The sequence below is a fragment of the Talpa occidentalis genome, unplaced genomic scaffold (genome assembly GCF_014898055.3).
Source record: "Talpa occidentalis isolate TD23 unplaced genomic scaffold, MPIMG_talOcc4v2.1 talOcc4.7, whole genome shotgun sequence".
In the NCBI taxonomy this organism is placed as follows: Eukaryota; Metazoa; Chordata; class Mammalia; order Eulipotyphla; family Talpidae; genus Talpa; species Talpa occidentalis.
The window spans coordinates 133,572,198-133,639,671 of NW_023605083.1; the positions used below are offsets into that span (position 1 = coordinate 133,572,198).

The 67,474-nt window shown below is 57.3% G+C and overlaps 4 protein-coding genes, 1 long non-coding RNA gene and 2 other non-coding genes across 7 annotated transcripts; 4 read left to right on the top strand and 3 right to left on the bottom strand.

The window, feature by feature from the left end:
* Positions 1-507: 507 nt before the first annotated feature.
* Positions 508-9,481, bottom strand: CYGB (cytoglobin). The gene is made up of 4 exons (XM_037493942.2): positions 9,296-9,481; positions 4,711-4,942; positions 4,236-4,399; positions 508-2,161 (listed from the first exon to the last, which is right to left on the bottom strand). The coding sequence occupies exons 1-4, from the start codon at positions 9,433-9,435 to the stop codon at positions 2,128-2,130; spliced, it is 570 nt and encodes a 189-aa protein (XP_037349839.1). The 5' UTR covers positions 9,436-9,481; the 3' UTR covers positions 508-2,127.
* Positions 9,482-11,472: 1,991 nt separating this feature from the next.
* Positions 11,473-14,652, top strand: LOC119231651 (uncharacterized). The gene is made up of 4 exons (XM_054688626.1): positions 11,473-11,479; positions 11,641-11,939; positions 13,533-13,613; positions 13,995-14,652. Exons 1-4 carry the CDS (start codon positions 11,473-11,475, stop codon positions 14,160-14,162), a joined length of 555 nt encoding a protein of 184 aa, XP_054544601.1. The 3' UTR covers positions 14,163-14,652.
* Positions 14,653-24,865: 10,213 nt separating this feature from the next.
* On the top strand, positions 24,866-30,708 carry LOC119231778 (uncharacterized). The gene is made up of 6 exons (XR_005121947.1): positions 24,866-24,901; positions 25,449-25,603; positions 26,578-26,657; positions 27,988-28,081; positions 28,184-28,249; positions 29,314-30,708. It is a non-coding gene; the product is annotated as an uncharacterized LOC119231778 (long non-coding RNA).
* LOC119233146 (small nucleolar RNA R38) lies at positions 26,421-26,493 on the top strand. The gene has a single exon (XR_005122298.1). It is a non-coding gene; the product is annotated as a small nucleolar RNA R38 (small nucleolar RNA).
* Positions 27,769-27,851, top strand: LOC119233148 (small nucleolar RNA R38). Its single transcript, XR_005122299.1, has one exon. It is a non-coding gene; the product is annotated as a small nucleolar RNA R38 (small nucleolar RNA).
* Positions 30,588-42,728, bottom strand: ST6GALNAC2 (ST6 N-acetylgalactosaminide alpha-2,6-sialyltransferase 2). Its single transcript, XM_037493545.1, has 9 exons — positions 42,604-42,728; positions 39,361-39,421; positions 37,735-37,909; positions 36,973-37,141; positions 36,425-36,563; positions 35,108-35,211; positions 33,384-33,467; positions 32,113-32,209; positions 30,588-31,336 (listed from the first exon to the last, which is right to left on the bottom strand). Exons 1-9 carry the CDS (start codon positions 42,726-42,728, stop codon positions 31,169-31,171), a joined length of 1,122 nt encoding a protein of 373 aa, XP_037349442.1. The 3' UTR covers positions 30,588-31,168.
* LOC129144850 (uncharacterized) lies at positions 33,426-34,370 on the bottom strand. Its single transcript, XM_054689131.1, has one exon. It carries the CDS (start codon positions 34,323-34,325, stop codon positions 33,468-33,470), a length of 858 nt encoding a protein of 285 aa, XP_054545106.1. The 5' UTR covers positions 34,326-34,370; the 3' UTR covers positions 33,426-33,467.
* Positions 42,729-67,474: the final 24,746 nt, after the last annotated feature.

Genomic DNA, 67,474 nt, shown 5'->3' on the forward strand with positions numbered 1-67,474 from the left:
CCTGCCCAAGGTCACACAGCACTGGCAGACGCCCCACTCTGGAGCCTGCCGTCTTGCAGTGCTGCCTCCCTGGGAAGGCCTGGCCCCACTGTCCTCTGCACTGAAATCTCCCACAGCGCGCTCTTGGCCCTGTGCACTGGCTCTGCTTTCCAAGAGTGGGATTTATTTATTCTTTGGATGTCTGTCGAGTGCCTCAGCTGTGCCAGGCCCAGAAGATGAAGGCGCGGCCTGCATTCAAGTTCATGGTCTAGGAGACAAGACTTTTCTGCACGTCAGCTGAATCTTCCCAGGCAGCCGGGAGCGCTCCCAAGGGGCGGAGGCTGCTTCCTGCTTCTCCTGCAACCCACTGGGGGTGGTGACCTCCCGGGCCCTCCTGGGGGAGTTGATGCGCAGGCTGCTGTCTCCATCCAGGGTGGGGGCTGGGCAGTCTCGGCCCAGGCTGTGAGATGTGGATGGGAGGGCGGGGGTGGGGGTGGGGGGTGGACGGTAAGGTGTCAGAGGTTGGATGATGCTAAGAGCAAACTCCCAGGCACGCAGCTCTCCAGTGTGCCATGTCCAGAAGCCCGCGCTCCAGCCCAGCGTTCCCTTGAGTTCCCGGCCAGAGGGACTTTCTTCCTGAAAATCGGTCCCTTGACTGCTGCTCACTTGCCCGACCTGACCTGGCCTGGGAGATCTCCAGGACAAAAGCTTAAAGCCTCGGGATTTCACCGCAGCAGACCTCGCCTGCCTTGGCTGCTGCTCCTCTTAGCGGTGTATTTCAAAACCTGCCTTTGCTGTTCTCCGAAATACACAAAGCCTCCCTATTCCTTCTTAGGCAGACACCCTTCCTGGCCTCCCCCCGAGTCAGCTTCTAGCCTTCAGCCCTGTGCTCCTTATCAGACAGGTGATCCCCGACTCAGCAGGGCCCAGGGCCTGTCCGGCAGGGACACAGCCGGGGGGCCCTGAACCAGGAGGGAGGCGAGGCGGGTCGGGAGCAGACCAGGCGCACACAGACGCAGGGAGAACGAGTCTGTTTAATGGTCTGGCCACGAACACCAGAAACTACAACGGGAGGACAGGCGGTCACAGACGGCGGCACGGAGGGACGGGGGACACGGCACAGCAGCCACAGCAGCAACACATCCTGGAGGACGATACACATGACCAAGGCGCACGCGGGGGGCGGTCCCCCGAAACGCTGACCCAGACGATGGACAGGACGGACCGCCGCCCACAACCGGGAGGGGCCGGGGAAGGGAGGCCCTCGGGTCCTCAGAGCCCCAGGGGGGAGACAGCCCTGGAGGCACTGGACCCCCCCCAACCTGGGCTGTCTCAGCCGCAGAGACAGGTGGGGTTCGTGTCCAGGCTTTCCTACTTCGCCCTGCCCCCATCCAGACCCCCTGGCCCCTGTCTGCCCTCGCCCATTTGGGGGCAAGTTGGGGAGCCGGAGCCTTTGTGGGGGGCAGAGGCGAGGGCTGCCAAATCCTTTTGGCCTGAAAGTGGGAAGCAGGGGTGTGAGAGCTGTTCAGAGAAGGGGCTGGGCTTTGCCGCAAGCCGGGTCACCCCAACCCTGCCTCAGAGGCCCCCGTCCTCTCTGTGCAGATGTGGGTCCCCCGTCTGCCAGCACATTCTGTTCCCTGCCCAGAAGCGTGACCAGGACCCTCCCTGCCCCTCGCGCAGAGGCCTCTGGGCCCCGCGGATGCCCGTTATAGAGATGCCTGTAGTATATGAGGCTCGCGTGGAGGCCGTGTGGGGAATAGACCTGTATATACGTAGGTGTGCGTGGTGCGCTAGAGGGTGACGGGGCCCGCATGCTGGCCGGGCAGGTGGAAACAGGGCGGGCTGACTCCTGCCGGGCCCCCCACGCCGGCCCCATCCTCCGGCTGCTCGGCTAGGTCTCTAACGGTGAGTAGAAAAGCTAAGAAGACTGGGCCCGGCCCCTCAGGGAGGAAGGGCCCCCCACCCCAGACCACCCCAGCGGAGACAGCATCCGGGCGGAGGCTCCCCAGGGGCTGTGGCCACAGCGTGGCCGCCTCTTTCAGAGCAGACGAGTCGGGGCTTCCTCCAGCGTCCTGGGCACCCGGATGGAGAGTCTTCAGAGCTGGCCTTCTGCTCAAGGTGCCAGGGAGGGGGGAGGAGGAAGGGGTCCTACGGCCCCGAAGAAGGCAGTGTGGCCGGCGGGCTGTGGATGACAGGAGAGGGACATAACTGGTTACACGGGGCGGAGGGCCTCAGGGGGCCCGGGGACAGAGGAGCGGGCGGGGGACAAGGAGGGACACTGTCCGCGCAGAGAGCCCGCGGACGGCCGTCGCCGGGGGCCCGCTAGGCCCAGGTTCCCGTCCCCTTCTGTGAGGAACCTGCTGGGGGACCTTGGGCGAGTCAGCTGCCCCCGGAACCCCGGCTCCTTCTGGATAAACCACGCTGTCTGCCTGGCCAAGGTAGACACCCCGTGAGTTTCACCAGCTGCAGAGCTCCCTGCACCCATGAACTCTGGGTCTGTGAATTCTGAGGCACATGCTTGCTCCGGGGGCCCAGCTGGTACCCTCTCTGGGCACCCCCAGGCATCTTCTGTTCACGTGGCCCCTTGTAAGTCCATGCAGCCCCAACCTCCCCACGCCCCCACCCACAAAAATGCACACACACCCTGAAGCGGAGACAGCTCAATAAACAGTGGTGTCTGGCCCACAGCGCTTCTCTGATAAGAGTTGGAAGGAGGCCTTCTAGAACTCTGCTGAGCCCTCCTACCCTCTGGGCCCATTTGGCAGTAGGCCATGTCTGCATCCCAGGCCCAGGAAGACAGGCCTTCTGGGGGGGGCCACACCCGTGTCCTCAGGAAGTGGGGGAGGACAGTGCAAAGGCAAGAGGGGACAAGCCCCCAGGCTGCACAGTTGGAGGGTAACCCACAGGCCTGGGTGGGCCCAGGGTCTTGGCCCTGGGTAGCCCAGCTCCACGCGCCCACGGGAGCAGACGTGCGAGCCCCACGGTTGCTCGTGTTTGAGCTTTGGCAACATGGAAGTCTCTGGGGTCCAGCTGGGGCAAGAGAGGGGAGGGGACGAGGCTCGGTGTCGGGAAGTATCGCCCCAGTGGTAGTGATTCACGGGGCTGGCGCAGACCAGCGCTCCTGCTGCTCCCCTCCCGGGCCCTGTGCAACAGCCCAGGTCCACAGCGCGGAGGTCTGGCCTCGTGGTGCACGCAAGCTCATCTCTGGCGGCCGAGCCTTCCAGGGGGAGGCGTGGAAGGGCAAGCCCTCCCCTCCCGCTGACCTCCCTGGTGGCGCCCAGCAGCCATGGGGCTCTGCCAGCCCAGGCAGACCGTAAAAACCTCCTGCCTGCTTCCCATCCGCCCGGGCCGGGTGGGGGCCAGCTGTGCACATCTGGAGTGGCTGCGGCTGCAGCCGGCCCTCCCCCAGAACTCGGCCCTCCATTCTCTGGGTGGCGTGGAAGCGGGGGCGGGAGCGCAGGGGGAAGGTCAGGGGCCTGGCCTCCCAAGGCCGCCCTGGGGCCTCCTCCGCAGAGCTGGGCTGGGAAGCCTGCGAGCAGGAGGTCCCGCTCCGTGGCCAGCTTGGAGTCTAGGGAGGAGCCGCCGCCCTTTCCATGGGAAACTGCCGGGATGTTTCCCTAAAACGTGTGTCCCAAGCCGCTGGCTGACCCCTGCTTCCCATTCCCGCCTCCGCCTGCTCCTCTCTTTCCTCCTCCAGGCCAGCCTCCGCCCTCCATTGAGCTCCCAGAGCCAACCTCGTGGGGCCCAGGAGGCCAGCGTGTTCCCAGCCGCCACCTCCGGCGGCCCCGCCCTCAGCAGCCTTAGTCACCGAGGCCGACCACCCTCCTCGAGGCCTCCACCCAAACCCGGCCTCTGGGGTCAGCCCCAAAGCTACAGCCCTGGCTGCTTTTGGGGGAACCGCCCCTTGAGCAAGTGTCCTCGTCCTCATGAGCCCCCTGGCCCCAGTGCCAGTTGAGGCCGAAGGCAGGAGGGAGGAAAAATCGCTCATGTGGTTGGCACCCAGGGAGGAAGCGGCTGGAGCTGGCCAGGGCTGCCCCTGCTGCGGGCTTGGGGTGCTCTGAGCGCCGGTCGCTCTGCACAGAAAGCAACTGGGGCCCTGGCTTGAGACCCTTTCTGATCGTGCCTGTCCCCTAACCCCACACCCAGCTCCTGAGTGTCCCACCCCCGCGCTCAGCCCCGGCCCTGGGGGACGCAGGAGAGTAGGGGTCGGGGGAGGACACGCGGGGGGGCTGCCCGGCACCCTCGGCCCTCCTCACGTGGCGGCGTTGGGGACCTGCTGTACCCAGCCCACTTCCTTGTAGGCGGCGGTCACGTGGCTGTAGATGAGGCCGCGCAGCTTAGCCCAGGCTCTCTGCGTCTCAGGCGGGAAGTCGTTGGCGAATTCCTCGGCGATCACCTCCAGAATGACCCCGGAGAGGATCTGGGGTGAAGGGAGGAGGGGGGTGAACACCAGGGCGCCCTGCCCCCAGCAGCCCCCTTTCCACCGGGATTATTCGTGACACAGCAGCCCCCCAGCTTTGGGGACCAGGCTCTGTAGGCCCCAGGCTCCTGCCCTGCGGCCCCTCCTTGCCAGGCCAGGCCAGGGAGGAGGCTGGTGGCCCGCGGTCTCCTTCGAGGCCTGGGGGAGCCCCCAGGGCCAGTGGGCTGCAGGTGGCTGCAGCGAGTGGGTCCTGGGGGGCCCTGGAGTGCAGTGAGGTGGGGCGGTGTCTGCACCCCTGGGTGGTAACGTACCTTGAAGTACACGGGCTCCACCTTGTGCTTGAGGGCGTGGGCTTTGCCCACCAGGGCGAGCACAGAGGACACCTTCTCGGGGTCGTGCAGGTTCTCCACGACCGTGTTGAGCGCCCCCATGACCCGGCAGGCGTGCTTCCGCAGCTGGGGGCTCCGCTCCATTTCCAGGGGCTCCTCCATGTGCTTGAACTGGCTGAAGTACTGCTTGGCCGACGGGAAGTTCACGAAGAACCTGGGGGAGGGGGGCGCTGAAGCGGGGCGTCCAGGGCCGCACCCCTAATGCTCAGACGTGGGGGTGCCCTGGGACTGGGGAGGCGGCGCCACCCCTAAACCCCGTCAGATGCTGTCAGCACTAGGGGCGGCCGTCCCTCCGGCCGAGCTGGCTTGGGGCGTCCCTTTTTCCCCAGGTCCAGCCCAGACGCTGGGCTGGTGGCTCTGTCTCCCCAGCCTCTGCCCTCTGTGCTGCCCGCCTCCTCTCCACCCCCCGCGCCCTTCCAGAGCCTGCTCCAGGCACAGCGGAGAGGGTGAGAGCCCGGGGTCCGCACCGTGGGTGGGCGTACCTGTCTCCCCACCCATGAAGCGGCCCTCAGTGCCCCCGGCTGCTTGTGGGTTGTTTGGGAAGAGGAGATAAGAAACCGCCCGCTGAGCTTCAACGTGGCGTGGCCACGGTGGGGGGCGGGGGGGGGCGGGGTGCTCTCTCAGTGGTCGGCCTCCGTGACGACCAAGCCAGCTGTCCCCGTCACGTCGAGGCCCGGGCCTCCGTCCTCCGCTCAGCTCCCTCTCGCCCTCTCCGCGACCTGCCCCTCCTCGCTCGGCCGTGACGCTGCTTGGCTGATGCAATTAAAGACGGCCACGGTTCTACCTGCTGGCCCGGGGTTCTGTAATCACTTCCTGTCCACCTGTCTGGCCGGACAAGCCCGAGCAGATCCCCAGTCTCCAGTTCTAGCCCCTCCCCTCTCTAGTTTTTTTTTAACTCGCCTAACGCCTCCCTGATAGCACTTTCATGCTATTTGCCTCCAAACAGCACAGTGACAAATAGTCACTGTCACGCTCAAGAACACTCAGGGGCTCCCCAGTATCTACCGAGCAGTCAGAACTCCTTCCCCTGGCAGCCCGGTCTTCTCCGGCTCCGGCCCAGTCCACCAGCTTTGTTCTGTCGGTAGAACACTCCTCTGGCCCGCCGGCCTTCCCTTCCAAGCAGGGGCGCCTCCTGCTGCCTGCATCAGCCCTGCCTCTCCCCGAGGGCCCTGGCTGGCCCCCAGGGCCGGCTTCCCTGCCACCTTTACTGCCTCTTTCCTTTTTGTCTGTCCCACTGGGCGCTACCCCTGGGGCCAGAGGTCAGTCTCACATGGCCTCTGACCCGCTCCCAGCCCAGGGCCGCGGTCTGCAGGGGTTCACTGACCACCTTTGCCGCTCCCCTCCCCGCCGGGGCTGGACATGCACGCACAGCCGTGTCAGCACTCAGGTGACCCATGTGGACAGTCCCGCGGACGGGCTTTGGTTGTGGCCCCCTTTGGAGTGCCCCCCTTCACGGCCAGAGAGAGCTGGTGATTTGGCAACCCAGCCTGGGGCCGGGGTCGAGTTTCGGGCCCCAGCATTGGAGCAGATGCAGAAGGAGCACCTGGCCTGGCCAGGCGACAAAGCTGCTGCTGGCGGGGGAGGGCCAGGGCCGGGGGCACCAGAGGGACGAGAGGGAGGCCCCCTGGAGGCCACATGGACCGGGCAAACCCCTTCACAATTTCCTGTCTGCAAAAGTGTGAGAACCCCTTCTCCCCGCGGACGCGGAGGGTGCCAGCACGCGGGCTTTCCTGCAGAAGCAGAAGCGTAGTAGCGGAGGACGGGCGTGGAGCAGCCTCTGCACTCCCACGGGCAGCCCAGCCGTCGCGGCGGTTGACATCACGATAAAGGCAACGAGGACTTGCCCGCCCTGTCCTGGGCCCGCAGCGCCACCTGCTCAGGTGGCTGCCCCATGGGGCGGGGGTGAGGGGGTGTTTACTGAGCGTCCACTGCAGGGTCTCACTCACCCGTGCACCCTCCCAAGGCCAGGAGGTAGGTGGCAGCGCCCGGATGCAGCCCCTGGCCGGCCCTGCTGGGCCAGTTTCTACTGCCCCCAGGCCTGCTTTTTGGGGTGGCCTGGGACCCAGATGAATCTCCTGCCACAGCACCCAGCACGGGGTCCAGTCCCTGAGTCAGCCGGGCTCCTCTCCCCACCCCCGTGTTTACTCCTGCCCTCCAGGGGGCCTGCACTGCGAGAGCAGCCTCCGCAGCAGCCTTGGGGAGTCCTCACTCCCAGAGGCATCTGGGCTTCCAGGGGAGCCTGAAATAGGCCTGTCTGAGTGTGAGGAAAGGCGTTGGAGTTCCAGCAGGGAGGGAGCCTCCCTCCAGCCTGGGTGTTCCCCTCGGCCTCCTCCCCAGCAGGGAGAGGTGCGGGGTCTGGCTCAGGCCAGCAGGCAGCTCCGTCACCAGCACCCTGGCTGCTAACTCCTGGGGAGCGGGTGTCAGGGGGGCGGGAGGAGGTCAGAGGCCTGGTGGCTCTGGCTGGAATCGGATGTGTCCTGAAGGATGTGTGCCTGGCTCTCGGGAGAGGCTGTCACAAAACTGAGGACAGGGCATCTGGGGAGGGGCCTACGGGCACCTGGGACACTTACTAGTCTTGTTCCCTGACCCCTCACCCTCAGCCCCCTCCTGTACCCCTGCTGGCCAGGTCCTGGGGCAGACAGTAGGAGGGAAAAATGGCGAGGAAGGCTGGTGGACTTGGGGCCGGCCGGAGGACTGAGCCAGGGCTGGGCCAGGATGCCCCGTGCTGGGCTGGGCTCCTGCCAGCACAGAAGGGTCTGGTGAAGTGTGGCAGGGTGATGGGCAGACCAGACCCTGTCTGGATTCCCTGTGGGCCTCTCCGAACACTGGTAACCGCCCCAATCCCAGCCCAGCCCCAGCCCAGCCCCAGCCCAGCCCCAGCCCCCTCTAAGAATCAGGAATGGGGAACTGGAAGGGGCCAGAGAGAGAGAAAGTCTCGCCAAGAGCTCAGCCTGACCGGAAACTGCTCTGCCCAACGTTCCATTCCCCAGCAGCCCCCCTGCGTGCGCCATTGCCCCAGGCAGGATCCTGGGCCATTTTCTCTGTGTCCTCACTGGCATGTGGCAGAGGTTGGGACAGAAATTCTCCCGGGACCTGTGCCCTCTGCCTCACTTCCCCTGAGTGGCGGCGTGCGTCTGCGTGCGTCTGCCCGGTGCCTGGGCTGCCGAGCACATGCTGAGCGCGGCCCTGGGGACAGCCGGAGCCTCTGTGACTCCACTGCCCCAGCGCGAATGTGGGTGCCCCTGCGGCCGTCTCCCCAGCCTTTGATGGCTTCAGGATCTGAAAGCCCTTCTTAGCTTCCCTGCCACCCCCAGCTGTGCTGCCGGGCCAGGGAGCTGCCTCCTTAACTCCTCAAAAGTGTTCCTTGCTCTTTTTCCTCTGAAATCTGTTCCTAAGTTGGAATCAGGGCCTGTCAATCTGGAGTTGGGTAGGTCCCAGCTCCGAGGCGGTGGAGGGAGAGCGTGTGGGGGAGAAAGAGGCGCCGGGGCTTGCGGGGCTGCACTTGGGCTTGGCAGAGCCAGGTTTCGCCCCTTCTTCCAATACGATGACCGCCCTGCTCTGCCCTAGATTTGATTGCTTCCCTCTGCCAAGGACAGGGGTCCGGGCCTCTCCGCCTGCACCCCAGGGACCGACATGTGTGGGAAGAGAGCATCAGTCTCTGATGCTACCGCCGGCCGGTGGCTTACGGGCTGGGGACGGCGGCTGTCTGGGAACCCCGCGTGTGCACCGGCCGGCAGGTGTGCGACTAAGTCACTCTGGTATGTCTGGGTCCCTTGGGACGTGTGGCGCCGGAATAACCCCTAGCCCGAGACACGCAGCCCTTCGGCCCCCGGGGGCCTCTCAGGGTGGGGCTCGTCTGTCTCCTGAACCTTCCCCCTCCCTCCAGCAAAGTCAGCTGCGAGCCTCTGAGGGGGCAGCTGCTCCTCAGCTCACCTGGCTGCCTGGCGCTCCCGCCGCCCGCTCCCTAGGGCGAGAGGGGCCGGCTGGAAAAACTGGCCCTCGGCGACCTACCCCTCCTGACCTCTGTTCTCTCAGCCTCTACTCTGCTCTCACCCCAAACCCCTCTGAACCGGGAAACTGGCGGAGCTGGAGAGAGGGGTCTGTGCCCTTTGCCCCCTCTTGACTGAGCCTCAGTTTCTCCTTCTCTAAAGTGGGGAGCAGCCGTGCCCCCTATTGGAAGGGCTGCGTCTCAGCGTGGGGGTAAAGCTTGGCTGGGCGGCGCGGTCAGCGGCGAGGAAGTCCTGGAGTTCTGGGGCCGGGGCGGGGACCCGGGTGTCCTGGGGTGTGCTTGCTCTCCTGGGGGGCCCCTCGCCCAGACCCCGGAGGAGCTCAGCCAGGGCTTCCCCCACGCCGAGGCACCCCTGCCGCCTCTGGCCCCCGCAGCAGCCGGGGAGGTGGCACCGGTGCCGGGACCCAGGCCGAGCCGCCCCTGCCCCGGGCGGCCGCCGTCCTCCCTCCCCGGTCCGGTCCGGTCCGGTCCGGTCCGGCCGGGCCTGGGCGCACCTACCTCACCAGGATGGCCACCCCCACGTCCTCGCAGTTGGCATAGAGCCGGGCCCACGTCGCCTGCACCGCCTTCCTCTCCGCCTCGGACAGCTCCTCGCCGCGCTCCCTGCGCTCGAGCTCCATCTCCGGCACTTTCTCCATGAGCAGCTCGCAGCCCGGCCCGGCTTCGTTTGGAGGCGGCGGGCGCGCGGCGGGCGGGCGCGCGGGGCCGGGGCGCTGCGTGCGCGGGGCGCGGGGCGGCGCGGGCGGGGTGCTGCGCGCCGGGAGTGTGCGCGCGCGCGGGTGTGCAGGGTATATAGGCGGGGGGCGGGGGACGCGCGGGGGGCGGGGATGCGGTCGGCTGGAAAAATGTTAAAAAAACAAACGCGTTCCAAACCCCCACCCCCGTGTCCGCGAGCCAGGCCGGCAAGGTGAAGCCGGCGGGTGGGGGCGCGGGGCGACGCCCGCCCCAGGGCCCCCGCGGGGTCGCGCCGCCGGGCGGGGCCGGGGCGCAGGGGCGCAGGGGCGCGCCGGGGGTCCCGGGGAGGGCGGGTGCGCCTCCGGGCGCGCGCTGGCGGGCGCGGGTCGGGGTCCGGGGCCGGGCGGGCGCGTGTGCGCCTCCTCGCGCGGCGGGGAACTGACTCCAAGTCCAACGCGCCCTCGCGGCCGCCCGTCGGTCCAGGGGCGCCCACGGCGGGGCCGAGCGCCGGCTTGCTCCCCGCTGCGCAGCCGGCCTCGGGGGCCCCGGCGCCACTGCCAGGGCGCAGGACCCCAGGCCACGGGGGCTTCGGATGGGGTGTCTCGCCAGCGCGGGCGCGGGGGGCTGCGGTGGAACGGGAGCTTGGCGCGCCCCTTTCCATCTGGCCGCCACCCCTCCCCCTTGGTGCCTGCACATGGCGTCGGAAATAAGTCCCCGGGCATCTCATTAGTGACCCCGGCAGGCAAGAACCAGGCGCTGCCCTGAATTCCGGCCCTGGTGGAGGCAAGTCGAGGAGGCCCTGGGGATGGGGGAGTCTCCAAGGCCCGGCTGCTGCAGCCACCCTGGCCATCAGGGCCCCACTAGGGAGTGGTCCTGGGGGTGCAGGGGCTGGAGGTCCTGCCCTGAGGGCTTGGGGTATTTGAGCCGCAGGGCCTGGGCAGGTGGCTGCGCCCTCCCCTTGACGCCTGAGGCAGGATCTGAAACCTGTGAGGCCGGCTGTGGGTGGGGTCAGTTCTCCCTCATGCTCTGGGGACCCTTGTCAGGAGCGGGCACCCCGCTGTCCAAGAGCTGACCTGTCCCCCTTCAGTGCTGGTTTATGTATTTAGTTTTGAAAGCGTATTTCAAGGTGGAGAGGGGCGTGGGGTGGGTCCCCCCCTCGGGCCCTCCCCAAGGATTAGGTGCCTCAGGGGGCCCAGAACACCACCTTATCTCAGCCTGAGAAAGGGAAATCAGATGCCACCTTCTGGGGCTTCAGAGGGGTGAGGGGGGAGCCGGCAGGTTCAGCCTCTCCTGTGGCTGTCAGACCATTCTCCTGGGCCAAGGTGGGTGAGGGCTGAGCCTGCAGCCAGCGGGGAGTAGGGGGAACCTTCTGTCTCTGCCGCCCCTTGCGAGTGTGCTCTGGTGATGGCGCAGGCCGCGTGTGCGGGAGGCCCTGCTCTCTAATCTCCCGCGGGCTCTGGCCTGTGAGTGCTGCTGACATCCTGCCTTTCACTCAAGGGGGTTTGCCGTCAGAAGCGCTTGCAGAGGGAGGTCCCGAGGGTAGAACAGAACCACCTGTCACTCCTTGTCTTCCTGCCTTCATCATCTAATGTTCTTCCCTGCGTCCCCTCCCAAGGGGCCGGGCCCCCGTCGCTACCCGGTCCCTTCCAGTGCTGGAGTGCCCGGGCGGTCAGGCCTGCGGTCCCGCAGTCTTTTGTCCAAGGGGCGATCCTTTCCGGGAGCAGCTGCGAGTCCATGCGCTGAGCGCCTGTTTGAAGCTTCCCAGAGGCTTGCAACTCCCCAGGTGTTCAGCTTGGGGGTGCACTTAACCTGGACAGTGAGCCCCTTGAGGGCCAGGGCCAGGTCTCGGTCCTGTCCACATCCCGAGCAGACTGAGGCCCATTTGCTCTGCCCCGGGGGGCCCCGGGCCCGGGGAGGTTAATCAGTCTTCACAAGGTCGGGTCTGCTGATCCCCCTAATCAGCTTGAGCCTCCAAATCCACCACCAGCAGAAAGCTCAGGATGGACGGTAGAGGCTGGTGAGAGCCCTCGGGGGCCATTCTGCCCTCTTCTGCAGACTGCCCAGGAGGGGATGGGGCAGCCGGGCCATGTGCACCACCCTCTTCCTGCTCGGCGCCCTGGCCATGCTCTGGCGACGCCGATTTGCCAACCAGGTCCAACCGTGAGAAGCTGGCCCGTGGGCTGGGCTGGGGGAGAAACGGTGGGCTGTAGCCAAGCTGCGGGTGGGCTGCCTGGGCTCCAGGGTGAGTAGGTGTGTCCCCGAGGTGGCCCCCGTCAGAGGAGGGGACTTGGGACTCTTCACAGACCCTGGCCCACAGCCCAAGGTAGCAAGATCTTGCAGAGAAGTGGGAGCAGCTGGCACTGCCCACAGCTCTTCCCACCTGCCCCCTCCCACAGAGAGCCCTGCAGCAGGCCCACGGGGCACCTACGGGCAGCAGCTTGGAGCCAGACCCCCTGCGTGCAGGCAGGTAAGGCGGAGAGAGCCTGGGCTAGGAAGGGGGTGCTGCCGGGGGAGCTGCGGCCGTCCCTGTCCCCGCTTGGGCATTTGCGTGTGCGCAGGAACTGGCCGGCCTGCTGCCTGGCCTGCGCCCAGGGCTTCCCCGGGTGCCGGGAGGGCAGGCTGTTTTCTGTAGTTGGGAAGGGGCTCCCCAGCCTCTCCCCCCGGCCAGAGCGGCTCTGCCTTCCGTGCAGGGCGGTCCCCAGGGCTCCTCTGGCTGCTGCAGGGGAGCGGAGGGAGGAGGCAGACACTGCCCTGCAGCTTTGCTGGCCTCCCTTCCCCCTCCCTCCTCACACCCCCCCCCCCCCCCCCCCCCCCCCCGCGGTTCCGCGGCCTGAGCCTCCAGCAGGATTCGTCCCCAATAGAAGGCGCTGGAGGAGCATGACGTCACCGGCACGCGGAGCCATTGGCTGGGCAGCCCAGCGGGCAGGATGCTGTCTCCTGTGGCCAGAAAGTTAACTCTTCCCTCAGCGAAGCCGTGTGGCCTTTACTGGGGATGAAGTTTGGGGAACTTGGGGTCTTTTCCTTCCCCGGGTGACCAGTGTCTTGGTGCCCAACCAGCTACTGAGGCCAGTCACTCTGGCCGGGCCTGCTGTCTCAAGTGCGTGCCCTGGGCAGCCCGAGCCGGAGGCCCCTCTGCGGAGTGAGCGTCTCTCCTGTCTGTGGGGGCCCAGCACTGCCTCCCCGCGCCCACAGAGCCCGTGCGCCCCGGGCCCCCTGGGGGCTCAAGGCTGAGCACCAGCAGCTCAGCCAGGGCAGGGCTGCCCTCAGACCCAGGAGGCCGCAGGCTGTCTCAGCTGATTTTCTCAGCCCTGGGGCCTCCCCGGGTTTGAGGGTCAGATGGGGTGCACCCATGGGAAACGGGCACTTTTGTGCTCCCCCTTGTTAATTGGATAGCTGAGAGGTTGAAGCCTAGTCCCTGCCCTGCGTGACCTGGGGGGCTGCACGTGAGTGGCCTCTGTTGAGTTCGGGTCCCTGGCTGGGCAGCCGGTTTAGACCCTGGGTCCGCTTTCACCGAGAGATTTGGGGCAAGTGGTGGCGTCTTTTTATTTCTGTGTGAACTGGCGCCAAGGGCTGAGCCAGGTGACCTGGTTCCGGGCATCGGGGCCGGCTGCCCTCTTGCTGTGTCTCTGACTTGGCCAGAGGGTCCTCAGACACTGCCTGGCTTGGAAGTCTCACAGCCCAGAGGGCCGGCGGGAGGGCCTCCGTCTGCTGTGGGAGGGGAGGACAGTGCCCGGTCACCCGCCCCGCTCGCGGCCGACACGGGACCAGCGGAATGGGCAGGAGAAAGACACCTGGGGACCCCTGGCCGGCGGCCTGCCTCCTCGCTCCCTGGGACCCAGTTATCGGGGAAGTTGGCCTGACAGCTCCTCTGAGGCGGCTGTGGAGGCTGCCACTCCCAGGGGCGAGTGTCTGCTCTCCAGCCCCACAGTCTAAATCCCAGCTGGTGTCTCGGTTGCTCCTGGCTGTCACAGCTGGGTGAATTGGCACGCTCGGGGCCAGGACGCGAAGGCAGGAGCGCAGGACACCCTGGCTGCCATGCTCCATGCTCGTCTCTGTTTAGGGAGGAAGAGCTGCTGGAGTAAACCCTCGCCTCAGCAGGAGGGAGCTCAGCCCCCAGGACTGGGATCAGCTGGGGAGGCAGGTAGGCCAGGGCCCCCAGGCAGGCGGAGGGGAGGGCAGGGCAGGAAGAGGATTCGAGGCCTGGCTGCATGGGCACAGAGAGGCCGGCTTCCCCTCTGTGGCGGTCAGTGGGGGCCGGAGGAGGAGGGCGCTCTGTGGCTTCAGCCGTGGGCAAGGGTTGGCTTTCAGAGAACCAGGTGTGATCTTGGCAGGCAGTTTTCTAGGCTTGGGGGTGGGGTGGTGATCAGGCTGGGTGCCTGAGGGCAGAGAGTCCCCCTGAGGAGTAGGGGTGCTCTGGAATGTCTGCACTGCAACACAAGCCCCGGTCCTGGCTGGGGTGTGGGTGGGGAGTGGGGAATGGGGAGGTGGAGGAGGGCGGCCATCTGCTTTGGTTTTGTTTCAGCTCCGGACCGGCGTGCCCCCCAACGCCCCCCACCCTGGAGGACACCAGGTGGGGAGCAGCAGCGGTAGGAGGGAAATGAGGAAAAGAGCGACCGAGAAGGCAGACACCTGGCTTTGCAAGCCCCCAGCCCTCGCGGGCGGCCTGCCAGCCTCTACTTCCCCAGAATGAAGCGCGGGGCTCCTGAGGCGGGAGGCCAGGCTGGGGCTGCAGAGTGCAGCGGGGCCTCTGCTCACAGGCTCCCTTCCTCCCACTCCCGAGGCTGCTCTGAGGGGACCGAGGAGGCCCAGCAAGAGGGGCTCAGGGGTGCCCCAGGAACGGAGGGACAGTCCTGGGCCCCACTCTGAGAGAGGCGGGGCTGCTCAAACATTCTCTAATCTTCGAAATAATGCAGAGTCTGGCTCTGTCAGCGTCTGCATTTTCAAAACGAGGAAACACAGAAAGAGGTTAATGCATCTGTGCTGCATCACCTAGCACACCCCGGGCAAAGAGGGGGCTCCAGAACCCACTCTCCTAACCACCATGGATGGCACAGGCCCCAAGAATTCTCCGGGAGAGGCTGCCAGGTGGGAGGAGACAGTCACGGGCCGGCTGCCTGCCTCGGACCCTGGGGAGCTCCACTGTTCATCCTTGGCTGGGGGTGCAGGCTGGGGGTAGTTGTCAGCCGCGGTGGCGCTCGCTTCCCGGGGCGCTTGCCTCTCCCGGTTCCCCAGAGCACACGCAGTCACCGGCTGCTCTGTGGAAATAACAGCGCTTGGCCCTGGGGCCTGCCTGCCCGCAGCTGCTGGGGGGCGACCTCGGCTCGTCCTCTGAGTGTGCTTTCCGTGCACGCGTGCGCGTGTGTGTGCGCACACGTGTGTCCCAAACGGGCAGCAGCATGTGGGGAGGGAAGAAGCTTGACACTTGTTTTTGTCAATTTACCGACTGCTCAGTCCCGGGCTGCTGCCTCCGTGGCCCCCCTGCTCTGCCCGCTCGCTCTCCAGTCCTGCCTGATCCCGAGCGGAGATAAAAGCAGACTTCCACTCTGCTCCCTGCCATCCAGGCGCAGACCCTGCAGACAGCTGCTCCCGGCTGGCTGGGAGCCATTCATCTTCCACAGCCCCCCTCCCCCACCCCCGCCTCTGCTCCCCTCCAGCCCTGCCGCCCACCGCGGACACCCCGGCCCCCGCCTTTCACGCAGCAGGAGGTGGAGGAGTTCTCTGGACCGCAGCACCCTGGCTGCACCCCACCTCTTTGGGGGGGGCGAGGGTGAGCCACAGCAGACGGAGAGCACCCACTCTGGAATGAAGGGTGCAGGGAGCCTGGCAGTTCCGTGGCAGCCACGAAAGTAGGGCGGGTGCAGGCAGGGGAGGGGGCGCGGCTCTGGGGGCCGGGAGTTCGTGACCACCTGTCTCAGCTCCTGTCAGACTGTCCTGCTCCTGGGAGGCGCCAGCCGTCCTGTGACAGGACTGTTGGGCTGAGGGACAGAGGGCACCGTCCCTGGGCTCCGGCCCGTGTCCCGAGTCCATCTTTGCATTCATCCCCGGATCTGCTCGCCACATTCCTGTCACCCCAGCCGCCCCTCTGCTCTCCGCCGGTCCCCAGCTGCCTGTCTCCGTCCACCAGCCCGAGGAATTGCCAGGCCAAGGTCCCCTCCTGGTACCGGGGCCGGCCCCCTGCCCAGACACAAGCCACACGGTGGCCCCCACTGCAGCGCGGCTCTAAGCAGCCACTCGGGAGCCCCGGCTCCTCCGTGGACGCTTCTGGACGGAGGGAGGGGCAGAGGCAGGGGCTGGCCAGGGGGCTGCGTCTGCAGCTAGGAGGCAGGGGGGGCCGGGTGGTGGGGTGCCATGTGGGCCGAGAGGGAGGGGCCCTCTCCCCGGGGAGCAGATTGTGTTTACACCTTCCCCGCACACCCTGCCCACGCACGGCGTCCGGCCTCCCCGGGGCGCTCTGCAGCCCGCACGTCGGCAGCTCCTGCAGCAGAAAGTGCTGCGCGGCCTGGAGCCCCTCCACTGACAGCTCCCGGGGACCCTGACGCCCTTCCCTGTCTGCCATCTCCTGACGGGAGTGGGGTGTGCGGGTGGCGCCCGTGGTGAGGGGGCACCCAAAGTCCACGAGAGGCAGAGTCCTCTCCCCCCATTTCCTTGGAAAGAGCCTGGTGCTCGGGAAAGGGAGCAGCCCGTCTGGGACTGGCCATAACAGGAGGGATTAGGGCCGCGGAGACAGCCGAGGCGGAGGGCCGGGCGCCCAGGCCGGGGTGCTGGCCGCCGTGCGGGGGCTGAAGACGCTGAGGGTGGGGCCCCGAGTGGAGCGTGGACCTGACCTTGAGGCCACGTCGCTTCCTGCCTCTGTGGCCTTGCCTGTCCCTGGCCGTCTCTGTGCCTTAGTTTCCCCGTCTGTGAGACGGAGATAACCTCAGCCTACCTCAGAGTTTCTCAGGGCTGGGGAGGTGGTGGTGGAAGGCGCTTGGCATGCCCAGGGGCGCTCGAGATGTGGGTGAGGGGGCCGGGGTGAGTGGTGGGGACTGGGCACCTGGTGACTTCAGAACAACCCATTGGTTCCAAAGAGCAGGGCCTCCCCACCCCCCTGGGGTCCTCCTTGCCCTGTCCACCCCCCATCCCACACCAGCTGGGAGCTTTCGTTGAAAACAAACGAGAGGACAGTGGAGGGTGGAACTGCTGGGTGGCGGCACCCGGAAAGACTGGACGAGGGTGCCCGGCATTGCCGCTGCGTGCTTGGAACCCCGCGGCCCTCCGGGGGGGCCTCGGCCTGGACACCTGCTCCCAGAGGGCTCTGCTTCCCCGCGCGAATGTCAGCTCCTTGAGGAGATGGGAGGCGGCTGCCCTGAAGCTCCATCCTCGTCTGCATGCTAGTCTCGCTGCCGGTGGGAGCTGAGTGACAGGGAGGGGCGTGCTGAGCTGCAGGGTGGCCGAGGGCAGCAGCCGGAGCAGGGAGGTGCTGTTGTCTGCTCCTTCTGTGGCTGAGATTCGGGGCGGCTGCCAATCTCTCCTGGAGATTGGAACAAGACCAGCGAGCTAATGAGGGGGTGGCGGTGGGGGGAGCAAGGGCCAGGCGGCAGCAGCTGCTGCTGTCCTGTGTCATCCTGGGGTACAGAGGCGACCTTGGGAAGCGCCGGCCAGCTGCACATGTGGCTGTGTGTGCACAGGACGGGCCTGGGCAAGACAGCAGAGGCCCTGGTCCAAGGCCGGGTGGGCATGGCGCCTGAGCTGAGGCGGCATGATGGCACCAGAGCAGGGCACCCTGCTGCACCCCCGGGCCTCGCTGTTAGGAAGAAATGCAGCCCTTGAGCTGGGGAGAGCGATGCTTCTTGGTGGGCCTCAAGAGGAGGCGGCCAAGTGGCCTACTGAGAGCGGCCTCTGCGTAGCGCGGGGAGAGCGGCACGGCTGATGCTTTCACAGTGAACACGCCGCAGACACTCACGCGCCAGGCGCTGTGCCAAGCGCTTTCTTTACAGGCGTCTGCTTTCCGTGGCAGCAACTGTCATGCTTCTCATTTGCCAGAGGGAAGGTGAGGGTCACTGAATGTGCTCAAGGTCAAGTCCGGGGAAGACGCCGATACCTGCACCCGGGCAACGGGACCCCAAAGCTCGTGAGCCGGGGGTGGGGGTTTGGCATCTGGACGGGGCAGACCTGTCTGCTGGGCCCAAGGACCGGCAGCTGCAGCCTGGCCAGCGATCCCTTGGCGGGGGGGGGGGCGGGGGGCCGGGCCTCCTCGCGCTGGATCTGGGCAGTCATCATTCGGGGAGACTGACCTGGGGCCCCAGAAGGCCAGGCCTGGCCCGCCAGGTGAGGGCCGGGATGAGGAGGGCTGCCTCTCCAGGACCTGTCACCGCATCAGGAGGAAGCGGCGTTGCCTGCAGGGTGACAGCAAGATCATCACTCACAGCCACTGTCACTGCCACTGGCTGCCCCTTCAGCCAGGGGCAGAGCCCGGGGGAGCCGAGCAAGGAGCAGCGGACCAGCCGGAGCAGGTGCTTGCGGGAAGGAACAAGGAGGGACCAAGGAGGCAGCCTCAAAAGGGCACCCAGGGACTTAAGCTGGAAAGGAACCCCGAACCTGACTGCAGACCCTCTCCGTGGGGTACAGGTGCCCCCTAGTGGGGACTTAGGCTAGAGGGTGGCCGAGCGAAAACAAAAAATTTACAATCAGATAGGAAGGCCTACACACACGCACGCACGCACGCACGCACGCATGCACGCACACACGCACACACGCATGCATGCGACCATAAGTGGAAGCCGAGCCACGCACTGGGAGAATGTGTTCAGGTGGTTGTTAATTTAACAAGCATGTGCCGGGAGTCCAGGAGCTGGGGTGACCCGGTTGTAAAGGAGACGCTGCCGCCGCCCTGTCGGTTCCAGTGAGGCCTGTGCTCTGGCCCTCAACCACTCATCAGCCCTCACCCCGCTTCTCAGACTGCTGAACGAGGTGGGCTGGTGCTTAGGATGCTCAGGACTAATGACATCCTCAGGCACAGAACTATCTAGAAAAACAAAAAGGGTGGCTGGGGCGGCCTCTGGGGCCTTGGAGATCCCCCCAAGCAAAAGACAGTAATGGGCCGTGTCTGGAGGTGCTAACAAAGACTCGCCCACTCAAACATTTCTGGAGGCCTGTGTGCTGGGTACTGGGAGACAGAAATGAATTATGATTTCCTGCCGCAAACAACTAGAAAACGGAGCAAAATACGAGAAACAGGACCTTGACAACTGATAGCTCACAGAGCGCCGGGGCGGCTGCGGACGGTCGCCTGCCTGCCTGCCTCAGGGAGTGGAAGGATCCAAGCCACCACGGGGTCTCCCTGAGGGGAGACAGGGTGAGCGTGAAGACAGCAGGGCACCCATGAGGTCCCTGACCCGTGGAACCCCAATCCAGACGCAATGGAGGTGACTCAGTGGAGAAAGAAGAGGCCTCTCAAAAGAAAAGCAAAAACACTGACATGAAGGGAAAACCCTGAACTTTATCTGACTTCTTGAAAGATGGGGAGAAAGTTTGCCGGGCAAACGCCTGAGAAAAGCTGTGTCTCCAGAACACATAATGGGCTTTGACAATGCAATGAGGCAGCCCCGTTAAAAATAAGGGGTTTAAGGGCCTCCCCGGTGGTGCAGCAGTTGAGCGCTGGGTTGCAAAGCTGCTCGCGGCCTCTGCAGCGCCGGTTCCATCCTTGGCTGCTCCCCGGCCACCAGAGGAGGGTCCCACATGGCGCGCAGACCTCTCCTGCCGCCCGCTGCTCCCCTCAGCAGTGTCCTTCGGTCCTTCTGCCTGCTCTGTTCCCCGCTCTGGCTCTGGTGAATTCTCTCACCCTCCCGCGCTTCTAACTGTACCCAGTGCATGTATAAATAAATAAATAAATCTTAAAAAAAAGTTATTAAAAAAAAAATAAGGGGTTTAATAGACACTTTGCCAATAGTCATCAAGTGGCCAGGAAACACGGAAAGATGTTCGATGTCGCTGAGTCACCAGGGAATCAGACAGCCTTGGCGAGGTGCTGCCAGGTCCCCGCTGAGGGCTGGAGTTCCAGAGCGACCGTGACAGGTGCTGGTGGGGGTGTGGGACCCCTGGGACCTGACACTTGTCGCTGGGAGAGTGTGTGAACTGTCGCAGCCACTTGGGAAAATGGTTTGGCAGTTGCTTATGAAGTTACCCAAGGGGAGTGAAAACTCACGTCCACAGAAAGACCTGCAGCCTGGTGACAAAGGCCCCAAACTGGACACAACAGATACGGACCCACGTGTGAACAGACAAGCAAATGGCAGGGCACTCGTGCAGGGGGATCGGAGGCAGCAGCAGAAAGGTGATGAACTACCGGAGTGAGCCACGATGGAGGTCGCTGGGAGAAGCCAGACGCAGGAAGCACACCACTCGCTCCCGGGCGCGAGACTCTCAAGCAGGTGAAACTAATCCGCAGTGACAGGAAGCAGATGGGTGGCGGCCCGGGGCTGGGGAGTGCTGTGGAGACTGGCTGTATAAGGGGTGACGGTGGTGTTTGGGGTGATGATGATGCTTCACATCTATGGTGTCCCGGGTGTATCACTGATTAGCGGATCAGACCAAACATTTTAAATGGAGGCCTTGCATCGTATGTACGTTATACCTCAATAAAGGTGACTTATAGAGTTTAAAAAAAAAATACAAAAGGCAAGAATGAAGGCCTGATCTTTGCCTTGCTTGTGAGCTGGTGGAAAAGGCAGACTGGAATCAGTTAGCATTAGAAGAGGTCGGTTCAACGACGGGAGGCCTGCCCGCGAAAGCTGCCTGCTGGGCCCTGCTCTGGGCTTCCCAGGCTGTCACACAGGCCGGAGAGGTTTTGCCATCACCCCTGTAGGTTTACAGAAAAAGAAAGGGTGCTTCAGGAGCGGGGAGGTCATTTCCCCAAGGCACCTCAGTTGGGAATCCGTAGAGCTGGGACTGGGCTCCTGGCGCTGAGCGCAGAGCAAGTTGGCCTCTCAGGTGAGACTGCACAGAGGTCATGCTGAAGCATAGGCCGGGCCTGCGGAGTGAGGACCAGGGCAGGGACATTTCAGGCAAAGGGAACAAACAATGTGAGTGATGGTTGTGCAACAATCGAGAGCAGGCAAGAGTTTCTGGGAACAGAGACGTGTCCAGAACATAGCAGACGAGGTCACTGGAATATTACATATCCTTCAATTCCGCTTGAAAAACAAAACAAACCTATTAAGTAATCAGTTTGCAGCGGCCACAGCTCTGCAGAGCAGCCAGTGAGATGCGGCTGTTGGTTAACACAGGAAACAATCCCCGGCCACACCAAGGTCAGCTGTCTCCACAAGCAGGAGGGCGTTACAGTTTTAATCTAGGGGTTTAAGCTACATCCAGCGAGCCCAGATTTCTGCTGGGAGTTGGGCTGCTCTTTCATACTCCCCAGAAATCACAGGGAAAGTCCTCTCTGCTTCTCTGAGGGCTTTCTAGCTGGACGGAGCCAGTCGCTGGGGTCACTGGAAACGTCCCACTGGCGTAGCCTAGTTTTTCAGGAAGCCCTAGACAGTACTGACTCCTGAGGCTTGGAGGCAGGACAAGTCTGTGTTCAGGTTTCAAGGCTCCCACTGACTCATTATTGGGGCTTCCTGGGCCGCAGAGTGGGGGTAACAGCAGTGCTGGCTGGAGAGACACAATCTACACGGGCTGCTCTGTTCTCAGAAAGTGCCTTGCACAGGCTGCTCACCGTCGTCACTATGCTACGACCCTGTGTTCCCGGGGAGCCATGTTTTAAGTAAGATCTGGACAAGGTGGACCCTGTCATGTAGGATGGTTTCCCCACTAACAGAACACCCGGTTTTAAATGGCTGAAACAGCAAGATTTCCTCGCTCTGCAGTTCATTAAAACGAGATGCCCTGCTCCGTAAGATGCCCCCAGGGTCAGAGAAATGTTAAGATGTAAAATTATGTGCCTCTGAATTAAAACCAAAGATCTGAAAGTTGGGGGCTTCAGGGCAGGTGACTTCAGTGGTTCTGAAATATCTTCAAGGACTTGGGTTCCTCCCTTCCACTCGGCCACCCAGCCCTCAGCTTCAGGCCGCCCTAGAGGTCAGATGGCTGCAGTGGTGTCAAGCAGCTTATCTTCCCCGGGTCCCAAAGCCAGAAGAGAGGCTGCTGTTTTTAAAAAGAAGCAAACTTTCCCAAACTCTGTAGCATTGCATCACAGACCTTTTCCTAAAACACTTCCTGGCACTGGGGACAGATTTATCACGCAGGCCTGGCGCAGGCACTGGCCTTCGCTCCTGTGGCTGGGGAGGAGCCTGCCTCCCCTGAAGAAAGCGGCTGCCCAGCAGGGTTCTGTTGCCTTCTGTTCCTCAGATGGAGGCAGAACAGCTGCAGGAGTGGCAATGACAGGGCCTGCCATGCCATCCGGTGTCACCGCTGATGTGACTGTCCCCACCTGCGTGGGCAGCCGACGGCTGGGGACGTACCCTCCCTCCTTCTTGGTCTTATAATGAAATGAAAGATGCCATTCCAGGTTAAGAACTGAAGATCAATATTCCAAAGACTGTGGGTCCCTGAGGCCAGGTCTCAGATCTTGTCAGTAAAGGGGATTTATGGGCTGCCCATGTGAACGCAGCAGGCCAGCTACCCGGGCTGCCCTCTGCACTCAGAGCCTGGGCTCCGGAACAGCGCTGGGGCCTCCCATCCTGCTCAGTTTGTGTTTGACTTCTGTCACTTATCACTAGACTGCGTGAGACCGACACCAGCCTTGAATAATGGCCAGCTAGTAACTCCACGTCTGTAACCTCACATGCCCCAGGCCTCCCCAGCGGTGAGTGCAAATGACCCAGGCCTCCCCAGCGGTGAGTGCAAATGAAATCACGGTGACATTAACACTTCAGTCTCAACAGCTCTGAGCCCCGCTCATTCGGGAATTCTGCAGCGATCCTTAAAGGCTTTCCCGGTTATTTCTGGCTTGCCCAAGCTGTGTACCTGACACGTGCTTAGCCACGAGGCCTCTTGTACCTTTGGCTCCAGCCTCTTGGCCACTGTCCAGCAGCCCGTGACACCCCCATCCTCCCTGAGCCTGCCGCTGCTCCACTGAGTGCCCCATCAGGTGTGAAGGCAACCCCGGGACCTATGGCACAGTGACCCTCCCTGAGCCGGGGGTGGTGGGGGGTGGGGGTGGGGGGTGCTACTAGTCTGGGACTCAGGGCAGTCCTGTGAGAGCAGCCGGGCCTCCCAGCCTTTCAGGGCTGGCCTCCTGCAGCCTCTCATCCTTACTCTGCCTGCATAAAGCTTCTCCAACCTGGAAAAGATGCCGCTGGCATCTCCCCCTTTCAATCTCATCTCTAGTTTCACCCCTACCACCTCTGCAAACACTCAAGAGTCCTCTCCCCTCCTCTCCCCCCCACCAAGTCCGAAGCCCTTATACACAAGGGTCACCTACCTGTAGGGACACCAAGGCAGCGCAGCTGGGCAGGCTCAGGCCCTGACCCTGTGGACTGGGATCAAATCCCTACTCCCTGGGACTCGAGGTAATCACCCAGTCCTGCTGTGCTTGTTTCCTGGTCTGTGGAAAGGGGCTCTGAGGGTGTGTGCCGCGGGCGGTGAGGATGAGGGAACAACACACCTAAGTGCTCAACTAGGGTGGGGGGCGCTCCGTCAGCCACCAGTTTCACCAGCGGTTTTGGAGATGCCACACTCAGGACCCCCTCTGCAAGTCTGCAGTGCAAGGGCTCTCGTTCTGTTCGCAGGGAGAGAACCCACTCTCAGCATTCCACAAAGCAATTTGCCTTCAGGGGGAAAACAGCCAAGGGCCAGTTTCACAAGGTGGGAGTTAAGTGCTAAGTGCGTTAATGATTATTCACTGAGGGAGGCAGAACTACCAACCAGGCGCTGTGAGGAAATTAAAAAGAAAGAAAATAATTAAGACGGCTCCTGCCTTGAAGAGCTTACAATTAAATTAAGGGAGGCAAACATAAATAACTTGAAAATAAGTATCTGCAGCAGATTAGCACATTCAGAATAATATACTCCAGCCGGAATACCCCTGAGGTCATTGACATGACAGTGCGAGGTCCATGACAATGGGGAGTGTTTAATACACCGTCACCCAGCCTTACAAATTTAAATTAATTTCCAATTCTGCCCTGACTGCAGTGGGTGTTTTGCCCTATTGCTCCAAAGACGCCAGGGTGGTTGCCTGGAAAATACTCGGACGTTCCCAACATCCATATATTCATCTTCATCACCACCGAAATGGTGGCATAAAGTGAAAGGGGGGAATTGTTAGGGGGAAAAGGCTGTCCTAGAGCTCATTCCATGCAGGCTTCGTGGACTCCACCCCCACCCCAGGCCAAAGCCACAGACACTGGGAACTCCACACCCCGTCCCCACCCAAGGGAAGGTGGCTGGGACCTGAGGGTGGGGTTAAGCAGCCAGGTGGGTATAAAAGGCAGACACGTGGGCTTTGGGGGGGGGTCCCCCATTTTGACTCTCCACCAGCTCGCAGCCTCCGGCCAGCGCTGAGAGTGCCTTTGGGTTTCCAGGTCGGCGGATCGGGCAGGACGCATGAAAGACTTTATTTCCCTATTTTCTCCCTGAGTTGTCCATTTTCCTTATTTCCTTTTCCCTTGTAAATAAACCTTTATGAACCTTTTGTGTGTCCTGCCGTGGAGTATTCATAAGTCCCTTGTGAGCGCGCGGGTGAGGACCCACAGCCAGGCACCCGTTCAGTATCGGGGTGCCCTGTAGCAGCGGAAGGGGGTGTTACATTATTCTTAGTCCTTTGCAAAACTTACTTTTCCCCCTGGCGAGGAGAGGCGCGCTCGGGGCGGCAGGAGCCCCGGCCCGGCCCCAGGTGCCGCGCGGGAGGCGGGGTGGCGGCGCTCGGCACCGGCCGGGGGGCGCTCTGGGGCGCCCCCTGCCGCCCGCGCCCGCCCCCCGGCCCCCAACCTGCAGAGCCCTTCCGCGGGACGGAGGGCGCCCAGCGCCCCGGCACCCCGCCTGCCCGCCGACGCGGCCAGCCCAGAGGCCACCGTCCCGCTCCGCAGGGCAGTTACGGGGGGCCCGCCCCCCTCAAGAGAGCCTCGAGCGGTCCCGGCCAGGGACAGTCAGTGCACTCGGCGGCTACATGGCTTATGGCCGAAGCCGCCGTCGTCTCCCTTCGCTGACAGCCCTGGCTCCCCGAGACCCGCCTTCCCAGCCAGCTCGCGACCCCCGGCGGCGGCCTCCAGCTCCCCGCGCGCCCGCTCGCGCCCCCGGGGGCCCCCGCGCCCCGCCCGCCCCGCCGCGGGCCGGACTACACTTCCCATCAGCCCCTTCGCGCACCGCGGGACTTCCGGCGAGACTTCCGGGGAGACGCTGCGCAGGCGCGGCCCGCCGCGCCCTTCGGCTCTGGCCGCGTGTCGGGGCGTCATGGCGGGTCCTGTCCGGCCGCGGGCGGCGCGCGGCCTCGGGCCCTTGGTGGCGGTAAGGCTGCGGGGTGGGAAAACGGGGCGTTTCCTGACGCTGGCACCCTTGGCCCCCTTTCTTCAGAGCGAAGTGGCGGTGATCGGCTGGTCTCCCCGCCCCGGGGTGGTTGGTCTTGGACGGCCCGAGCCCGGGGCCACCTTCGGCGTCGAAGGCCTCTTCTGGGGGGGGCCCTTCTGGGGGGGGCTCTCTGGGCGTGGGCCCCCTCTGGGGGTGGGCTCCCTCTGGGGCGGCCCCTTCTGGGGGGGCTCCCTCTGGGCGTGAGCCCCCTTCTGGGGTGGGCCCCCTTCTGGGCGTGGGCCCCCTCTGGGGGGGCCCCCTTTTGGGGGTGGCCCCCAGCCCGTGCCACCCCGTGCGCCTCACGGCCACTTACGCCGATTCCCAGGTCCACCGAGGGGCAGGCCTCGGACTTGGGCCTGGTTTCGCATGGGGAGCGTTCAGGCCTGCACCGCGGGCGGCCTGACCCGGAGAGGCTTCTGGGGTGGTTGGCTGCGATATCAGGCCTGCACCCCGGACTGCACCTGATCAGTCCTCATTTCATTTCCAGGTCGGGGCCGGTGGGATTGCGGCCTCCAGAAATCCTCTCATCTCAGGAGGAACCTTGCAAGCTCATGTCTTCCTTCACCTGCGGCCGGCCTGCCACCTGCGGACACGTGGGAAGCACCCCCGCATCTGGAAGCTTGAAAGTGGTGAAATCCTCAAGTGAGAATGGCTGTACACCCGGGCGGTCACGTTGACTGAAATAAAAGTTTCAGTGATAGAGTTTGTTAGATGGTCAGAGTGAGGATTTGAACCCCAGAAGCAATATAAGCAGGAACAGTGGGTGGTTGATGTCAAAAAATGTCATGCGGCGGCTTCTGGTTTTCACAGGCTTAGCCCTTTCCTTGCCCTGAGTTATCTTCATCTAAGGATTTGTTGATGCTGTTTATTGCACAGGAGGGCAAATGTTGGGGTTTCATGTTATAATTCCCCTGCCATTTGAAGACTGCCTTGAGACACAAAGACTAGGTACTCCTGGTTAAAATGTTCTTAGCTGGCTCCTTGGTTATTCATAGAGGCTGAAAAAGGTGGTTTGTCTGCAGGTATCAGGTTCTCCATGGCTTCGTCACAGAACGCTGTTCTAACCTTGCATTTGTTATCTTGCCTGCTAGACAGGGAGGGGGGAGAGGGGGAGAGAGAGAGAGAGAGAGAGTGTGTGTGTATCACAGATGGTTTACAATATGTTCACTGTCACCAGAAGTGAGAAAGCTGAGGTGGTCTGGAGGCCTATCATATGCCAGGGCCGCATACTTTATTCTGACATTAAGTTTGATATTATGAAGTCCAGTTGGGGTAAGAAATCAACCCAGAGGGCCCCACCAAAAAAAAAAAAGTAAAAAAGAAATCAACCCAGAAACGAATGAGGAGGGTCTGTGCCAGTGTAATTTGGAGCCACTAGGTGTCACTGTTTGAAATGTGGTGGCTGCATGCGGGGAAGGAAGGGAGACACTGGGATCTAAGTAAAGATTCGTTAGGCTGGTTGAGCTGAGGATGATTTAAAGTTATCCCTGTCTGAAAGGACATCTGAGGAGTCCTGACTTGCTGAGGCTCAACTTTTAAAAATGGCAATTTGGAGAATAAATATTTTAAGATAGTTTCTGTTAGAATGAAGTGTTCTCTGTGTTTCTCTCTTAAAGGTCTTTTTCAAGTCTCGGGTGGAGCGTCGTCACTTAGGATGTTGAGCTTAAAGAGCTTCGTGTTGAAATTTATATACATGGTAAGATTTTAGATTTTTAAGATTTGTATAGGTCATGATTCCATTAAATAGCGGTCTGTTAGACGCTGAAGATTGTGGGTCTCCCCAGATAAGGGGAGTTGTGTAGAGCTCGTCTGGGCTTCTTGCTCAGTGTGCTCATACAGCCTCGTTATGACACTCCTTTGTGGGTACAGAGTCTGCCTCTGCTGCGGAGCAGGTAAACTGAGGCTTAGTTGTTTTTTGTTTTTAATTGAAGGCTAGTTATTTAGACCAGGGGTTCCGGACTAGGGGTGGAGCATACGAAACAATCTGTCCCATGCACAGGGCAGCCCCGACAACCGAGAGCTACCCACACAGTGGCCGTGGGCTGATGTGGAGAAACCCGGCTTACTTGGGAGACTGTCTGGGCACAAGTCTCAGCCTGTGACCAGATGACCCCATCTGACTGTTATTTCTTCATTTGTCAGACTGGGTCAGTGGTTTCCAAATTTAGCTGTACATCAGGACTCCTCCATATCACACATTCCTGGACACCCCTCCCCCAGTGGGTGAGAGTGGCCCTAGAGGGGGGTCCACGAATCGTGGGGCTCGTTACGAGCGTGTGTGTGGGAACAGTTATGTAGATGAGTTCACCTGCTTTCAGCTCAGGGGTATTTGTAACTCCGAGACTGTAGTACTGGCTATTTTTAAGTGGCTCTCAGGACAGCTGAATACTCCTGCGGCTTAAAGCTGAAGGCGTCACGCCTGCTCTGCAGGGAGGGAAAGGACCTGTGTGATGCCTCTTAGAAGCGGTGACCTTTGTGGCCGGCCTCCAGCAGGTTGCCCGAAAGTCGGGATGCTTTAAAATGTGGCCTTTTACTGACACCGGAGAGACTGGAACATGCACTCCATACTAGGCTCTCGGGCGCTCTGTGTGGAGGGAAACCCTGTCTTTGAACGGGTAGGAGCTATCATTGTGCCAGATCCGGATGCTGGGCGCTCCGGGCGCTAGCTAAAATAGGTTTGCCCTTGAGATCTCGAGAGTGTATTCTAGTAAAGTAGACAGGCTGGGGTGAGAGTTCTCATGAGGAAGCAGAGGAAATTTGGTAAGGAAAGGGACTTGCCTGTGCTGCAGGCTGGTGCCAGCTGGGAGCTGAGTGCATGATGATGTCAAGTTATCCCTGTCTGAAGGCCGAGAGAGGCCTTCCTGTGTGGACTCTGGTGTCTGAAACTCAGTTTCCCAAGTAGCTTCCTAGAAAATTTAGGCCTGATTAAAAGCAAGCGACTTGCCAGTTAGTGGTGTATATCTTTTGAATGTTTTTTTTTTTGTTTGTTTGTTTGTTTGTTTTGGGGGGGTTGGGGGATTTCTCAGGTCCATGGGGCTGAAAAAGGACCTTCCAGAAAACACTGTAGCGGTACATGTCAGCCTTCCTGGACTCGGGACAAGCAGGAGATGCCTGGTGCCTGTGAGTAGAGAAGCCTGAAAGGCCTGGGTGTGGGGGGTCCTTCCTGCCTCCCCTGCCCTGGACTTGGCGCGGGGAGACTCACAGACTTGTTTGCCCTTCTAGATGTCTGAAGCGTGAGGCCCTGAACTGCTTTGCCTGAAGAGGGATACAACGCCCCTCGGGTTGTTGGTAAGCTCTTATGTTTCCATCTGCAGCGTCCCTGAGACCCCACAAGCCTGTGATGGATGGTTATCCCTGTCTGAAAGTCTGCTGAGGGAAAACAATCTTCTCTGAGGCTTGGGGGCGTGGCCTGTGCTCTTACGAGAAGCTCAGCCTTTATAGGGCTCACGGTGATGGGAGCCCAGAGGGAATTGTGTGTGCCCTGCTGAGACCCCAGTCTGCGGCGTCTCCGCTCTGCAACTTGGAGGCCACTGGTGTGGCTGTCCCCTCTCGGCCCCGAGAGAGGCGCCGCCTGCAGGCTGTCAAGATGACAGAAACGTGCATGTAGCCTGGGTTTGGTTTAGACTTTTACGTGGAATGAAAGCGTATGTCACCTAGGTCAGGAACGCGAAGGGGAAGGTAAAGTGGCTGTCAGAACGCTTGGGGTTGTGTTTGCCCTCTCGGCCCTGTGCCGGGTCCCGCACACAGCAAGGCAGAGTGGTTTGGTTTCCGGGTGCTTTACCATCCCGGTGTGCCCCCCACGCTGGCCCTGCTCCTCAGGCAGCCAAGTGGTACTCAGCTGGCTTTGTTCCCAGGTACATGTCAGGCTTGAAGTGGGCACAGAGGGCCTTTTCTGTTGAAAATGGGAGGTATGTGCAGGTTCTTTATATTCAAGGCCACATAGTTGTTTGGTCATGGGAAAACCAGAGCAGGGGTGCGATGGAAGAGGGGGGCTGGCCCCAGCATCTTACAGCCGGTAAGTCAAATGGAAAGGACTTGGGGAATCTGGGCTCTGGTCAGCGTCTGGGTGCACGTCAGTAAGCGGCAGGTCTGACAACAAAGGTTTTCTACCCAGTGAGGGTTGAGCACAGAAGAGCCCTGTGCTCGTGGTCGCTCTTGATGCAGACATGGCATCAAGACAGCAGCTGTGCAGGGCCTCCGGGAGCTCCGCAGCCTGCGCGGGAACGGGGATGGTGCTCTTGGGCACACCTAGTTAGGACAAGAGCCCAGGCCAGCACCTCACTCCCAGCTTATATAAATGTAGCTTCGTTTGAATCATGTGACTGTTAATCAGTGAATCTTTTGTTTTACAGGTTGCTCCCCGCCAGTGCCAGTGGGGTTGGCACATCCTGCACTGCTCATTGCTGCCCTGATAAAACTGTCCCCCCAAAGATGAGTGAGTCACTCTAGACTTCGTTGTCAACAGTAGCTAAAGAATTCAAATGACATGAGGTATCCTGGACAGTCTTCGGCAGTCAGTGAGGTTGGGGCACAGCTAAGAGCTCCCGAATTCAAGGCCGGGGTGCCCGGGCGGGCTCCACACGCTGATGGCGCTGCCCGATGAGACCGATGGGACCGGTCTCTTGGCGGCAGAGACATGCTCCGCCTGGGGGGTTTCAGGGGATTTCCCGTGAGGTCTTGTATCTTGGGCTTAAGTTTTGAAGTACAAATAAAGTTTACAGACTGATATACTAGCGTGTGGCTTTCAGGTTGAAAACCCACGTGGGAAACAGTGTCGTGTTGGGATTCGGTACACGAGGCGCGTCAGAGTCCTGCTTGGTCCAGCTGCAGGGGTGAGAGCAGATTGGTTTCCCCAGTGAACTGATTCTGTGCCCCTCATGGGTTGCCACCAACAGCTTTAGCACTTCTCAGATGTGATGGCTGACAGGTTCTGAGAACTACAGATGTGGAAATAAAGAAAAGGAACCTCTGGATAAAAAGGGGCCTGGGTTTGCGCCGTGCTGGGTCACCTGGGTCACCGGGTTTCTTCACTACAGGTCACTGTGCATGCGAGAATGGGCTCACGGGGCGTGGGGGCGCCCTGTATGTCCCACATCCAGCCGTGATCTGGCCACAGAAACATACTTGGGGCTCTGCGGGCCTCACCAAGGACAGTTTGGCGTTGCTAAGGTAAAGGGAGCTGAGGGGCCTTGCCTCGCTCCAGTAACCGAACTCCCTATAAGCCCTGCCCTGCAGGCTGCAGGAAGCTGCCTCAGTCACCAAGGCGCAAAGGCCATTTTGTGTACAAGACGCCTCTGAATTTCCAAAATGAGCAGTACTCCGGTTCTGCTTGCTGAGTTCATCCCTCTAACGGAGCATGCTGGTAGGTCAGCCTTCCAGAGCCGGGCACCAGGGCCTGGACGCTGCTGAGCTGGTGTGAGCCTTGCTTGGAAAGACCCTTGCCAGCCACACCTTGGGGAACCCAACACTCCCTCCGCCCACCCCACCTTCTCTACAGCCTAGTGCTTCGGACTCAAAGCCCTGGGTCTGGACAGAGATCCCAGGGCTTCCGTGGGCGGTGTGGTGGCTCCGACCTGCCCACACGCCCACATACGCTCAAGTGACACCGCCCATCTATAAAGCTGGTTCCAATTTATTGAAGCCGCGGTGTGACAGCAGGGGTCACCGGTGCCCTGGGGACAAGGTGGCGACATCTCCAAGGGACTTCCCTTGGGCAGCTGGCCCTCCAACACCCGTGCAGTGATCGTGCCCACACCTGTGTGCTGCCCGTAGAGATGCCAGCGGCGCTCGCGCAGGTACCTGGCTCCCGGCTGCGTTCTGCCTCCCGTGGCCCCGCTCAAGCGCGGGGCCGAAGCCGGGCGGGTCTCAGGTCCAGGCGAGCTGAGCTGCGTTGGAGCTGGAGGGGCTGGACGAGCTAGAGGTGGGCCCGGTGGGAAGGGTTCTGCCTGCGCCGTGCTTGACGTTGACCCCAGCGGCGGCTGCGGACCCTCCTGAAGTGCCCGCGCGCCCAGAGGTGTCGTCGCAGGCTCCCTACCCGGCAGAGTGGCCGTTTCTTGGTCAAGTTTGGGAAGTCCATCAGGCCCGGAGGGGCGCCCCCCAGGGAGCCAAGGCCAGGGTGGGGAGCCGCAGGGCAGCAGGTGTGTTCAGGTGTACGGTCCCCCTCAGGGTGGGAAGGACAAGCTAGAGGGGCCCCGCGGCGGGGCGGGCTTAGCGCTGGTACAGCCGGAGGATGCCGGCCGCGTGCAGGTCCCGCCACAGGCTCGCCTCCAGGGACAGGTCGTGGTTGGCGTAGAATATCAGCGGCTTCTTGATTCTGTCGAAATAGTGGTCGGAAAATTTCCAGTAGTTGCTCGTGATGAAACCATAGGCGCTGACCTGGACGGAGAGCCGCGGGTCAGCTGGCGCTCGGCGCAGCCTGAGTGACGGGAGTCGCGCCCCACCCCCTTCTTTGGGTGACCCGGCCGGACCGGCGGCGGTACCGGGCACCGTGCCCTTGGGACATGCTCACCCCAGCCTTACGACAGGCTGTCATAGGACCCCCAGTTTATAAAGGGTGAAACAGACTCAGCGAGTGAGTCGCCGCCTGGGCTTTGAACTCAGCCTGTGGCTCCAAAGCCTCACGCTCATCCTGAAGCCCAAGGCGGCAGCTGAAGCCCCTTCCGACCCGTCTCCCCTTCTGTAGGGAGAGACTCCTGCTTCCAACCCAAGGTGTGGGAGCAGGGCCCGAGAGGCGCACGGGGCCCGGGCTTGCCCCACGTACTGGCCCCGGGAAGGACCCGTGCAGGGACTGGGAAGGTTTTGGTGTGCCCTGCCCCAGTTCTAGAATGCCCCAGAAAAGGACTCCCCAACCCCAAATCTCCAGTCTGCTTTCAGCAGAGCACTTGATAATGTGGCGCCGAGCATGACTGGCTGCCCTGGGGAAGGCTGGGCAGGGCGGGCCCGGGAGCTCCTTTAATGGGTCGAGGACAGCGGTGGGAGGACAATCAGCCCCCCTCCAAGGCCCTCTCCAGACCAGGCCCCTCCTGCAGCTCATAGAGGAGAGAGGCCCAGGTGCCCGGGTCTGGGGTGACAGGCTCTGTGGAGGGGCTCATGGATCAGACCAGACTCCACTTACACTCTGCTGCGGCGGGCTCCCCAGGAGGCCCTCTTACCTGGTCACAGGTGTGCAAAGCTGTCAGCAGCATGAGGGCCCCGGTACTAGGCATATACAGGTCTCCAAAGTTTGTGATCAATTTTGATTTCAAAAACCTGGAAGCAACGGGGCACGACGGCCATTTCACTTCGTGAACAGGTCGGAAATTGGGCTATCTTCTGGCCCTCCCGCCCCAATCAGCTTCCTAGTGGGGAAAACCCAGGTGAACTCCTAACTGCAAAATTCTTTGGTTGAAATAACACCTTAGAGCAAAGGTGGGGGGGCGGTGGAGAAAGGAACAGACCCACCCAGAAGAGCCAGCGAGCTCCCTCCCCTTCTCCCTGGAAGCAGTGATTCTGCCATCTCGCCTTCCCTGCAGCCACCTGCTCTGGCCCTGGGCTAAGTCTCCGGGGCGTGGGCGACACAAGTTTCTCTACCCCCCGACTTTGACCCAACAGCAGTCAGGTGTGCAGGGCAGCCGGCGGGCCCCGGGCGCACGTGTGCGAGGCACAGCCACACGGGATGATGCGTTCACAGAGTTCAAAATCGGGGCCCCAGTATGGTCACCTTGGGCCCTGGCCTCAACCCCGGGGGTCACATCTAAGCCTCACCAGGCAAACCCCCTGGCCTCTCCGCCTGGGGCTGTCACTAGGTCTCCCATGTGCCCCCCCACCCCCTACGCTGTTCACCTGCGCTCTGTTCTGGGGTGCTGGCCTCTGAGCCACTGCCCGGCTGAACCGGGCACTGTTGACATTCAGGGCCAGATAATTCCTTTCCACGGGGCCTCCCTATGCCTTGTGGGGTGCCCAGGGGCATCCACACACTAGTGAGACTTGCAGCCACAAATGTTTCCAGACAGGAGACAGCAGGAGCCTCTGGAAGGAGGGATGGGGCGCTGCGGGGGGAGAGGGGACTGAGCAGGCGGCTCCCCAGGCCGCTCCTCCCTTGGGTGGCCTTGAACTGGCTGTGTTTGGGCCTAAAGGTGAGGCCAACTCTGCTTCCGACAGCCCAGGCTGCACTCGGCCCCGGTGCCCACACCAAGCCTCTGCCTCATAAAGGCGCCAGCGCAGACCTGGCTCCCCTGGGTCTCCCGTCTGCGCCCCGCGGGCCTGGCCGGCAGCAGCACCTCCCCTGAGGCAGGAGACAGAGCAAAACCAAGCGCTGGCCGTGGCACTCGCTACTGGCTGTGGTCTGCAGGGCCCACCGGGCAGGGCCACTGTCCCTTGGGGCAGGTGTGGGGGGCTGGCAGGGGAGCTCCATCCCGGCACCCCGCACGCCCGCCCCACGTACCTCTGCGTCAAGTAGCTGATGAAGTCCGGGTGTAGCAGCTTGAATTTGCTGGCAGAGGCTTCTGATCCGAAGTAGGTCTCCGGCCTAGCACCCACGGTAGAAGTGGACAGAGCGACTGGCCCCCGCGTCGTATTGCAAGGAGAGGGGCACCACGCTGGGGCGCCGGCGGGGCAGCGAGCGGCGGGGGCGGGGTTGGGAGTAGAAGCGGGAGAAGGGGGTGTAGAAGGTGGCGGGCAGCACCGTGGGCACCACGTGTGGCTTGCTACCCAGAAGGACTTCGGGGGGCAAGGTGTAGGTCAGAGAGGAAGGGGGTGTGAAGAGAGCAGGGGGGGTGGGGTAGTTACAGTGGTCCCGGGGCTGCAGGGGTGGGGGGGGCAGAAGAGGGAGGTACAGAGAGTCGGGGGGCGGGGGAGGGGAGCACGGACGGGACCTGCAGCAGAGGGAGCACTGGCTTTGGGGAATCGGAAGCGTTGAGGTGGGGGGCTGGAAAAAGGGAGGCTCCTTCAGGAAGCGGGGCACGTAGGGGGTGATGTAGGACGGGATGCTCCGAATGGGTCCGATGTAGGAAGACGAGGTGACAGGGGACTTGGCGATGGGCACAGGGGGCGTGAGGGAGGGGTTTCTAGAAGGAGCCTTCAAACCAGACTGCGAGGGGGACTTGGAAGCCGGGGGTGTGGGGGTTTGGCTGGACCCTCGAGGCACATGTTGGATGTGCGGGCTGGGGGTCAGCGAGGAGGCCCGGGAAGAGGGCTGTGAGGTGGTTGGGGTGGGCGGGTGAGAGGGGGGGCGGGAGGAAGACCCCCGAGTGGGGGAGGGGGACGGGGCTGAGCCTCCGGAGCTGGGGAAGGGCTGCTGGCTGTTCGAGTTGACGATGTGGTTGGAGCGGGACTGGGAGGGGGACTGGGTGGGGGACGGAATAGGGGTGTGGGAGGGGGAGCTCATTGGTGATGGAGAGGCTATGTCCACCCGATGCCTCTGGGCCAGCCCCCCAAGAGCCCGGTCTGCCTGCCGTGTCACAAAGCCCACCCTCACGACGGGCCGCAGCCCGGCCAGTGATTGTTGGGTCATCACCAGCGTGGGGGCGGGGCCCGTGGACATGGCCTGGCTTTGGAGGGCTTCACCCCACCCAATGAGCACCTTGGGGTTCTGTCAGGCATAGATTTATGAGGCCCTGACTCGGGGACGGGAGCTGCCAGGGCACCGGGAGGGAGAAGACGCGGCTGAGGGCCGGGGTGTGGTCACAGGCCCGCCGCCCAGGACGGTGGGGAGAGGAGTCGGGACGCAGGGCCTGCAGGGTCCCCGGAGCCTGCTCTCCCATTCATGGCCGTGTCCTGGGGTGGGGAGGCGCCTGCTGGGACAAGCCGCGCGGGTACCAGCCCCCAGGCTCTCCGGGCACCAGGTGCTCATAGGACCATGGCCCCGGCCCTGGCGGTCCCTGCGGAGGCTGGTGGGTGACAGGGACAACAGCCTGAAGCTGAGGAGCCAGGCCGCTTCGGAAAAAAGGCCCTCGGCCTGAAGCCCACCCCGTCAGGAGGGCTACCTGGGACCGGTCGGGCTACCTGGGCTCTCCTGGGGGTCCGAAATATCGTGACTGCCCAGCACTCTGTTGGACTCTTGGGGTTTTTTTTTGCTGCCTTCCCCATCTTCTCCACCCACTGAGCCCCCGAGGAGCAAGGGGAGATGACCCCAGCATTACCTAAGCCCTGCCCCCGATAGCAGCTCACCTGTCTCCTTTATCAGGGCCCTCAGGGACAGGCACCCCCAGAATGGCTGATCTCAGCATCACGTAGTCCCGGAGGTTTGAGGGGATGAAGATGTAGCGCAGGTCCTGTTGGGCCAACAGAGGCACTGAGCCCCGGGGAGCAGGGTCCCCCAGCCCGCCAGGGAGGAGCCCCCACCAGTCCTGCTGCCCTGGGCGCCCACTCTGAGCCACTGCGTGGCTCAGTGCAGTTCCCCAGCCCTTCGACGCCACTCTGGTCGGGAGGTGCAGCTTAACTGCCACCCCCCTCACCCCACCCCGCCCCCGAGCACGGGCTCGGCTTAGCAATGGGCAGAATCTTTCTGATGAATGAGAAAAGGTGGTGGTGACGGACATCAGCCGCTTTTGCTGTCTGGGATCGCTCGCTCCAGGTGAGGCAGCTGCTTGTCTCCAAGACGCACTGGCCACCCCCGAGGGCCAGGCTGGCCACGGCCACCCTGGCTGCAGTCACCCCAGAGACCCTGCACAACATCTCTCCGCTAAGCTGCCCCCCAACTCCCGCCCATTCAACTGTGAGATAATGTTTGTGGTTTAAGCCCACTAAGTTTTGGGGTAACTTGTTAGATGTCAATAGGTCATGCGGGTACTGTGGCCTGCTTTGGTCTATCAGGAGTCGAGAGGTTCTGCCGTGAGGTCTCGGTGCTTTGACTGCGGCCAGGACACTCTTAAACTCCCTGGTGAGAGGAGGAAGCTTCTAGAAACCCGACTAGCTTGTGGAGCACCCTCCCCTGAGGGAACCCCGAGTCCCACACCCAGGCGGCGCTGGAGGGGAGGCCTCGGGGTGTGCGGGAGCACATCGTGGGACTCTGAGCCTCAGTTTCCTGTGCTGGCTCCTGGGAAAATTCAGGGGGACCCTCCTCCTCCTGGTGGGAACAGGGCGACCACCCCTGTGCTTTGACCAGAGGCCTCCATTTTGCTGATTCTAGCTGGGTGGCCTTTGCCACGGGGCCATCTGGAAAGGGGTTGCTGCAAGGACCAGGCACCAGGCAGCCAGGGAGGACGCATGGAGGGCGGCGAGCGGCGGAAGGCAGTCTGGAATGATCTGGCCCTGCCTTGGCTTTGCTGGCCAAAGGGGCGGAGCCTCAGTCTCCTCTGGGGTGTGACCCCGAGTTATGTAAGGTGGCTGGTGTGCCACCTTGCAAAGTGGATCTAAGCCACTCACGCGCCACTCCAGGCTTCCCGGGCATCCCTGCCCACCAGATCCTTCTTGGTGGCTCCGTCTGCGGTGCCCCAGCCCACCGGGGTGGCTCGGGGACAGTGGTGTCCCCACGGGAGGCCTTACCTGTCCGTGGGGCACGGAGGTGAAGCCCAGGTGCCGGTAGGAGATGAGGGAGTTCTTCATGGTGTTGACGGTGAAACCATAGAAGGAGGTCTTGGTGCCCACGTCCTGCTCGAAGCCTTTGATCACGGCGCCATTGAGCCTGGGCCCAAGAGAGGCCGGAGCCTTGCAGTGACATCCTGCCCCGCGTCTGCACTTCCGCGCCCAGGGGTTCTCCCAGCCTGTCCCCACAGGAGCACGACGGCTCCCCTGCCCTTAGCGTGACCGCTCCCGCCTGACCCCCACTCTCCGGCCCTCGAGGGGCGCGCTGTGACCTGGGAAAATCCGGCCCCGGTGGCAGCTTCCTCCCTGGTCTCCTTGGCACCAGCACCCACGCCCCGTCTTCAGGCCGACTGCACTCCTTGTCCCTGCCTGTCTGCCGGGGCCACCCCTCGCTGCCCGAGGCTGGAGCCTCCCTGCCCACGGCCCTCGCAGGAGATGCCCCCCACACTGGCTGGGGCCCAGCCCTCGGCCCAGCTCCCCCCTCTGCTCCCGGCTCTGGCCCGGGATACCTGAACACGTAGTCGTGGGCGTCGATGTGGGGCCCCTGGCGGGAGCCATTCAGGACACCCCCGTTGCCTACCACGGCGCAGCGCGTGCAGCGGGGGGGCCGCTGCCCGGACCTGGCCAGCAGCTGGGCGCTGTCCGAGCTGTTGAGAAGGCCCAGGGTAGAGGCCACGGCTGTGGGTGCGGGGCAAGGCGGGCAGGGGGGAGGGCGGTCAGGGGGGCCACTGTTCTGGCGCCTGCCCGACGCCAGCCCCCCCAAGAGCCGCGGAGAAGGGAAGGTGAGTGGGGCCTGAGAACTGAGGCCGGGGGGCGGGTGTCTGCTGCGCCCAGTCACCTCGGGAACTTGAACGAGTCCACTAGAGACTGTGGACTCCAAAAGACAAGAAGCAGAGGCATGCGGGGTGGGCATGGTGGCGGGTTTACCCGGGAGGGCTCTGGGGGGTTCCCATGCTGGCCGCTGCAGCAGGCCGTCGGACGCCCCGAAACCCCTGCCTTGGCCACCTTGGACTCTGGCGCTTTTCCTCCAGCAGGTCCCAAGATGGGCAGAGCTGCTGAGCTGGGGGGGCCACAGCCCCTCTCTGACTGGGGGTGCCTGTGGGATGGGGAGCTAAGGCAGGAACCACAGGCGGTAGGGGTAGAGCCCTGAGACTCTCCTGGGAGGAACGGGGTACCGTACCTGCCGCTCCCCAGTGCTGTGAGGCAGAGGCACGAGGGCCAGCAGTGGGGGAGACAGGCAGAGGCTGGCGGGGGGGCGGGGCACTGCTTACCTTGGCGAGACAGCCCCTGCCAGCCATAGGGGGCTTTGTGCCGGCTCAGGCTGGCCCAGAGCTCCTCCGTGAAGAGCCCCCCCCACAGCAGCACCGGAGTGGAGAGATTGAACCGGCCCCGGAAGTGGGGGTGCTGCCGGATGGTGAGAGAGAGTGGGTGTTGGCAGGACCGGCCCTGTGGGTGAGAAGAGGCTGAGCACTGTTAGCGGGGGCCGGGTCTCCCTCCCCCCTCCAGACTAGGTTCACCCACTGATCTGTGGTGCAGCGGCCTGGCAGGAGTCAGAGAACTTTCTCGATTTACTCTGCCCAGCCCTTCTCCTGGATCACTGTGGCCTGAAGACTCGGCCTCTGACTCCATCACCTCACACCTGGCGACGCTTTGGGGCCGCTCACACTGGGGAGGACCTGCCCGCTCCCTGGCGGAGGAGCCCACCTGGACCTTGGACCTGCACCCGGGCTCTGATGAGGGTTCGTGTGGACAGACTGCTGGGAAGAGCTGCGACATCTCTTGCAGGAGGCGCCCTACACTGGGTTGGGTAGAGTCCTTCCAAAATCCCTGCCCACCCAGAACCCCAGGAGGGGACCTTATTTGGAAACAGGGCCTTGGCTGATGTAGCTCAGAGGAGGCCACACCTTATAAAGGTGGGCCCCACAGTGTCCTTATAAGAAGGCCCACGTGACGACAGGGGCAGGGAGGGGAGCGCTGAGGCCACAAGCCAAGGAAGCTTGCGGCCACCTAGAGCCGGAAGAGGCGAGGAAGGGCCCTGCCCTAGAGCCTTGACTTCAGACTTCCGGTGTCCAGCACTGTGAGAGAAGATATTTCTCTTGTTCCCTCCAGTTTGTGCTCATTCCTGCAGCCCTGGGAGGAGCCCGCCCGCAGGGATCCAGCGGAGGGGGACGGACTGACCGCTCTGTCCCTGGGGAGCCGAGCTAAGTCCCGGGGGCAGTGGACCCTCTCCCTGCCGCCTCAGTTAACAAGTCCCCGTCCGCCTCTTGAGCACTCGTAACCGCTCTTACTCCCAATTAACCAGCCTTCGCCCTGCTGCCCGCAGCCCAGTGGCGGCTGTCCCGCACACGGCCACAGAGCCAGGCGCTCAGGCCGCAGGGTGCCCCGAGCCAGGGGCCTGAGCCCGTGCCTTGCTTTGGTCACCGGTGAGTGTCCTCACCCAGGGCCGCCTGAGGCCTGAGCAAGGACTCAGGCAAAGCCCTGAGAGGGTGCCGCCGTGGGCGGCCCCTGGGAGCAGGGCCAGCTGCAGAGCAGGGCCCCGGAGGGGTCTCGAACCCTCTGCGCAGACAGGAGTATCGCCCCAGGGCCTGGTGTTCACTCCCTGGTCAGCAATCTCAGCGGCGTGTTAATAGTAAAAAGGCATTTTGAGGAGTAGAACATAAAACTCACGGGACTCTTAAGATGAGTTACAAGAGCTTTTCAGCTGGCCAAGCCCCAGGGCACATCTCACCCTCCCTCCGGAGCACAGAGGCCCCAGAGGCCAGGCCCGAGAGCTGAGACCGCTGCCTGCTCCGCTGCCCGCTTCCTGCCTGGAAACCTCACGAGACCCTTCTCCTCTGGCTCCTCCCTCCTCCCACAGCCTGAGGGCGGCTAGGCCACCCCCGGGTCTCCTCCCGTACCTTTCCCGTCCTAGAACTCCATGTCTTGGGCCCAGAGAACGCTCGAGATGATGTGGTGTTCCTGGGGGGTGGTGGGGGGAGAGAAGTAAATTGGTCAGGCTGGGCTCCGTCTGTCCAGGGTCCAATCTGCCTCTGGAAGCTTCTGACTCGCTGGCTCCCAGGGCTGATAAAGCCATCAGGGTCAAAGGTGTCCACTCTGATCCTTGCATTCCTACGCCTGATTCCTGCCCTGGGTGTCTTCAGGCAGACAGGACACCGTCCCACGGTCTTGCTTTGCCCCACTGAGGAAGCCAGAGACCTAGCACCCCCTTGGCAAGCAGTAGGAACGCAGAGTTTATAGGAATGGTGAGGTGGTGGTGAAAAGATGAAAACCTAAAACAGCCCCCCTTGGAATGTCACCCTCTGGGGGGTCTCCCTGCCAAGGCCCCAGGTGTAGGCGTCCAGCCTCAGATGATGTGGCCCCTTCACTGGCGTGGACCGGCCTGCCCCGTTCCTGGCTCCCGGCCCCTGCTCTGCAGGTTCTGGCAAAGGCCTGGGTCTGAAGCCTGACCTCTCGGGTTCGTACCCCCTGAGTTCTGGAAGCTAGTGGTTCCTCAGAACCTTGTGTGTGCATCTGGACAGCGGGGACAATGGAGGCGCTGGACACACGGTGTGCCATCCAGCCGTCGGGCTGAATCTGCTCTGTAAATGTCAGCTACTGGCCTTGAAGGGAGGAGCGTAAGGGCCTGCGGGCGCTGGGTTAGTGTTGCCCTGCCCCCGCCCCCAGGAGACCCCGGTAGAGGGCAGAGGACAGACAGAAAGGAAGGGGCCCTGGCCCATTCAAAGGATGGTGAGGCTTCTCCCAGCCTCCGGCCTCTCTGCTGCTACAGCCACAGGGGAGCGGGTGGGGAGGATTCTGGACGCACAGCTTGCGAGGGGGAACAAAGGCCCCTTGTTACCTGCTTATCGCTGCTCAGACAGTGGTGCCACCAGGGAGCTGAGACCTGCCTCTCCGGGCCAGGGAGAGCAGGGCTGACCCCACACCCCCCCACCCCCGTCTCCAACTGGGCCCCTGCCCACCCATATCCTCCTGTAGTCTTCTCCTTGAGCACCCCAGAACCCCTTCTCAGCAATAACTGGCACATGGTACTGAGCCTAAGTGGCAGGCAGCGCCCCAGGGAGCTTTTGAAAAGCACCCTGCCTGGGGCCCGCCCCAGAAATTCGGAAATGCTGGGTCTGGGCACCTGGAGGCGATTCTAAGGTGCAGCCTGGCCCCAGACCCGAGGGAAGTGAAAGGGGGCAGAACAGAGCCAGAGGGCAGAGCCGCCAGGAGGAGATGGGGCATCTGCCCCCACCCCCATTCAGTTTTGCTGCCCTGAACTGCTTTAATTTCAGGGGCCTGCTCATCCCAGGGCACCCCTGTGCTGGGACTTGGCCAGCTCTCCCCTCTCAGCAACCACGGGCCCCCGGACACCTGCTTGGGGAGCTCGCTGGGAGGCTTTGCCAGGCGCGGGCGGCCGTGCAGGCTCCTGGAAGCCGACGTGCTGCCGGGTTTATGTCATGTACTTTTAGGAATTCCTGACCCGAAAGCGTCTTCTCTCTTACGGAACAGTGTTGACAATAGATGGGAACTGCCCATAACTAGGGCCCCATATCTGCCCTCACCCCTCCTTCCTAATTTTTTTTTTTTTTTTTTTTTTACAAATCTAGAAATTCCCATATCTGAGAACTACTGATCCAGATTCTTCTGTGATTTCCTGGACTGGGTTCCACGCTCCAACCTGCTGTTAGAGCCCCCGCCCCTGCCCGCTGGTCCCCACGTTGCTGCAAAGGGTCCAGTTGCTCGCAGCCCTCTTCAGGGGGGTCCCAGCTGCAGCCGGGCTCCCCATGCCAGCCTCCCCCACGGGGCTGCTGGGGCACTCAATCCCCACTCCCAGGGCGGGATGAGTCCCCACCCGCTGCCCTGGGCTTAAGCTGCCTCAGAAAGGAAACAAGGAACTGTTCTTGGGCTGCTAGATTTTCAAAGGATGAAAGATCCTGAAACAAAAGCCTGGTGGAGGGATGGAGATTGTTCCACTGGCTTCCTAGTGACCCGGAATCAGATACTTTCAAAGGATGTTTGTGTTCGAAAACCTCTTTACCCAAAGTTGATCAGGATACCGTTTCCTTTTCTTTTTCCTTTTGCTTTAAAAGATGTATTTATGCAGACAAGAGCTGGGGTGTAGCTCGGAGGTGAGAGGATTCACAGAGACAGAGTGGGGAGCAGAACAGGCAGATCCACTGAAATCCACTGCTGTGGGGAGCAGCGGGGAGACAGGCCAGGTCTGCCGCGCCCTGGGGGTAGCTCCCTGGCCGGGCGGGGATCGAACTCAGGCTGCCCATAGCCTCAAAGCGCTGAGCTTTAGCCCCTTGCGCCACCAGCGAGGCCCCAGGACACCGTTCCTGAGCACCACAGCCCTTATTGCGCCTTCTTAAGCAATTTCCGACTACCAGGAGCCAAAGTAACCTCAGGCGTCAGAACCGAGGACCTTTTTTCCGAAGGGAGGGTCCTTGCTCGCGCGAGCACACTTGGTATTGTGTTTGCAGCTCGAGTGACCTTTGCCTGCTCTCCCCGGAGCTGCGCTTTGCGCCCCCGGAGCAGGGCTGGGAGCCGAGGGAGCAGGGGAAGGCGCGGGGACGGGGAACACCGGGCCCCGGGGCCTCTCCACCAGGCTGCGGGCCCTTCCGAGCTCCCCAAATCAGGCTCTGGGCACAGCCCGGCCGCCTCCCAGAAGTCCACTAAGTCCTTGAGCGGTTTTGGGGTACTTCACTGGGACGTGCCTCGCCGAGGCAGCCTCCGGGGCTTCTCCTCCGCAGCGCGGGGAGAGGAAGGTGCGGGCGAGCGGGGGGACCTCGGAGGGGCCCGGCGCGCCCCTGCTCCCCGGGATTCGCCGCCCCGCGGGCAGGGCCCGGCGCTTCACCGAGTAAACACCCGAGCCCGCGGGGCGGGGGGGGGGGCGGCGGGAGGGGGGCGCAGAGGACCCGCTCCGGAGGGGGCTCCGCGCCAGCCCCGCGCCGTCCAGCCCCGACGCCGCGGCCCGGGGGGCGTCTCCGCGAGCGCAGGGGTCGACGCGCCGGGCGAGGCGCGGGGCGCGCGCGGGCTCCCCTCGGGCCCGGGCAGCGCCTCCGCACCCCGAGGAGCGGGGGTGCCCGCCGCGAGCCACCCCCGGAGCCCCGGGCAGGCCGCCCCCACGCGCCCCCCGCGCCCTCCCGGGCAGCTCCTACCTGGCTCCCAGCCGGGGCCCCGGGGCCCGCCGCAGCGCCGCGGAGTACAGGGCCAGGAGGGCCCCCGAGCCGGCGGCCGCGAGCAGCAGCAGCAGCCACGGGAGCCGGCCGCGCGCGCGCCCCATGCGCCCGGCCCGAGGGCGCGCGGTCCCCGCCGTCCCGGCCCGAGCGGGGCTCCCGGAGGCGGCCCCCGCGCGCCGGCCCTGCCCTCCGCCGGCCCGGCCTCCCCGCCCCGCAGCTCGCGGCCGCCCCCGCCCGGGGGGTGGGCGCGGCGGGTGGGGGAGGCGGGAGAGTCACCCCAGGCGCCCGCCTGCCGCGCACCCCGCGCTGCCCTCGACTCGACGGGGCACCCGCCGCGCTCGCCGGCCTCGCCGGGACCCCTGGAGCCCAGGCGCTTGCCAGGCACAGCCAAGGGCGGGGGTGCAGGGCGACGCTGCCACCTGCTCCTCGGGCCCCGCACAGCGCCCTCAGGGCTCCCCCAAGGAGACCTGTTGGTGTGACCCTGGCACCCCGGGTCCTTCCAGAGGATTCACCAGGACGCCGGAGGGGCCGTGGGTGGAGGGAGGAGCAAACCCCCCTCCCTCCCTCCTACTCCTCCCTCCTGCTGCCCAGACCCTGGGCTGGGTCCGGAGCTGAGGTTGTTCACCCCTCCCTGGGTGCGCGCTCAGGCGGCCACTCTCAGCCACCCCGCGTGCCTTTCACAACCGCAGGCCCCTGGAGAGGTCAGCAGCCAAGAGACCAGGGAGAGCTGGAGGGGGCTGCGGGTCGCAGGAAGGGCTGGAGGCCGGGCACGAGCTCTGGAAGCCAAGTCCCCCAGCTGGGAGTGAGAGGCTTTTCTCCCGGGCCCGAGGCCTGGGTCTTTGACCTCAAGAAACTGTGACGTGCCCCAGGCCCTGTGGTCAGGAGGCTGCAAGCAGAGCTGGCCCCCTCCAGTCAGGTTCAACCTGTTGTTCATGTATTGGAGCAAGTCTGGATGCAGCAGCTGGATTCAGACAAGCCCCCCCACCTGTTTGTGGTCAGGCTCCGGTGGTTCTCTCCGCTCACCCTGTGGGTGCCGGCCAGGCAGTGTTACAGGGCAGCCCCGATATTGAACGGGTTCCTGGCTGTGGGTCCCCACCTGCGGCGCTTACAAGGGACTTATGAATACTCCACTGCAGGCACACACGAAAGGTTCATAAAAGGTTTATTTACAAGGGAAAAAGAAATAAGGAAAATGTACAACTCAGGGAGAAAATGGGAAAATAAAGTCTTTAATGTGTCCTACCCGATTCGCCGACCTGGAAACCCAAAGTCACTCTCAGAGCTGGCCGGACGCTGCGAGCTGGCGGAGAGCCAAAATGGGGGACCCCCCCCCCCAAAGTCCACGTGTCTGGCTTTATACCACTCCTGGCTGCTGAACCCCACCCTCAGGTCCCAGCCACCTTCCCTTGGGTGGTGATGGGATGTGGAGTTCCCAGTGTCTTTGGCTTTGGCCTGGGGTGGGGGTGGAGTCCACAAAGCCTGGATGGAATGAGCTTTAGGACAGCCTTTTCCCCCTAACAATTCCCTTCTTTCACTTTATGCCACCATTTCCATGGTGATGAAGATCGAATATATGGATGTTGGGATGCAGTCTCAGATGAACATTTTTACCAGGTTCCAGTGTGAAAGAAAACCAGTCCCTCCAGGTATTTGTCCATTGCGGAAAGCAAAAGTCCTCTATTCCTGGAAAAACAGTTCAACAGTTCAAGCCAAAAAAAAAAAAAAAACAAAAACAAAAACAAAAACCAAACATCCGGAGGCATTAGCCAAAACAAGACAGCAGATATGTCAAAATCACAGGAAAAAAAATCTTAAAATGGTTCAACTGATGTAAAACACAACTTTTCTCAACCTTGATCCCAAACTTTTAACAGCATAGCAAAAGTTTGCAAACTAAATCTACTTTTAAACCATTTTTCCTATTTTTGCATAAAATCACAGGGCAGAAATAACTAACAGCAATTTTAGCTGGCTTTGTTGAAATACTCCATATAGGATCAGAGCGAACCGGTGGCATCCGGTCGATGTAGGCTTCAGGAACAAAGTTGGTCTCATCGGACTCCACCTGGGCTTCCTCTTCTCGAGGGTACCAGGGCTTTTTCGTTGGCCGGGTTGTCCAGTCCTGCCAATGGAGGCAAGCTTCCTCACCTTCTTTGGAGGTCTCTGGAACCCTACAAACAAGGCAAACAGGTTCTCCTCTTCTTGGTTCAGCTCTTTTTCAACTTTCTGGAAGAACTCCACACAAAGCCACACAATCAAACTCACGTCCAATTTTTTGTTTAAGCAGACAAAATCCCTGTGGAAGTTATGCAAAAACAGACTCTGAGATACGTAGCAAAAATTACTACCACTATTTGTATGCTGTGTTGGTATCAAGGGGAGAGAAAATGTGATAAGTTAGCTTTGCTGGAAAAAAAATTGCAACCTTGCTGCAGATCCTGGTTACACAAAACAAAACAAAACAAAACAAAACAAAAACTTTGTGGATTCAGGACAAAGTGCATAAAAAATTACCAGTTATTATGTCAAAGAAACTTAGTAAATGTCAGGTGTATTTCCAGGTCTATTCAGTCCTTTGTAGGAAAGTTTTTACTCTCAACAGTTCCATCAATAGGAATCTGTTGAGACCTTTTCTCCCTGTATTTCCAGAAACAATTTCTGTAGATGTGAAACAATTGAATTATACAATATTACAAGGTGACAATCACCAATGACAATTTACATACATACCCTATACTGAGAGGTTTTTTTTTTTATACACATTTTAGAAAACCACTGTTAACATTTCTGTACATACCAAAGTTTTACCATTTTCCCAAGTGACAATGCTTCCCTTCCAGTTTTACTTCATTAGGTAAAAGCCAAATAGAACAAATTCATCTAATGCCTTCCCAGGAGGAAAGGGAGAAACTTTGTGGAGTGTCCCAGGAGCTCTACTGAGGTTCCACAAAATTTCCTTGCATCAGCCAAATGACAGGCTACCAAATTTGTACTTGAATTTAGATTTCTGGGAAGATTTGCCATAAATATCAGAAAATTAACAGAAACAACAATATTCAATCTCTATGAAGGCACCGGCTTAGTTCAGTAGCACAATGTTGACAATCAAACCATAACCTTTAGTTTTTCTCATAACTGGAGACTCTTTTTTTTTTTTTCCCCCCCCAACGTCTATGGGCACCATGTATACCAATTTGTCAATCACTGGAGGCCAAGACAGTTAGACACAAGGACATACAGACAGACAACATATAGACACAAAGAGCTCTTTAGTTACCATTCATCACGCATGGGATGTCTCACACAAATGCAGTTTCACTGATAGGCCAAAGTAACAACAAAAAACAAGCAGAGAAAAAAAAACCTCAAAGTAAAAAAAAACAAAAAGTTGATAGGAAATAACAAAATCAAGATTGAAAAACCTTTCTATGTAAAAAAAAAATACTGGCAGCATATGCATGATCCTAGATGTTATTTCACGTCTCCTAAACTTTGAAAGGAAGAAGATTGGTTAGAGCATGTTAGTTTTTTTCTCAGGGTTTCTTCAGAAAAAAGTGAGTTCTTGGGTATCCTGCAACAATAACTGGAAAAGATGTCAGTAACATTCAAGTTTTTGTCTGTTTCTTAAACAAATATCTCAAGTCCTCAATGGGTTCACAAGACCAATGGGACTTCGTCTCTGGGTCAGTTCCTTCTGGCACTTTCTTAACTCTGGAATGATGTACCCAGGGTTTTATGCCTGCAAGTTTCAGAGAAGTATGTGTGCTTAGCAAAACGTCATATGGACCAGTCCATTTTTCTGACAGCTGGTTTTGGGCATCCCCACTCTGCCAGGTCTTCAGTAAGACCTGATCTCCAGGTTTGAAGGGATGCAATGGTTGATCAGGAGGCATAGAGATTCTCGAGGTTGCAAAGTTGTGAATTACTGATAGAACCTCCTGGATGTGTTTCACATGTGTGTGTGATCCGGCAATCTTGTGCTATGTCCGGACTGGCTTTCAGAACTGAGGCCTGGAAGGGTCTTCTGAACACAATTTCAAAGGGGCTTAATTGTAGCCCACTTCTAGGTGCCACTCTTATGCGGAGGAGGACAAGGGATAGTACCTAGTCCCAATGAAGCTGTGTTTCTTGGCACAGTTTTGCCAAGGTTTTCTTTAAGGTGTGGTTCATTTTCTCCATTTGTCCAGAAGACTGTGGTCTCCATGCAGCATGCAATTTCCAGTTGATCTGTAACGCACTGCTCACTGCATGAGTAACGTCAGAGACAAATGCTGGCCCATTATCACTCTGGATAGAATCCGCCAACCCAAATCGAGCAATTATCTCCTTCAGCAGCTGTTTTGCAACCTCGGAAGCTTTTTCCCTCTTGGTGGGAAATGCTTCCACCCATCCTGAGAACGTGTCCACAAAAACCAATAGGTATTTGAAGTTGCCTGTTGTTCTAGGCATTTGTGTAAAGTCCACCTGCCAGTCCTCAAAAGGGCACTTGCCTCTATATTGAACCCCAATGGCTTTAGGGTGGGAGTCAGTCTTGGGGTTACTCCTGGCACATAGTTGACAACCTCGGGTGATCCGTTGTGCTGTTCTATGCAAATATGGTCCCTTCAAATATGGGTGCACTGTTTCTAATAAGGCATCTCTCCCATAGTGAGATCCTTCGTGAAGATGTTTTAGCACCGGATATACCAGGGCCTCCGGGAGGAGGATCACCCCATGGGAGTTTACTCTCCAAGTAGAGCTGGGGTCAAACTCAGTAAATCCCCATGCACGAGCTCTCTCCTCATCCCGCCTGGTATATTCAGGAGCATACTGAGTCAGGTCCACAAGAGGGATGAGTGCACCCTGGAGGGCAGAACGGGCAGTGGCCTTAGCCACACGATCAGCTGCCCTGTTGCCCTTTGCCATGTCAGAACCACCCTTTTGGTGGCCAGGACAGTGCATCACAGGACAGCTGATGGTAAAGCTACTGCCTTTAACAAGGCCAGGATTTCTAATGGGTGTTTGACGTCCTTGTTACTAGCCGTAAGAAGTCCCCGCTCCTTCCAAATGGCCCCGTGCATGTGGAGAATCATAAAAGAGTATTTTGAGTCAGTAAATATATTGACTCTTTTACCTTTCGAGAGTTCCAAGGCACGGGTCAGGGCTATTAATTCGGCTTTCTGCGCTGATGTACCTGCCGGAAGAGCCTTGGCTTCCACGGTGTTCTGGAGCGTCACCACAGCATATCCGGCACATCGACGGCCTTGATCCATGAAGCTGCTGCCATCTGTAAATAGCTCCCACTCTGGGTCTGGCAGAGGATGGTCAGTCAGATCTGGTCGGCTGGTATACACTGTGTCTATGGTTTCTAAACAGTTATGGATTAAAGTGTCATCCTCAGGTCCGTCTGCATTGCTTGGAAGCAGTGTGGCAGGATTCAGGGAATTAGAAACCTGCAGTTTCACATTAGGATTGTCCAACAGAGCTGCTTGATATTTTCCCATTTGCCGAGCGGTTAACCAAAGTCCACCCTTCTGCTCCAGCAATGTCAAGACCTGATGTGGCACACACACAGTGATGGGCTGACCCAACGTAAACTTCTCTGCCTCATGTAGGAGGTCACAAGTGGCAGCCACAGCACGTAAACATGGAGGCCATCCCTTAGTGGTGTGGTCCAATTGTTTGGACAGATATGCAACGGGCTGCATTTCTGGTCCCAACAATTGGATCAGCACTCCTAGGCCAACCCCCTGTCTCTCATGTACATTATGTGTGAATGGCTTCCTAAGATCCGGAAGCCCTAATGCTGGTGCTGAGATCAACTTTACTTTTATTTCATCAAAAGCCTTTTGACATTCTGGAGTCCAAGACAAAGGTTCAGAGTCCAGGCCTTTGAGAGCATCATATAAAGGTTTTGCTATTAGTCCAAAATTGGGAATCCAAATCCTACAAAACCCAGCCATACCCAAAAATCCGCTCAACTGTCGCCGGTTACTGGGGACTTTAAGGGCTGAAATTACCTGTTTTCTTTCCGTCATCAGGCTCCGTCTGCCTTTCTTAATTTCAAACCCCAAATATGTCACCGTTTGTTTGCATATCTGTGCCTTGTTAGGTGACACCTTGTAGCCACATTCTGCCAGGTGGTTCAGTACCACTGTGGTATTTTCCAGACAAGATTCGTAGTCTGGACTTGCAATCAATAAATCATCTACATATTGCAATAAGACACCCTGGTTGAGTTGAACCTTCCTGAGGTCCCTGGCCAGTATTTCCCCAAAAATAGTTGGGGAGTTCTTAAACCCCTGTGGAAGCACAGTCCAGCAATACTGGAGAGTGCTCTTGGACTTAGGGTCCTGCCACTCAAAGGCAAAAAGCAGTTGATCCTGGACATCAATTGGGATACAGAAAAAGGCATTCTTCAGGTCTAATACCAAAAACCAACCAAAGTCACCAGGTATGGCAGTTAATAGGGTGTACGGATTAGGCACAGTGGGATGTAAATCCTGAACAATGTCATTAATAGCCCTTAAATCTTGGACAAAACGGTACTCGCCTGTATGGGGTTTCTTCACTGGCAGAATCGGAGTGTTGTACGGTGAGTGGCAGGGCCGAATGAGTCCAGATTGAAGGAACCTTTTCAATACTGGCTCCATTCCCCTCAAGGCCTCCTCCTTTAAGGGGTGTTGTTTCCTTCTCGGGGTTTTGCTCCCCTCTATCACTTCTCTCTTTACAGGCTCCGCATTTTTCGCACGTCCTGGGGTTCCATCAGCCCATACCCACTTACTTACTCTTTCAACAATTTCTGGAGGTAAAATTTCACCTTTCGGTGGAACATCTTGAGTAAGCAACATCTGGAACCGCAGAGCATGCTCTGGAAGAACCTGTAGGTGAAGCCTCTGATTTTTGGGTGAGAATATAATTCGTGCATTCAGTTTACTTAAAAGGTCATGACCAAGTAGAGGGATTGGACACTCTTCCATGTATAGGAAGCTGTGCTAGAGCTGTGTGGTGCCCAGCCGGCACTCCAAAGGTTGCAGGAAGGGTGTCTGTTGTGACCTCCCTGTAACCCCAATGATTGCTGCAGTCTTTTTGCTCATTTTAGTTAATTTCGAATTTAAAACTGAGTATGTTGCCGATGGGTGGCTTGAATGAACAGGGGTGACCTGTTGGGTACTTTTGGTCCCACCGTCCTTTTAGCACTGGGGACCTCCTAAATTGGAGGAGCTCTGTTCCCCCGTACCGGCAGGCTCCTCAGAGGATGGCGAACTTGTTTGCCTCCATCTTTCTCTCCCACCACCCTAACTGGGCAGATATACAGTCAATGATACATACTTTACTAGGTCTAGATGAGCGGAGGATGGTAGTGAGGAGAGCCAGGGAGGAGGCTGACCGTCTCCGCCAACAGGATAGCCAATCCTTGGTGGTGATGGGATTTGTCTTTCCCAATGTCTTGATGGCTTTAGTCTGGAGTGGGGGTGGAGTCCACAAAGCCTGTATGGGATTAGCTCAGGACATCATTTCCCCCTAACAGTTGCACTTGATCCCGCATGCTTTTAAAAGCTGACTCAAAAGCCTGATTTTGTTGTTGCACTTGATACTGCATGCTTTGAAAAGCTGACTCAAAAATGTTACGATTTTCATCCCTTATACTCTTAACAGTTAAATCAAAAGCCTGATTTTGATATTGCACTTGATCCTGCATGCTTTTAAAAGCTGACTCAAAAGCCTGATTTTGTTCTTTCATAGCTAAGTTAAGAGCTTGAATTTGTTGCAGCACATTCGCAGTATGTGGAGTATAAGCACTACTTCTCATAGAAACAAGAATGTAGCACATGGCGCCTGTGCACATTACCAAAAAAACACCCAGAAGCACAGACTGCAAAGGGATGGCTTGTAAACCACCCACATGTGTATACAGAAGTAAAATCATGTGCCATACACTAGGTTTAATCCAATTATTTACACTTATCAAACTGGTGGTAATATTTAATGGAAAAAGGCTACTTAAACTCAAGGCCGGAAAAAAACTAAAAGCACTCAAGTTAGGGACAAAACCGCTGAAGTTCATGGTTGAGGCCACGTTTGGGTCAAAACCACACCCACAAGAGCCGTATGCGAGGGGAAAAAAAAGACTTTTCAAGACGTGAAACAAAGATTTTCACTGCGAGTCCTGCAGACCTAATGCGCTTTATGGTGACCAACGCAAGAAAAATTACTTTGGGCTTGTCAACCACGGGTGAAGCTTGGAAATCACGTTGGGCGCCAAGCTGTTAATAGGACAGCCCCGATATTGAACGGGTTCCTGGCTGTGGGTCCTCACCCGCGCGCTTACAAGGGACTTATGAATACTCCACTGCAGGACACACAAAAGGTTCATAAAAGGTTTATTTACAAGGGAAAAGGAAATAAGGAAAATGTGCAACTCAGGGAGAAAATAGGGAAATAAAGTCTTTAATGCGTCCTACCCGATCCGACGACCTGGAAACCCAAAGTCACTCTCCGAGCTGGCCGGAGGCTGCGAGCTGGCGGAGAGCCAAAAGGGGGGACCCCTCCAAAGCCCACGTGTCTGCCTTTTATACCCACCTGGCTGCTGAACCCCACCCTCAGGTCCCAGCCACCTTCCCTTGGGTGGGGATGGGATTTGGAGTTCCCAGTGTCTGTGGCTTTGGCCTGGGGTGGGGGTGGAGTCCACAAAGCCTGTATGGAATTAGCTTTAGGACATCCTTTCCCCCTAACACTGTGTTTTGATTTAAAAATAATGCTAACTGTGAAGTATGGGGGAGGCTTTGAGGGGCTAATTGGGGAAGCCCACCCTGAGCCTTCTCCCGCAAATGGGGGTGGAGGTTACCTAACACTGTTTCTGGAGCTAGGCCAAGCTCCTCACCATCGAAGTCTCGAGAAGATGGAGGCTACAGGCGGAGGGGCATCAGCATCCCACGCCCCTGACTACAGAGTCGCTTGTCAAGATGTGAAGGCTGACACCCCAGCTCTGTGTGCATAAATAAATAAATCTTCAAAAAAAAAGATGTGAGGGTCCGAGTTCACTCCTGGCCCGCCTGGATTTCATGGGGGCCTGCAGAAGGCTCGAGACTCCTGGGCCTACAAGACTGATGACTCAGGACCCAGCAAACAATCCAGGCTGCAGGAAGGCCCAGGCCTCCGTGCCCCTCAGGCTCAGAGGGTGAGGCAGCCATTCTCCTGGTATTGATGTGATAACTAACCCACCCGCCCGCAGGGTGCCCCTTAGGACTGTGAGATGCCCTCGACAGGGCCCACAGGAACTTTGAATAAACAGGTTATGACTTTCAAGACCTGAACTTACACAGCAACCTGGGCCAGGGGCGGTGCAGGTAGAGACAGCCTCCGGACTGCGGGTGGGGATTTAGGGTTTTGCGGGTTTACTCTCTATATTGGGGAATTCAGCTCATAAGCCTGGAACTTTTTTTTTTTTTTAAGATTTATTTATTTATGCATACAAGAACTGGGGTATAGGCCAGGGGTGGGGGTGGTGGTGAGAGGATTCACCAGAGACAGAGAGGGGAGCAGAACTTAAAGCACCGAAAGAGGCAAAAGAAGGAGATGAAAGACTCAAGTTGGGGCCAACTGCCCTGCCCGGTTATTTAAATTCACCAGGATGTGAGAAAGAAAAGCCCCCGGGGTGGCCACACAAGAAAGCAGCCAGCTCTTATCACACATGTAGTTCCCTACCTGTGTGAGTGCAAAGCTTTGAAGCCCAGGCGGCTTTGATGTGGAAACCTCAGCACCAAGCTGAAGCCGGTGCTTGTACCACAAGAAAGAAACCTCGGCTGGACAGTGGGAGAAGCTGCCCTCTGCTCCCGAGCGGGCACAACCTGTATTTCCCCAAACTGTATACCAACATTCTAGAAAAGGTAGCCAGCTAATTAAACTAAAGTTTACAACATGGTCCCAGGGCATAGATTGTTCTATAGATTCAGGCTCCTTAGAAGAGGTAACTCCTGAGTGTCCCCGCCTGCAGAGGCTCCTGCTTGCTCCCTCTCCCGTGCTCTCCCGCACACTGGCTGGCTTCCATGCCAGGCTGCGTTTTCATTGAACCCACCCATCTCCTCCCACAACCTGCTTTGTTTTTGAGAGTGCCCTTGAACTTCTCTCTTTGCAAATAGTCGCTTTGGGAAGAGATTAGGACCTACCAGTTTTGTAGCCATGCAACACCTCTGAGCCAGGGCTCTGGGTCTGGGTGGGGACAATAGTGGGCACCTCTAGCCCTTTTGAGGAGCTAGAGGTGGAAGGGAGGCAGTTGTTAGGTCTTTTGGCTTGGTCTCTGGGGAACCATCACCCTTCTAAGTCAGCCTGGGGGTGATCAAGGGCCCAGACTCCTCCGTTCTGTGAGTTGAGGCTGAATAGAAGGGACTGGCCACCTCCTGGGCCAAGTGGCCTAGATCTTAGCCTCAGCCACAGGCAGCTGGGGCAGGCTGGGAAGAGCTGACATCCTGCTCCTCCCCGAAGAAGGGTCCTGGACTGGGAGCCGCGGGAAAGGCGTCCTGCGTTTGGCTGCACTGATCTCGAAGCGAGTTCTTGTCTCATTGGGACAAGGAGGTAGGGAGAGTAGGAGTCCTTTTGGCTCAAACATCATAGACTTTATCAAATTGTAGAACAGATCCCCTCTGCCCCCCCCCCACCTCTGCCTCCCTGGCGCCATTTGCTGTGTACCCTTAGGGCAATCTAGACACTTTCCATAGTGGTAGTGTTATAGGCAGCCCCCGATACAAAACGGGGTGCCTGACTGTAAGCCTGTATGGGATTAGCTCAGGACATCATTTCCCCCTAACAGTAGCGCCAGCATGGCACAGAGTGGGAGCTCTATGATCTGGGCAGATGGATAAAGGAGAGTCCTGGAGCCTCAACGGCTTTTTCAGGCTTTTATAGAGCTTTTTACATCACTTGTAGTGTGTGAACTAGGTACATGCCAGGCGGAGGGGCTGGGGGCCGGGGGGCTGGTGGGCCTCCCAGTCCCCCAGCGAGTCCTCACTCTTTCTGGGCTCTCTAGCATTCTCTCAAGGGCTCTTCTCTGCTCTGTCTGAAGCTTCTGCTGCCATTGCTACTGCTCTTTCTCTTGGCGCCCCCGTGATGTGATGCTGCCCTTATATGCCAAGTCTCTTAGCCCAGGTGTGCCCACCTATGCACACCTCCTACTCCAGGAGTCCGCCTTCAGGCACACACGTAGGACTGAAGGGGTCTATCATTAATGCTAATGGCGGGAAGGCGGAAAATCCTGACAATTTTAATTTACCCTACATTGTCTTTTTATGCTCTTTGCCAAGTGCACTCGACAGCAGGTGTGTGGCCTCATGCTGGAGATCACCGCTCGCAATGGTTTTTAACTTAATGTTGGCTTCACTACTGATATATTATCTTAAAATCCTGTTGTTGGAATCAGGGACATTTGAAGACAAACTAGATATTTGGTATATCTAAGGAATTCTTAACTGTTTTAGATGAGGTAATGGTATTGAGGTTAGTTTAAAAAGTTCTTACCTGCTGGTAACGCAGACTGAAATATTTACAGGTGAAATGATGTCATTCCTGCAATTGGCTTAAATAATCAAGCCTAAGCTATATATGGGGAGGGGCTACAGATGAAACAAGATTGGCTATGAGTTGATTATTGGATTACATTATATTAGCATAATAATATCTATTATTAATATGAACTGCCTGATGATAGTTCTCTACACTAGTCTCTCAACTTTGTATATGTTTGAAATTTTCCATAATGAAAATTATTTTTTTCTAGAAAAATGAAACATACTTTATCAGCTTTTTTAGAAATACAAACTTATTAAGTTGAAGTAAAATCTCAAAAAGTCTAAATCATGCTATTCACTTTAGAAAGGACTGTGGATTATGGTTTTATAGAACTGAGAGATCAAAACTTCAAGTACTCTGTGTTCTGAAACAGGCTTGTATGAATATCTTCGTACAAAATATTTTTACTAAAATCAATTTATTGCTCAGTATCTGGAATGGCATGAATTTTAAGCAAGTTCCTAATCAAAATTTATTAGATGTTCTAATTATGAGGCTGGTTTTGTCATTTCAATCAAAACCATTTTTAGATGATTAATTATTTTATGGGGAAAAAAGCCATGATGAAAATCGTTCTAGTTGTATTTCAAGAATTTATAAAGAGACAGATTTATGCATTGAATTGAAGCTGAGTAGAAATTGAGCTTGCAAAAAGAAAATACAGTTGATGACTAAGTTTTGAATATCAGCTGGGAGGTTCTGGATCCATCGGAATATGATTGGCACTTGTGATGCAAACAATTAGAGCTTAATGCTTTTCAAGATTTAAAGGGTTTCTTTTTATATGCATTTTTCTACAGACCTATTAATGAGAAGTTTTCCCCCCAACTTCTTGAAAACATCAACTTCTTAAAAACTAAAAGTTATTTTGTCAGAAATGAGAAACTAGTTTTTTTTTTTAAAGATTTATTTATTTATTTATGCAAGCACTGGGTACAGTCAGAAGCGCGGGAGGGTGAGAGAATTCACCAGAGCCAGAGCGGGGAGCAGAGCAGGCAGAAGGACCGAGGTACACTGCTGAGGGGAGCAGCGGGCGGCAGGAGAGGTCTGCGCGCCATGTGGGACCCTCCTCCGGTGGCCTGGCCGGGAGCAGCCGGGGATCGAACCGGCACTGCAGAGGCTGTGGGCAGCTTTGCAACCCAGTGCTCAACCGCTGCGCCACCAGGGAGGCCCAGAAACTAGTTTTGACAATAGATAATTTTGCCAACTTGTATCACACACTGCAAGTGACAAAATTTTGCACAGTTGTAATTGATCTTGGAACCAACAGGAACTAAAAAGGTTAAAATTGTGATATTTACAAGTATTTCATCATTAATCTCAATTTTGCAATTGTAAGGGAGGAAATATTTTCCCTAACCTTCAAAGTTCTTTCTTTTTTGTACCTAAAAATTAAATGAACACAAAACAGATGAGCAGGAGAAAAACAAATTTAACTTCATACAATGGGAATTCCACATTGACATCAAGGCTTCAAGGACAACAAGGTAATAGTGAGTTTTATGCCATTTCAAACCAAGGAATAGGTGTAGGGCCTGGAGCTTCCGAGGGGAAGAAGGTAAGTCACAGGATGATAAGAGCAGATGTTACGTAATTAGATGCTTGTCCTACCATACAGATAGGTTGTAAAAAACTATTTCTGATAACAGCTCTCATTATGAGCAAGCTGCCTGTCGTGTCTAAATTCTTCTAGGTAGCTAAGGGCAAGGCCAAATTTTCTCTTGTCCCTGCAGGGCCTTCAGTTCAAAGCAACCCTCAAGCCAAAGTGACATATCCGGAGATGTCCTGTTCTGCCATGATACTGTATTTCCCTCAAGAGGTGTGTCACTCTCAGCGACTCCTTTTCTACTAGCTCCAGCTTATTTTGTTCAGATGCAGCAGGACAAAGAGCAGTGGCATAGTGACCTTCGGCACCATGTATCTGAACAGGTGGCCTCACGAGCTTGGTAGTCAGCCGGACCACAGAGGTGCTGAAGCAGCGCACCTGCAAGGGGGACCCTGGGTTTGCTGGGCGGCCATCTTCTCCCCGTGATTCATTAAAATGGAGACCTGCCCGCCTCCTACATTCCTTGTTGGCGTCCGAATAAAGATGACCTTCTGAACACATACATCTGATGATGAACCCTCCGGAATCCTCAATAAGATGATAAACACGAGATTTTAAAAAAGTCCCTGAGATCAGGGAGGAGCAGGCTGGAGATCAGTGAACACAGCTCTGAATGTTGAAGTGGAAAGTCAAGAGGTAAAGCCTCGCCTCCCGGGATAGATGAATACTGAATGTTTAGTGGGGAGCCAAGGATCAAACCAATTTATACTACAGCAATTTCAAAAGCGCTAGGACTTGTTGCCATTTTTTACCTCTGGAAATAGGATGAGGTGAAAAGTTGTAAGGGTTGGTAAACACCTGTTCCACTGTTTCCCTTCCACACACTCTTCAGTCCTATAACTATCCTTCCTACCCTGGCAACAGACCAGAGGGCTCCCTCCCCCAAGAGTTACATAATGTCTTGTTCTGGTACATTCCAGGCACAGTTGAAGGTATAGTCCATTGATGAAGTCAGGCATATAAAGGAATGTATGAATATGCAATGCTTTTAGAAAGGAAGGAAAATAGGAAAGAAAACATTTAAGAAAAATTACAGGGTATACAGGCATACCCCACAGCGATCTAAGCCCATCCTGGTGATACCCCAGAATCCCAAGGAAAAAGAAGCTTCCAACAACGGGAGCAGGTGACTTAAAAAAGAAGAATTAGACCCTTTCTACTCCTAGCTCCCAGCACTGGAGGGTGGAAGGCAGCTTCTAGGAGCTGTGTGGGTGCACTTACGCGTTCCTAAGTCCTCTGCTGAGATGTGAACTTGGGTTAACACTCAGCTCCCCGATGAACCCTGCTGTCTGGTTGGCCAAACGGTGTCTAAATGAGAACCCACCCACACACATCCCCTCACCCCACACACACCTTTCTTGTCAAGCTTCTTTTTTGGGCTCAAATCCCATCATCGCCTGATGTGGTTTTTCTGGTTTCATACTAATAGCCACTGTGTTCTGTGGGCTACCCTCCCTCCCCCCGCCTGCCCACCAGCAATGTTCATGAAGGCAGTGCGTATGGGAGGGGAATTCCCCATCCTTGACAGGGGTGCAGTGCTGTCAACAGTCTCTTTCATTCACCCGCCCTCTTGGGAGGAATGTGATGCCCACACAGTCGGGAGGGCATGCAGGGCGCTGCGTCTCCTGCTCCCAAGCTCAGCTAAAGATGGAATCGCTATGTCTTGCCTCCCCAGGGATGCTATTTGCTTTGAGATCTGGAGGAAACTGGAATGTGTGTGTGCATGTGTGTGTGTGTATGTGTGTGTGTGTGTAGGGGGGCGGGTTCTTGGTTGCTAGGTTGCCAGTGCCTGGCCAGAATGTGACCATTGGAGGAGCACACATTTTAGTCTGAATTGATCTGCAAACGGCTTTGTGGACAAGTATAACCTTCCAGCCTGGGGAGGCGTCCTTTTTCTCCTTTGCCAAACACGAATGTTTGACTTTAAACTTTCCTGTACATACCAGAAAATGCCACATGCGGCTGCCACGTGGGACACACGCCGTCTTAAGTAAACGTCAGACCTTCCCTGCTAACAGGAACGTCTGTCCCACTTAATCTCGCTTGATTTTTCTAACATGCTCTTGACCCACAAATGACATTTGCACCATTACCTCCTCTCATTTTCGTAAACCTCAAAAAGCCCCAAATGACTCCTCATGACAAAAAGAGGAAGAACAAAAACTGCTGACCCAAAAGCAAGGGAAGGAACCGGGACAAAGCAGGGAAGCATGAGCAGTGGGAGAAGGATACTTTAACCTGTTAAATCCTCTAAATCTGTTGATTTAGAGATGTAAGTGCCATGAATGAGAGGAAGGAGGAACGAGGATAGTTAATGGCAAGGAGCTAGTGATAGTGTGAGTGTTACAGGGCAACCCCACTCTAAAACAGGTTGCCTGACTGTGGGTCCTCACCCATGTGCTTAAAAGGGACTCACACCCGCAGGCACACACAAAAGGTTAACACAGGTTTATTTGCAAGGGAAGGGGAATGAGGAAATGTACGCCTCGGGGAGAAAAAAGGGACATAAATTCTTCAATGTGTCCTCCCCGTCTGCCAACCTGGACTCCCAAACGACCAGCGGAGACCAAACCTGCCTGGTCAAGAGCAGGAGCCAAGTGTCCCAGACCTACCCGCCCCCCCAACAAGGCTGATTTTATTTACAAACAGAGAAAATGGCTGCTTAGCTCCGCCCTTAGGTCCTTGCAACTTCCCCGTGGGGATCATGGGATTTGTAGTTCCCAGTGTCTGGATGGCGTGGGAGTGGCATCCACAAAGCTTGTATGGAGTTTGCTCAGGACAGCCTTTCCCCCTAACATGCGGACTTCTAAAAGGAGGGAGAGAGAGGCAGGTGGGGATGAAGAAAGGCCAATGATGTTGCAGCCTGGGATGGACACCTCATGTCTCTTCCCACTGGCAAAATAATCTATTCCTGGCACAGACTGAATCCTTCAAGTTCACTCCTGGTAGGAGGAGGATAGAGTTGGAGGCCTTTGGGTTTTCGAGTCATGACATTGAACTTGCAGTTCTTGGTCCAAGTTAGAATGGTGTGTTCCTTTCAAAGTTTTACTTGTAATTTGTGAGAACCAGGCCATTTAGAACGTCTTGCTGGCTGAGATATTTCATAGTAAGAAGGAGTGATATTCTGGTTGAAAGTGTTGGGCTTTTCCTTGGAAGCAGAGTTGCAGGCCACCCAGAAAGGGTTCTCCCACTGTTAAGCCACAGCTCTTCTCTGGCAAAGAGTTTTGGTAAGCCTCTGAAGAACAAGTCAATAAAAATAACTGTAGCTCATGAACTGTGAATAACAATATTTTCCACTTGTTTTTTTCCTCTCTTTTTCCTACCTGAAATACAGGACATTCTAGATGTGTATAGAAGTCTGAGGTTTCGAAATGCCATTCAGTGCACGTTTTTTACTGGCATGGGCTTATGGAATAACACATTTTGAAAGGGTCTCCCTTTCCTAGGAAGATGGATAACATCTGCAGGGCACATTTTGAGGAGTACAATTCAGTGGCTTTTACTGCATAGTTTAACACACACTCACAGACTTGTGACACCACAATTACATTCTTCCTGCTATGTTGTCACATGGTCCCCTGTTCTTTCCAGATAGTGACAGTGAACACGCTGGCCTCACTGTCTTGTTTTGCATTTGACTGTAAGTGCTACAGGGGCAGGGCCAATGTCTGCCCAGCACCCAGCCCAGCCTCTCACCCAAGAGGCAGGTAAATGAGTGAACACTTGCTGTATGAACGAGTAAATGAAAAAAAATGGAGAGCAGCTCCTCAAGGTTGCACTGGGTTGACTAACTTCCTGCCCCCCCCATCCATGTCCACTTGCAACCTGTGAATGTGACCTTATTTTGAAATAAGCTCTTTGCAGGTGTAATCAAGTTAAGAAAAGGGAATCCTGGATTAGAGAGGCCTAATCTTATATCATGTGATCTCCACTTGATGAGCTGGCAGGTCCTGTGCCAGACCAAGCAAATTCCTCTGGCCCCCCCAGAAGCTGTGAGGGAGCTGTGGTTCTCCATTTCAGCATCCAAGGAGGTCAATTAAGACCTACACCTCATTGGATAAGGCCGTCAATCACAAGGGCATGAATCTGTCATGTGATATCCACAACTTCTGTCTTTGGTGGCCTGTGGAAAGGGGCAGGCCTCTCTTTTATTGGCTATAGGTTTGGGCAAGAGTCTCTCTCCATAGTGTGGATGCAGACTAGCCGTCTGGAAGTGCCTGCGCTGGGTGTCCCCCACCCCCAGGGGCTGGGGTTCTCTGTGCCCAAGCTCTGTGCCCAAGCCAGTACGAAAACCCGAGTCATTGTCTTAGTTCTCCATTCTATATAACCATGAATTTAATAGTCAGGGTTATAATTAAAAAAAAATTTTTTAAAGATTTATTTTTATTTATACAAGAATCGGGGTATAGGCCAGAGGTGCGGGAGGGTGAGAGGATTCACCAGAGACAGAGCGGGGAACAGAACAGGCAGACTGACGAAATACACTGCTGAGGGGAGCAGTGGGGAGATAGGAGAGGTCTGCCTCCTCATGTGGGTTCCTCACCGGCTGGCCAGGATTGAACCGGTGCTACAGAGGCTGCAGACAGCTTCACAGCGCTGCGCTCAACTGCCTGCACCACCAGGGAGGCCCTAAAAAATTTTTTTTTAATACCGTTTCTACTAATACTCTGTCCTGATAGGATTCTTCTAGAACCTTCCAGATGGTAGGTGCGGTCACCTGCCCATGGATCTGGCGAGAAGCAGATTGCTTGTCTTTGTAAGCCAGATAAATTCCATTTGCACACATGTGAACAGAGCAGCCCAGCAGCCTGGGGATGTGGACCTGGGTGTTCCGGGCCACACCTGTGCACCTGGGCCTCACACCCCAGGCCCCTCAGGGGGTGGCTCCTCTCCGCTCAATAAGTGACTGGCAGGCCTGGCACGTATGCGCAGTTACGGGCATTCCCGCGGGTGTGACTGACTTCGAGGGGTTGGAAAGTCTGCCGCTGGCTGCCGGCAGATAAAAGTGGCAGAGAAAAGCCTGGAAACCACCTTCCATGTTTTTCAGTTTTTTTTTTTTTGTTTGTTTTGTTTTTGTTTTGTTTTTTTTTTTTAGGACAGGAATGTGTCTGGTTGTGGTTTTTTTTACAGGGCAACCCCGATATAAAACGGGTTGCCTGACGGTGGGTCCTCACCCGCTGGGAAGGGACTCACACCCGCAGGCCCACACCAAAGGTTAACAAAGGTTTATTGGCAAGGGAAGGGAAGGAGGAAATGTAGCCTCAGGGAGAAAAGAGGGAGATAAAGTCTTCAATGCCTCCTACCCATTCCGCCCACCTGGACTCCCCAGTCCCACCTGGACTCCCCAGTGACCCGGGAGACCAAGCCGGCCTGGCCAAGAGCAGAGCCAAGTGCCGGAGACCCCCCAGCGTGGCTGGTTTTATTAACACACAGAGAAAATGCTGCTTAGCTCCGCCCTCAGGGCCTCACGACTTCCCCTCGTGGCCTCCACAAAGCCTGCATGGGGTTTGCTCAGGACAGCATTTCCCCCTAACAGTTTTGCCATCCAAAGGCCCTTTTTGTTGGGGCTCCTCAGCTTCCTGTTTCCAAGCTCTTCTCCCGGGTTGGGGGGAGGAGGGAGACCTAGAGTCTCACAGGCCATGATGGCCCCCGGGGTGGGGACCAGCCTTTATCAGACCACCATGCAAGCTGGGGTAACTTCTGCACCAAGGGGGTGCCTGGGGGATGGAGCCTCCATGCAAGGAAGAAGGAAGAAAGGGTTTGGGGACAGGAGACATGCAGGTAAAATGTAAGTGAAGCAGGAGTTCAAGGCCTGGACCGAAAAACAGATTCAGGGTCCTGATTATTTGAAGACTGAAAAGTAGATGGTCAGTCTCGGGACCTCCTGCTGGCCCTGCACTTGGGCTGAGATGGGGTCCATGCCCCCCACCCCCCAGATGCTCCAGGCAAAGTGGGATGTTCCAGTCTCACCAATGTCATTGACAATAGCCACTTTTGTCTGATTTTAGAGGAGGGCTCTCAACCTCCCTCCTGGGTATGAATGAGCAGAATCACATTTCTACAGGTTCACAGGCGAAATGCGGGGGTGGGGGGGTGGGGGGGGTTGGAAATAAGGTGGCTTCATCAGGCTGTTAGGAGGAGGCACCAGGCAGCCATCTTCCCTGCAGGATCCTGTTTCTTACATTGTTTGGGCGGAATAAATGCAGACAGAAGGATTGAGAAGCGGGGCCCTATGGGTGCAGGAAGCCAGGCTGGCAGGACCTGGATTTGCCAGCTTATTATGTTTCAGAGATTATTTGATGTTTGTGGTGCCAGGAAGACACAGAGCAGGTTCTCTATGATCCGGGCAGACGGGTAAAGGAGAGAACTGGAGCCCACAGTGGCTCTTCAGGTTTCATGGAGCTTTTTACACCATTTGTAGTGCAGCACCCAGGTACACAGCATGCAGGAGTGCGGGGGGCCGGGAGGCTGGCAGGCCTCCCAGCCCCCTGTGAATCTTCACTCTTTCTGGGCTCTCTGGGCTTCTCTTGTGGTCTCTGCTGCTGCTTTTGCTGCCATTGCTGCTTCTACCACTGCTGTTTCTCATTCTGCTACTCTCATTCTGTTGCTTTCCTGGCGTCCCCTGACACCACCCTTATAAGCCCAGGCTCAGTCCAGGTGTGCCCACCTATGCATGCCCACCCCAACTCCAGGTGCCGCCATCAGGCACGCAGGACCGCAGGGATCCATCATTAATGCTAATGGCGGGAGGGCAGAAAAGGCTGATAATTTTTCCCTTACCCTACAATGTTCTCTTTATTGTACAGACTGACCAAGGAATATTGCAACAGGGTGGTCCCCAGGAAAGGGGGAGGTTCCCTGCCCCACCCAAGGGAGGGTGGAGCTGAGCAGCAAAAGAAGAAGCTGCAGGAAGAGACTGAGGAAGGAAGCAGGATGGAGCCAGGAGACCTGGAGGAGGCGCATGGAGCCTAGAGACATGTAAAGAAACTGCGCTTGTCTTTTGGTCGTAGACTGGGTGACACAGATGTGGGTGAGACCTGTGGGGAGGTGACAATGGCAGCTTTTATCTTGATGTTGATTTTGCTCTTTTCCTTCCGGGCTTGTCCGGTTGTTTGTGACCCTTTTCTGTGGGTCCCCACTGGAAGATGTTTTAGACTTGTGGCAGGCTTTGGGGCCTTGCTCTGGGCCGACCCCATATGGATGGAGTTTTACCCACGAGGGGATGGGTAACTTTGGGTGCTTCATTTAGAAACTAGACTCTTTGCCTTACCTGTATTGTTTCCTAGTTTTTATTAAAGTTCCTTCCCATTAAAGTGTCATATGTTTTGTGTTGATGCGGCGGATGGCAGAACCCATTTAGAATAGGCAGGTTTGCGGGGTTTGGGCTGACCCTCTCCCTGTCCTATAACAATAGGAAAATGATTTATGGACTAGGGAGGAGAGCTGGTGGAAAGTTGTAGGGTGATTTGGAATGATAGCATTTGTATCTATATGTTTTTCTTTGAATACATTTGAGTTGTGTTGTGAATAACAAGTTCATTTTGGGCCTCCCTGATGGTGCAAAGGGTTAAGTTGCAGCACTACGAAGCTATTGGCAGCCTCTGAGGCCTAGTTCGATCCCTGGCCAGGGAGCTGACCCACATGGCGCAGCAGACCTCTCCTGTCTCCCCACTGCTCCCCTCAGCAGTGTATTTCAGTAGATCTGCCTGTCCTGCTTTCCACTCTGGTGAATCCTCTCTCCCCCGACACCTCTGGCCTGTACCCCAGTTCTTGTATGCATAAATAAATAAATCTTTATAAAAAAAAGTTCATTTCAGGCCTCCCTGGTGGCGCAAGGTGTTAAGACGCAACCTATGAAGCTATCCGCAGGCACTGCAGCACGAGTTCAAACCCCAGCCGGCAAGGGTCCCACATGGCGCAGCAGACCTCTCCTGTCTCCCCGCTGCTCCCCTCAGCAGTGTATTTCGCTCAGTCTGCCTGTTTTGTTCCCCACTCTGTCTCTGGTAAATCGTCTCACGCCCCACACCTCTGGCCTGTACCCCAGTTCTTGTATGCATAAATAAATAAATCTTTAAAAAAAAGTTTATTTCACTGCTTCTTCCTAAGTATTGGGTTGTCAGGAAAGTCATGATGTATTTTTTCTGTTTTTCAAGGAAAAATGCATCATGGCTTTTCTGACAACCCAATAGTTTGTAACTTTGGTTCTAATTTCCCTTATAATTATTTTATATATAATTTCCCTTATAATTATTATTATTATTTTTTTGTGAGTCCCCAGGTACGGTACCAGCCTGTATCCCTTACACTCGGGCAGGACTTTTCGTGTGTTCGTTTACGTGTCAGCAGACTGTGTCTGTGAGATTGTTTCCAGCGGCTCACAAATGCGTTTTAAAACCACTCATCAAAAAAAAAACAAACAAGTTCATACTGACACCTCCAATTCCAGTCCAACACTCTAAGTTTCATTGTTCTTGTGGTCTTCCATATTTGTGACTTTGTAATAATGAGAAAATTGGTTTCCAGTCCCCTTCATGTTTTCACTTAATTGTCGTGACAGGAACTTTGTTGCGCCTTTGCAGCGGGCGCTGAGGGACACAGCAGTCACGGAGCAGGTGTGCAAGGCAAGACTGCTGCTTGAGCAGAAGTTCTTATGCCATCTATTGAAATCATACAGGCCTGTAAAAGCTGATCATATGACAATATTCTGAGGAATAAGGTCCGGAGGGTGGGATAGGAATGGGGGGGCACAGTTTTTTGAGGGACAGGGAAGGGGACATGGTGACCATGTGTCAAGAGACATTTGCATCAGCAAAGTATTTGATGTCATCCTGGGCAGAGTTATCCTGAGGCCGCCATGGAGACAGTCATGTGATCAGGTCACCAGAGACCTGGGTGCCCCCGGGCCTGCCTCGTGATTTCAGCTACACTACGTAGTCAAGGAATGATCTGCTGTGATTTGCAGATAGCAAATACTCACAGTTGTCCTGAGTGCCCAGCTCACAGACACCCACATTAGTTCCATCATGCACTGAGCGTAGTTTTAGAGTTACTAAGCCACATCAGCGCGTAAAACCAACCTGCCAACTAGAATTCAACATGTGTTTACTATTCTTTTTGTCTCTATTCTGAGGATATACAGTTGGAATAGAGTTTTCCCTTTTTTTGTGTGGTTATGAATAACATTTAAGTAGAATTGGGTTCCTTTGGTTTTATTTTTCTTTTTAAATATTTATTTATTGAGACATACAAGAGCTGGGGGTGCAGGCCAGAGGTGTGGGGGGTGAGAGGATTCATCAGAGACAGGGTGGGGAACAGAACAGGCAGATCCACTGAAATCCACTGCTGAGGGAGCAGCGGGGAGACAGGAGAGGTCTGCTGTGCCCCGTGGGTTGCTCCCTGCCCAGGGATCCGACTCGTGCTGCAGAGCTGCGGACAGCTTCATAGGATGTGTCTTAACCCCTTGTGCCACCCGGTTCTCTTTATTTTTCACATTTGAGAATTTTTTCCCCATCCTTTCAATTTTGTTACTTTTCAACATGTAGGGCACAAAGGCATAATGATGCCAAAAAAAAAAAAAAAGCTCAGAGACGTGTTGCTTCCTCCTGCCAGCCTTATTTTACACTCTCACCCCTTCCTTCCCGTTCCTAGTCACCCGCTTAGGTGACCAGTCTCACTAGTTTTTGATAGCTTTTCCTCATGTCTCCTTTCACACAAATAAGCAGACATGTATATATTTTTATTTTTTTCTTTTCTATGTAAAAGGTAGAAATACTATAAATCTCTTTTGTCTTTAAATATTAAAAACGTAATAGGGCCTCCCCCGTGGTGCAGCGGTTGAGCGCTGGGTTGCGAAGCTCCCCGCAGCCTCAGCAGCGCCAGTTCGATCCCTAGCCGCCGGGTGAGGGTCCCACATGGCACACAGACCTCTCCTGCCGCCCGCTGCTCCCCTCAGCCTGTCTGTTCTACTCTCCACTCTGGCTCTGGTGAATTCTCTCACCCTCCCGCACCTCTGACTGTACCCAGTGCTTATATAAATAAATAAATAAATAAACAAATAAATAAATAAAACTTAAAAAAAAAAACCTTAATATATCTTAGCAATCCCTGTATGTCGGTTCACGTAGAACTTCTCTTTAACTGTACGGTATTTTGTGTGGATGCACTATTCTTTGTGTGAACATCTTTTATCTCCAAGTGTTTCAGCAGTTTCCATTGTTTTGCAATTTTGAACAATGCTGCAGTGAATAACTTTGTGTATATTTATTCTTGTATTATTGGAGCTATATCTTCAGGGTAAATTCCAGGTAAGGGATTTTGGTAAAGAGATAAATATGTAGTTTTCTTTGATATTGCCAAAGTCCTTCCCAAAAGGCTGTATCAGTTTGCATTCCCACTAGCTACTATAAAAGCTGTTCTTTCCCTGTGGTCTTGCCAACAACATGGGGTCATGCATCTTGATTTTTGCCAGTCTGGTAAGTGAAAAATGATTTCTCAGGGTAATTAAAATTAGTACAAGTTGAATATTTTTTCACATGGCTAAGGACCATTTTTATAATTTTATTTTGACAAAGTTGTTCTTTTCATGTTTTGTGTCTACTTTTGTCTCGTTGCCATTTTTCTTTCTTTTTTAAAAGTTTTTATTTATTTATTAATACAAGAACTGGGGTACAGGCCAGAGGTGCGGGGGAGGGAAGTGAGAGGAGTCACCAGAGACAGAGTGGGGAGCAGAACAGGCAGACTGAGTGAAATAATCTGCTGAGGGGAGCAGCGGCGAGTCAGGCAAGGTCTGCTGCGCCATGTGGGTCACTCCCTGGCCGGGGATTGAACTCATGCTGCAGTGGCTGCGGATAGCTTTACAGGTTGTGTCCTAACCCCTTGCGCCACCAGGGAGGCCCTCATTGCCATTTTTCTGAGTCCTTTTTATATTAGAGATAGCAACCATTTATCCATGATATATGGCAAATATTTTTTCCCCAGTTTTTCATTTGTCCTTTGACCTTATGGTGATTTTTTTTTTGCCATATTCAATTTTATTTCTACTTGGCCAGTCCTTTTTTTTTGTCAAACTTTCATTGCCTCTGAATTTTGAGTCATATTACAAAATCTTCTCCTACACCCTAGTCTTACTTCATTTTTAAATCTTAGTCCTCTGAACCTCCTGGAGTTGATTTGTGTGTGGTGCTGTTGCAGAAATAAACTCTAGCTTTTACCCAGGCAGAGGAAGAACAAGCAGTACTTCAGGAATGGTGAGGTCAGCAGACGATCTATTACTCATACATGAGGTCCCAGACTTGGGTACCCCCTAAGGTCTGAGCCCTGGTTTAAAGACCAAGCATTCCTTTTAAACACAGCTGTGTCCATATCTGTTACATGGATAGCATCTTTTTATTTATTTATTTGTTTGTTTATTTATTTATTTATTTATTTATTTATTTATTTATTTATTTATTTATACAATAACCGGGGTTCAGGCCAGATCCACAGGAGGTTGAGAGGATACACCAGAGACAGAGCGGGGAACAGAACAGGCAGACTGACTGAAATCCACTGCTGAGGGGAGCAGCAGGCGCGACAAGAGAGGTCTGCCGCGCCATGTGGGACCCTCGCCGGCCTGCAGGGAACAAACCGGTACTGCAGAGGCTGCAGACAGCTCTACAGCGCAGTGCTCAACTGCCTGCGCCACCAGGGGAGGCCCTGGAT

Bases quoted from the DNA above. Each gene is read 5' to 3' on its own strand.
- CYGB (XM_037493942.2), bottom strand. From the start codon at position 9,435: ATGGAGAAAGTGCCGGAGATGGAGCTCGAGCGCAGGGAGCGCGGCGAG. The intron at 4,943-9,295 runs GTAGGTGCGCCC...CCCCTCCCCCAG, and splicing joins GGGGTGGCCATCCTGGTGAG to GTTCTTCGTGAACTTCCCGT. The intron at 2,162-4,235 runs GTGAGGAGGGCC...TGTCATCCACAG, and splicing joins CAGGTCCCCAACGCCGCCAC to CCCGCCGGCCACACTGCCTT.
- LOC119231651 (XM_054688626.1), top strand. The intron at 11,940-13,532 runs GTAAGGCGGAGA...GTCTCTGTTTAG, and splicing joins GACCCCCTGCGTGCAGGCAG to GGAGGAAGAGCTGCTGGAGT. The intron at 13,614-13,994 runs GTAGGCCAGGGC...GTTTTGTTTCAG, and splicing joins GGGATCAGCTGGGGAGGCAG to CTCCGGACCGGCGTGCCCCC.
- LOC129144850 (XM_054689131.1), bottom strand. From the start codon at position 34,325: ATGAGCTCCCCCTCCCACACCCCTATTCCGTCCCCCACCCAGTCCCCC.
- ST6GALNAC2 (XM_037493545.1), bottom strand. From the start codon at position 42,728: ATGGGGCGCGCGCGCGGCCGGCTCCCGTGGCTGCTGCTGCTGCTCGCG. The intron at 39,422-42,603 runs GTAGGAGCTGCC...ACCACCCCCCAG, and splicing joins GGGCCCCGGCTGGGAGCCAG to GAACACCACATCATCTCGAG. The intron at 37,910-39,360 runs GTACGGGAGGAG...TCTCACCCACAG, and splicing joins GGAGTTCTAGGACGGGAAAG to GGCCGGTCCTGCCAACACCC.